Genomic DNA, 72,089 nt, shown 5'->3' with positions numbered 1-72,089 from the left:
GTCATCAAAGGACCTTGTTCCTTTTGGTGAGGAATATGTGATCCCAAGCGGATCTAATGAAGAACCTCAATTTGCTGCTTCGTGAGAGTAGGTTGATGAAGAAATTGAAGTGGATGCGATCCCTTCAACAACTGTTGCTTCCTTGCCCATGCCTCAGTTCACTGCTGAAGAGGCTGGCGTTGAAGAAATTGAAGATGAAGACGTGGACATTGGCTGCACAAGCTAGTGATGAATGATGACTTTTGGGAAAGTCAGCACCCCAATACTCCACTCTTCACCCCACTTCAACAAATAACTCAGTCCCCTGCACCAACTGTTTAAATGGGCTCTGAAGAAACTCATCCCACCTCGTCTATGCATGAAGACATTCCAACCGCTAGTGCTGAAGAAGCTGCTATCGTTGAACCCTTGAACACGCAGCCTGCTACTAAAGAGGAACCAGAAATTGTTCAGCCTGAAAAACCTGAGATTGTGATTCCAGAGGTTGTGATGCAACTCACTGACACTCCCATGCCCAAGCCAACGGATCCATTCTCTAAGAAGCAAAAGTTCAAGGCTGAAGATTTCTTCAGCGAGCGTGTGTTCTTCACTGACTATAACCCTTATGACTCTGCACACATAATGAAGAGGCGTTTCTGGACTGCTAGTCAAGCAAATTTCTATTCCTCAGTGTTGTTCAACAAAGACAAAGTCTTCGATCATAAACACATTCCTCACGTAGACATGGAGTCTCTGCCGTGCTTCGAGCCAGTCCTCAGTGTCCTTCACGATGTTGGATTGTTAAATTTCTGCACTGACATTTGTGACTGGAATGAAGAACTCATTCTTCAATTCTATGCAACGCTGCACATCACAGGAAACTCTGAAGATGTGAATTCATGGGTGTTGGACTGGATGTCTGAAATACTCACTACAAGGCACCAGCAACTGAATTGCTTCGTGCCCTCCCACTCAGTCCTCCCCTTGACGGTGCTCGTTGTGTCTACAGTGAACCTAGACTTTCAAAACATTTCATGCAAGTGCTGATGAAGCCTTTGAAGCCAGGGCAGGCTCCTCGAACCAAATTCCTCGTCAAGGAATTACTATATGTGCCCCGGACTGTCTATCGCATTCTGTCGAAGACAATGAGTCCTATCAAAGGCCACGACTCAAATGATGAAGAGGTCGTTGGCATCATGAAGAACATGCTTTTCAATATCATTCATGGCGTTCCCGTCAACTTCCATGATTTCTTCATGAGGACTCTGGCGAATATTGCTATGTCACCATTTGAGCTGAAGCCTTATGCACCATGGATTATGAGATTCATCAGGACAAGGGCTTCACTAAACTACAAAGCTGACACTTTGAACCATGGCAGCTACTTGCCTCCGATTGAAGTCCTCAAACGGACATATTCCTCAGCTGATGACAAAGGCAAGGCAACTGCTATGATGGATGAAGGCATTCGTCCATTGGATGGTCAATTTCGCAAGGCTGCATCCTACTCCACCAATGATGACTCTGCCACACATGACTCTGCCGCCAAGCAAAATCCTCAAGCCACAGCTCCCAGGGTGATGACTGATCGTGAGTTACTCCTCAGTCTTCATCAGAAGGTTAATCGCAATCATAAATGGGTTAAGCGTCAGTTTGGTTCAGTTCTTTACAACATGACCTGAACACACAATGCCGTGAAGAAAAACCAATACTACCTCCATGAAACCTTCAACCGTACCTGGGCTGTTCTATCTCATGTCTACAGCGCTGCAGATCTGAAGAATATGGGTCTCAAGGAAGAATTTGACTGGTCTGCACCTCCACCGAAGAAATTCAAGAAGGTCAAAGTTCCTTCCTTGGTGGCCAGCTCCTATTCTTCATCACGCGAGACTGATGAAAATGAAGACTTGGACGACACTGCGGCAGGCCCTACTACAACAACCGACCCCAACAACACTGGCGCTCCTCCATCAACTTGATATTCTTCAGGGGCATTAGTCCTCAGTTTCGAACCTTTTGGTCATTCGGTGACAAAGGGGGAGAAATTTGAGTTAGTCTTCAAGCGGGTCTATTATATGGGCGTTTTTTTGTTAAGTTACAACTCTCGTTCTTCTGAAACTTTATTGGATCGAGTTGTAATCTTAAACCCGATGGTGCCCTAATACTTTTGATGCACTGTGCTTTGATACTCTCGATATGTTATTATGCATGCTTGTTCCTCATTAATGTTACTGCACGCATGCTGAATTTCATCAGGAACCATATTTCATCATGCATTTCAAATTCTTCATATCATATGTCAAATGCGTGTATGAATTACAAGATATAGGGGGAGATCTCCATGATTCAACTCTTCAAGTGTGCATTGCTTCAAAAGCAAATTCCTCACTATGCACATCTTCAGGGGGAGTTCTTCTATATCTTGCAATCAAATTCCTCAATATCAGTACTTACACTTCATATGTTTATCCCCGTTGAAAACTTAACCTATATTGTCATCAATCACCAAAAAGGGGGAGATTGTAAGTGCATCTAGTGCCCCTTAGTGATTTTGGTGTATTGAAGACTTATAGGTTAAGGGACTAATGCGTTTGTGAGTGTACACAGGTCTATAAGTCTATGAGGAGTTTGATATTTACAGGGAAAGTCGACCCCTAAAAATGAATATCTTCGACTGAAGATTTTGGTATTTCTGAAGACTTTCATGAAGACTTTGAAAGTGAAGAAATTGGTGTTACCGTGAAGACTTGATATTCATGCGAGGAATATGAAGCTTGAAGACTTTCGTTTTCATAGTTTTGTTTTTCTCTTTCTTGAGTCATAGGAAACACCGTACTGTTAAAGGGGGTCGAGGAAATACTAAGGAAAAATTTCCAAGTGATGCTCAACTCAAAATCCTACACCTACCAAACCCTTCGAGTGAAGCCTTTGGAAATCTCATACAGTTCAGTCATTTCTTCAGTGACAGAGACGAAGTTCTTCTGGTCACTGAGGAATTTGTTCTGACTGAGGAGTTAGGAATTCGCCAGTGCGGATTGCCTACACAGTGAGGATCATGATAGCCCTAAGGAATTTGAGAGTCAAATTTCCGACCGTTGCTGTGCTGCGCGCCAGCTGTCCCAAAATATCTTATCCACCTAACGGTCATATCAGACAAGGGCATTTATGTCTTACCATGTCGGGCTGCTCCCTAGGCTATAAATAGCCACCCCCTACAACCACTAGTTGGTTGGCTGCTCCGAGAGAAACTGACACTTGTCATTTGAGAGCAACCCATCCTCCGAGGACTTTGAGCGAAAATCATCAAGTGAGGAAAAACCCCAAACCCAAACACCTACAAACCCCAAAGTGATTGAGCATCACTGAAGAGATTGATCCTGCGTGGATCTGACGCTTGTTACCTTTGAAGACTGTGCTTCTTTCAGACGGTTAGGCGTCATGGTCTAGAGCATCCAAGAGGAATTGTGGATCGCCAAGTGACCGAGTCTGTGAAGGTTTGGAAGTCGCCTGAAGACTTACCACGAGTGATTGGACGAGATCTGTGTGATCTTAGTTCAAGGAGAATACGGTGAGGACTTGGTGTCCTGAGCTGCGTGCTCAGCGATTGGGTGTCCGGGACTACGTGTCCTCGAGTTTAAATACTCAGCCGCTCCAACCAGACGTACAACTGAGACATCAGTTGGAACTGGTCTAACAAATGATTGTCTTCACCAACCTTACTGGTTCTATTTCCTCAACTCTTTCATTTCCTCATTACTGTGTTGAGTGATTGTTCATATCTGTGTTTGAAGACTTTGACTGAAGACTTTCTCAATTTCCTCAGTTCAATTTCTTCAGTCTGTTTGTCTTCATCTTGTGTTATCCTGTGTTTATGCTTCCTGTACTCTGTACTTGTCTTCATTTCATCATGATGACTAAGTCTGTATCCTGTTATGCTTATTTCTGAGTATTTATTCTGCTGCTAGTAGTTCTTTGCTAAGGAATTTCCTCATCGGCAAATTCCTCAGTGAAGAATTCATAAAAATCGCCTATTCACCCCCCTCTAGTCGATATAACGCACTTTCACCACCTCAGGAATCGCAATCTCGGGATCCACAAGCTGAGGAATTTTAGGCTCTTCTTCAGTTGCAGCTTGGGTCATCAATTCTTCATTGACATTTTCATCGGCACTAGTGGCTGGAATCTCTTCATGGACAGATGGGGTTGCATGAGGTTCTTTAGATCCCATTTGTACTTCAGTAGCAACAGGGGACTGAGGAATTTGTTGAAGTGGAGTGAACAATGGAGAGTTGGGGTGCTGACTTTCCCAAAAGTCATCATTCAGCACGGGAGTGGTACAACCAATGTCCACTTCGTCATCTGCCATTTCTTCAACGCCGGCCTCTTCAGCAGTAAACTGAGGCATAGGCACGGAGACAACAGGTGTTGAAGGGATTGCATCCACTTCAATTTCTTCATCCAACTGCTCTCACGAAGTAGTAGAAGGAATTTCTTTATCTGATTCACTTGGAATCACATAATCTTTATCAAAAGGAACAAGGTCCTTTGATGGCATGACAAGACAGGAATGACATCAATTGGGTTGTCAAATGAGCTTGTCAAAGGCTTCATCTTCTTCGGAGCTGAAGAATCTGATGAAGTTGATGCCTTCCTTTTCTTCACTGTTACACGCTCTGCAACCTTGGTCTTCTTCACATCTGATGCAGATGGAAGGATTGGAGTTGGCATTAGCATTGGTGCAGGAGGAGCAGAGGAATTTGGTTCATTTTCTTCAGGCACAACTGATGCAGTTGCCCTGACTTCTTCATTTTCTCCACGTGCAACACTAGTGGATGCCCTGGCAATTTCTTCAGCGGCTGGAATGCAGTCATCAGCCCTAGTACTTTCATTTTCTTCAGCAGCCTGTTGTCATCAGCGGTGCTGGCATGTTCTTCAGTAGGTTGGACAGATGCTTCAGCCGAAGTGACTTCAATGCGCACAGGAGCAGGAGCACTTGAAGTGAATGTCTTCATCAGCTTGATGAACCAGACCTTGGCACCCTTCCAGTCAGCCTTGTAGGCTTCAAATTCTTCGCTGAGCTTCTTGATTTCAGCTTGCAGCGCAATAAGCTGCTCAGGCGAAACATTGAGGATGTTGTCCTTTAGGTAGCACTGCTTCTTGTACTGTGCTTTCTTCAATGACCTTGCTTGGTCATACTTCCATTTTTCTTCTTCAATGAAGGCAGTGAAGACATGACTTTGACCAGGAGTGAGGTTCATCTCCGGCAAAGGTGTGTTCGGGTCCTTGTGCCATAGATCAATGAATCTATGATCAACTTCGGATCCAGTAACATTGGCACATTGCTGCCTTTGGCTCTAGCGGCCTTGACCTGCCTGTCTCTGATGATTTTGGCAAGTTCTTCATCATCTGCCTCATCATCATCAGATGGCACTTGAAAAGCGACCTGCTTCTTGTGAGGACTTGGTCGAGGGCCTCGTCCAGTAGTGGCCTTTTTCTTCAGTAGAGAGGGGCCAGTTAAGGAATTTGGTGCAGCTGAGGAACTTGTAGACACTCCTGACGCAATTGAGATGCATGTAATCCTTTGGCATGTGGCGAGATGCACAGGTGCAGAGGATTTAGTTGGAGCAGCTGAGGACTTTGTCGGAGGAACTGAAGACTTTGAAGGAGGAGGAGCAGTTTGAGGAGTTGGCCGTGAGGGCTTTGAAGAATCTGGCCGTGAGGGCATAGCTGAGGAACTTGGCTTGTGAGCAGGCTTCTTAGCCATGGCCTTCTTCGGCTTGCTTGCAGAGGCCTCAACAGCTGTAGCAGCAGCAGCAGAGTCTTCATTGAATTTCCTCACTGCTTCTTTTGCCTGTTTGGCCAGTTTAGCCTGGCGCTTTGCCCATTCATCAGGATAATCCTCACCGCGCTTGAGGCTGGTGGGATCTGCCAATTGTCCAGGTGCCAACGGAGGTCTTGGCCATGGAGGGTTGAGAACGAATTTCTTCATATACTTGGGAGTAACATATCTGTACTCCCTCCATTCCCGTGCCCATCTCCTCTCTATCCTTTGTATGCGCACCTTGCGCTGATTTTTGTCCTCTTTGCCAAATTTGGCCTCATCAGGAGTCTAATAATCCTTATATACTTCATCAGGGATCTCAAAAGCAGTATTGACCTCAGGCCTCTTTCCACCCTTCTATGGCTTCTTACCATCACCACTTTCTTCAGCTGAGGAATGTGAACAATGGAATTTTCTGAAGATGTATGCAACTTTTCTTCGAGGAATGCTGAAAATGAGTTAAGTTGATGAGAACCTAGTGATTCAGTAGCAGACATGAGTACCTGTGAACATAGTATAGTTGCGAGGAATTTGGAGAGATCATATGCGTTCTCAGAAGGTTTTTCAAAAAGAACAAGTTTGAGGAATTTGACCAGATGAGTCTTGAAGAATTTCACTAAGCGTGCTTTGTCTTAGGTTCCAGAGTTGTATAGATCGAAGATCCACACAATTGAGGAATCTTGAAGAAAAAATTATTGCTTAGAGAAACGAATCAAGAGCATATGACATGTGAGGTGTTCAGTGTGCGAAGATTTGAAGAATAAACACCTTTGAGGATTTTTAAGAAAACATTTGAATCAAAGAGGGCAGTAAAAGTAACTTTTAATTACCCTTGATGAAGAACACGATGAACTGGGAAGTGTAGACGTGAAGTTCGTCAGTTTAGATCTTCCACGCCCTAACTCGACAGAGGAAGACAGCTACGGCGGCGATGGAGTGAAGAAATCCGCAGCCGGCACGAGTACGAGGGCGACGAGGTCAAGGCAGTGAAGCTCTTCCTCACCGGCGACGATGAAGTAGTGACGGCGCTAGGGTTTGAGAAGCTCGAGCGGGAGTGAGAATGAGCGGAGTAAAAACGAAGTGAGGAAGGGGAGGGGGTATTTATAGTCGAAGTGAAAAACTATACGCCCAAGGAAATCGGACGAACGTGCCGCTGACACTTCTCATTCGCTTGACATGTGTCACCCACATACTAAAAGGTGGCGATCGTGTGAGATCGTGGGTGAATAGAAAAGTATTATCGTGGGGTGCGGAACTATTTGAGCGGCAAAGCCGAAAATTTAGATAAGATAAGTTAAAAGTTCCGTTCGCAAATTATTCAGTTGACAAGGACACAGTGAAGATTTTGAACGAGTTTCAAATAGAACGCACATGAAGAATTTGTGAAAAGATTGGGTTGAGTTTAGCATAGAGGGGGAAGGGTCCGGTCACATTCACTTAGCAAAAAAAATCAACTTGAAGAATTAGCAATAGGTGAATGCTGTAGAGGACATAAACTCATATATATATAATCAAATGAAGAACAACGACAGAAAGAGTGAAGACAATGCAAGGTTGAAGAATTTGAAAAACTGAGGAATTTCAAAAACTGAGGAAAAACTTAGATTGAAGATTTTCAACTTTTGGTGGTGGCGTATCCCACAGTATAAGAAAGCTGATTTCAGACACCGCGTACAATTATCGTAGGGCTCTGAGAATCAATTTCTTTGTTAATTTCTTCACACTTAGAGGGTTAGTCTTCATTGATTGAAGAAAAACGTTACTTTGTGTGTTGCGCATCTAAGTCATCAATTTTGCATAACTGTTAGGATGAGTGTCCTTTTCAAAGAACATTCGAAGATTCTAGGATATTTAGCTCACACAGCAACTTGCTAAATCTCTTCTCATCCAAGGGCTTAGTGAAGATATCGGCTAGCTGTTCTTAAGTCTGTACATGCTTAATAGAGATGTTGCCCTTCCACACATGATCACGAAGAAAATGATGACGAGTTTGGATGTGCTTTGTCTTCGAGTGCTGAACTGGGTTGTGAGCAATCTTGATTGCACTCTCATTGTCACAGTAGAGAGGCACATTATTCATGTTGACGCCATAGTCCTTGAGAGTTTGCTTCATCCATAGCAATTGAGCACAGCAAGAACCAGCAGCAATGTACTCAGCTTTAGCTGTAGATAGTGATACGCAGTTCTATCTCTTCGAGGACCAACAGACCAAAGATCGTCCGAGGAAATGGCATGTGCCAGATGTTGACTTGCGGTCCACACGATCACCAGCATAGTCAGAGTCTGAATATCCAATGAGATCAAAAGTTGAGCCCTTGGGGTACCATAATCCAAGTGTTGGTGTGTGAGCTAGATATCGAAGAATATGCTTCACAGCCTTATGGTGTGATTCCTTCGGTGTAGCTTGAAATCTGGCACACATGCAAACACTAAGCATAATATCTGGCCTAGATGCACATAGGTACAATAAGAGCCAATCATGGAACGGTATACCTTTTGATCGAAGTCTTTACCATTTTCATCAGTGCATAGATGGCCACTTGTGGGCATAGGAACTTTGACCCCTTTGCAATTTTGCATGCCAAATTTCCTCAATACATCTTTGAGGTATTTCTCCTGAGATATGAATATGCCATTGCGCTGTTGACGAATTTGAAGACCTGAAAAGAATTTCAATTCTCCCATCATAGCCATTTGATATTCTTCACTCATCATATAGGCAAATTCATCACTGTAACATTGGTCAGTACAGCCAAAGATAATATCATCAACATATATTTGGCACACAAACAATTCACCATCATAAGATTTAGTAAAAATAGTTGGGTCGAGTGAACCGGGTTTGAAGCCTTTCTTCATGAGGAATTCCTTCAAAGTATCATACCACGCCCGAGGGGCCTGCTTGAGGCCATACAAGGCCTTATTGAGTGTGAAGACTTTGTCAGGATGTTTTGGATCTTCAAAACCTAGGGGTTGAGCAACATATACTTCTTCCTCAAGCTTACCATTGAGGAATGCACTTTTCACATCCATTTGATATAAAGTGATACCATGATGGTTAGCATAAGCAAGTAATATGCGAATAGCCTCAAGTCTAGCAACAGGTGCAAAAGTTTCATCAAAATCAATTCCTTCAACCTGTGTGTAGCCTTGAGCTAGAAGCCATGCCTTATTCCTCACTACAAGGCCATTTCCATCTTGCTTGTTGCGGTAGATCCACTTTGTGGCAATGATATTGTGCTTGCGAGGATCTGGATGTTTGACCAGTTCCCAGATGTTGTTGAGCTCGAACTGATGTAATTCTTCTTGCATAGCTTGAATCCACTCAGGCTCCAAAAATGCATCATCTACCTTAGTGGGCTCTGTGATAGAGACAAAAGCAAAGTTCCCACAAAAGTTAGACAAATGTGAGGCTTTTGAGCGTGTGAGAGGACCTGGTGCTTCAATGTCATTGATGATTCTCTCAATTTGCACTTTGTTTGCAACACGGGGATGAGCGGGTTGTCGTCGAGAAATTTGATCCGCATTTTCTTCAGGACCATTTTCCCCGGCACCATTTTCTTCAGGTGCACTAGCTCGACGTTCTTCACGTTCTGGAATGAATTCATCAGCAGATTCATCAGTAGGAATGACATCCTCAGTAGCCTTGAACCTGATAGATTCCTCAGGTGTTGGTTCATCTATCACAGAAGGTAGGTGCTCTCTTTGCGAGCCATTAGTTTCATCGAACCGCACATCTACAGTTTCAACAACTTTGTGAAGAACGTTGTTGAAGACTCTGTAGGTGTGCGAGTCCTTTCTGTAACCAAGCATAAAACCCTCATGTGCTTTCAGTGCAAATTTAGAATTGTGATGAGGATCTCTAATCCAACATTTAGCACCGAAGACTTTGAAATAACTCACATTGGGCTTTTTGTCAGTGAGGAGTTCATAAGTAGTCTTCTTGAAGAATTTGTGAAGATATACTCTGTTGATGATGTGGCACATAGTATCAATTGCCTCAATCCGAAAGCAACGAGGCGTCTTGTATTCATCAAGCATAGTGCGAGCCATCTCAACAAAGAGTTTTGTTCTTGCGCTCCACGACACCATTCTGCTGAGGACTATAAGGAGTAGATAACTCATGAGTAATACCAAGTTCATTAAGATAGTCATCAAGACCAGAATTCTTGAACTCGGTCCCATTGTCACTTCTGATGTGCTTGATCTTCACACCAAAGTTGGTTGAAGCCCTCGAGGAAAATCGTTTGAAGACTTCCTACACCTCATGTTTGTAAGTGACAATGTGCACCCATGTTTAATGAGAATAATCATCAACAATAACAAAACCATATAGAGACACATCATTTGTAACTACAGAATAATGATTAGGACCAAAGATATCCATGTGAAGCAATTCAAATGGTCGAGTGGTAGTCATGAGAGTCTTTGCTGGATGTTTGGCCTTGGTCATCTTTCCAGCTTCACAGGCTTCGCACAAATGATCCTTGAGGAATTTGACATTCTCAATGCCAATAACATGCTTCTTCTTCGCAAGCGTGTGCAGATTCCTCATGCCAGCATGACCAAGTCATCGATGCCATAGCCAGCCTTCTGAAGCTTTTGCAAGTAGGCATACGACCGGTTGTAGTCCTGTAGAGAAATCAACAATGTACAAGTCTCCTCTCCTAAAGCCTTCAAAGACTTTGGAATTGTCAGCTTCCATGATCACAACACAAAGATATTTGCCAAAGACAACAACCATATTGAGATCACAAAGCATCGAGACAGACATGAGGTTGTATCCTAAGGACTCGACAAGCATGACTTTGTCCATGTGTCGATCCTTTGAGATCGCAACCTTACCTAGACCCAATACCTGACTTTTGCCTTTGTCAGCGAAGATGATATGCTTCAGATGCGATGGTGATAAGGGAGCATCCATCAATAGATTCTTGTCACCAGTCATGTGATTCGTACATCCACTATCGAGGACCCACTCATTGGCTTTGGGTTGATCATCCTGCAGATGAATTAGTGCAACTTACGAACTCATATACTTCATCAGTGAAGAATATGGCATCACTATCATCAGATCAATTTCATCAAGCAATAGAACAAGTGAAATAGTATGAGGACGTGAGAAATGAGAGTTCATTTCTTCATGATTAGCCTGCGTCCTTTCAGGCAACTTTCAGGTCTCCAGCAAATTCTTCAGACGTTTTAAGCACATCTGGAGACCTGACCCTACATAAGAGATTAGTTCTTTTTCTTCACCACCCACATCTGAAGGGGTGGCAAAGAATTCATCACTATGCGAGCTCCATATGAGAAAGGTGGCATAGAAGCTAGTCCACTTCGTTTCACATAAGAGGAGTTAGGATAAGCATGTGAATAAGCAGAGAAATTTTTTGAGGACTTCTGAACATAATGGTTAGAAGAATAATGCTCATATTCATAGCCCTTAGCTCTTCCCTGCGAAACAGAGGGGTTGGCACGATGATGATCATATGAGGACTTTGATCCTTTTGAGGAATTTGATCCACGTGAGGAATTTGGTCCGTATAAGGACTTGGATCCATATGAAGAATTCAGTTCATATGAAGAATTTGATCTGGAGTTCCTATTCTTCACAGGTGGTGTCATGAGGACATTCACCTGAAGACTTTCAAGGCACCTTTTGGGAACCCAGATTTTCTTCATAGGGGAATCGTTCCTACACTTAGTGCCCAAATATCTAGCAAATACTTCACCATTCTGATTTTTGAACAGTTTACAGTTGGAGTCAAATGACTCATCAGAAGCATGAGGAGATTCACATGTAAAGCCAGATAAATTGGATGGATCAACTCGAGGTCCCTTTGCAGCAACCCATGAGGTTTTGGGGTACTGCTCAGGTTTCCAATATGTTCCATCAGCATTGAGTTTCCTCTCAAAGGCAATACCCTCTTTCCTAGGGTTCCTGTTGAGGACCTGCTTTTTAAGCACGTCAAAAAGAGTCTGATGCCCTTTGAGGCTTTTGTACATGCCTGTCATGTAAAATTCCTTCAACCCTGCATCGTCAGTGATACTAGCAATGTTCTCAGATGAGGAATTAGTGATAGCAGAGATAGATGAAGAATTTGTAGCATTAGAAGCATTTGAACATTCAGGTGAAGAATTAGCAGTTTCACGTTCAATGCACTTCAAACATGGAGGAACAAATTCTTCCTGAGTAGCACTGATTTATAGAGCAAGTAATGAATCGCGCTCCTTCTGAAGATCTTCATAACTCACTCTTAGCTTCTCAAGATCTTGCTTTCTTTGAAGAAATTCATAAGAAAGCTTCTCGTGATCAGATAAGAGAGTGTTATGATGACCTTGAAGGTTTTCAAACCGAGACTGAAGTCTCTGAAGATTCTCAGTCAAGGTTTTAGTGCGATCCATTTCTTCACCCAACATATCATCACTTTTGTCTAGCATATTTTGAACCTTCTCAAAAGCCTTTTGTTGTTTCACAACAATCTTAGCAAGTTTAGAGTAGTTGGGCTTGAGGTTTTCATCAGATTCATCCTCACTAGACTCAGAGGAGGGGTAGTTAGTTACCTTGGCACCCTTTTCCATGAAGCAATAGGTGGGAGTGTAGTCATCATTGTCTTCATCAGCCTTGTTGGTGATACCATTTTCGTCAGAGTTGAAGATAGACTTGCTGACGAATGCAGTAGCGAGAGCTAGGCTTGCCACACCAGACTCGGACTCCTCAGATGCCTCTTCTTCATCATGTTCCTCAAATTCAGCCTTAGAGTCCATTTCCTTGCCAATGAATGCTCGAGCCTTCTTGGAGCTGCTCTTCTTGTGAGATGAAGATTTTGAGGATTTTGATGATGAAGACTTTAAAGATTTCTTCTTTTTCTTCGCATCATCAGAACTGTAATCCTTGTACTTCTTCTTCTTTGATTCCTTATCCCACTGAGGACAATCTTGAATGTAGTGACCAGGTTTCTTGCATTTGTGGCATAGCCTCTTCTTGTAGTCACTGGATGAGTAATCATTACTCCTTGAGGATTTTCCAAAGCGACCGCGTCTTGAACATTTCTGAAATTTCTTCACGAGCAGTGCTAGTTCTTGGCTCAGTTCATCAGGATCACCAAGGCTGCTACCAGAGTCTTCATCTTCAGACTCAGAGACTGCCTTGGCCTTTAGAGCACGTGATCTGCCATAGCTCGAACCATAGAGATCTCTCTTCTCGGCAAGCTGGAACTCATGAGTGTTTAGTCTCTCAAGGATATCAGCGGAATCAAGTGACTTGTAATCAGCACGCTCTTGAATCATCAGTGCCAGAGTATGAAATGAAGAATCAAGCGATCTCAGCAATTTCTTCACCACCTCATGGTCGGTGATGCCAGTGGCACCAAGTGCTTGAACCTCATTTGAGATGTCAGTGAGGCGATCGAAGGTTTCTTGAAAATTTTCATTGTCGAGTCTTTTGAAGCGGTTGAAGAGATTGCGAAGAACGTCAACACGAGAGTCACGCTGAGTTGAGACTCCTTCATTTACTTTGGACAGTCTATCCCAGATAAGCTTAGAAGTTTCCAAAGCACTCACTCTTCCATACTGACCTTTGCTCAGATGGACACATATGATATTCTTCGCTTGAGAATCGAGTTGCTTGAATCTCTTCACATCAGTAGCGTTCAGAGAAGGTGTGACTGAGGGAACACCATTTTCCAAAACGTACTAGAGAACGTTATCAATTGCCTCAAGATGCATTTGCATCTTATTCTTCTAGTAGGGGTAGTCCGTTCCATCATACCTGCGGTCGACATAACTAAAACTCCAGGCGGTTAAACCAAAATCACACAGAACAAGGGAGTATCTTGCTCTAATACCAATTTAAAGTGTGTTATATCGACTAGAGGGGGGTGAATAGGCGTTTTTCATGAATTCTTCACTGAGGAATTTGCTGGTGAGGAAATTCCTTAGCGAAGAACTACTTGCAGCGGCATAAGTACTCAAAAGAAAACATAACAGAACACAAGCATAGTCATCATGATGAAATGAAGACAAGCACAGAGTACAGAAAGCGTAAACACAGGATGAGGACAAACAGACTGAAGAAATTGAACTAAGGAAATTGAAAAAGTCTTCAGTCAGAGTCCTCGAATAGATATGAACAAGACCACAACACAGTAATGAGGAAATGAAAGGGTTTAGAAAATAGAACCAGTAAGCTTGATGAAGACAATGATTGGTAGATAAAGGCATATCATTGGGATCAATAGAAGCACTCTTAGTAGCAAACAATCTCATAAGCTCATCCATCTTTCCACTCAAAACATTAATTTCTTCTATAGCATGCACTTTTTTACTAGTAGATCGTTCGGTGTGCCATTGAGAATAATTAGCCATAATATTATCAAGAAGTTTTGTAGCATCTCCTAAAGTGATTTCCATAAACGTGCCTCCGGCGGCCGAATCTAAAAGATTTCTAGAAGCAAGGTTCAAACTGACATAAAAATTTTGTATGATCATCCATAAATTCAAACCATGAGTAGGGCAATTGTGAATCATCAATTTCATTCTTTCCCAAGATTGGGCAACATGCTCATGATCAAGTTGTTTAAAATTCATAATATCGTTCCTAAGCGAGATGATCTTAGCGGGAGGGAAATACTTAGAGATAAAAGCATCTTTGCACTTGTTCCAAGAATCAATACTATTTTTAGGCAAAGACGAAAACCAAACTTTAGCACGATCTCTAAGTGAAAATAGAAATAACTTCAATTTAACAATATCATTATCCGTATCTTTTTTCTTTTGCATCTCACACAAATCAACAAAGTTGTTTAGATGGGTAGCGGCATCTTCACTAGGAAGGCCGGAAAATTGATCTTTCATAACAAGATTCAGCAAAGCAGCTTTGATTTCACAAGACTCAACATCATTAAGAGGAGCAATCGGAGTACTAAGGAAATCATTATTATTGGTATTGGAGAAATCACACAATTTGGTATTATTTTGCGCCATGGCAACAAGTAATCCAACACACAAGCAAACAGAAAAAGGCAAGCGAAAAAGAGAGAGATTGGGAAAGAGAGGGCGAATAAAACGGCAAGGGTGAAGTGGGGGAGAGGAAAACGAGAGGCAAATGGCAAATAATGTAAATGCGAGGGAGATGAGTTTGTGATGGGTACTTGGTATGTCTTGACTTGAGCGAAGACCTCCCCGGCAACGGTGCCAGAAATCCTTCTTGCTACATCTTGAGCTTGCGTTGGTATTCCTTGAAGAGGAAAGGGTGATGCAGCACAGTAGCGTAAGTATTTCCCTCAGTTTTTGAGAACCAAGGTATCAATCCAGTAGGAGGCTCCTCACAAGTCCAACGAACCTACACAAACAAACAAAGAACTCGCAACCAACGCGATAAAGGGGTTGGCAATCCCTTCACGGCCACTTGCAAAAGTGAGATCTGATAGAGATAGTATGATAAGATAAATATATTTTTGGTATTTTATAATATAGATGCAAAAAGTAAAGATGCAAATAAAAGTAGATTGAAAGCTTATATAATAAAAGATAGACCCGGGGGCCATAGGTTTCACTAGAGGCTTCTCTCAAGATAGCATAAGTATTACGGTGGGTGAACAAATTACTATCGAGCAATTGATAGAAAAGCAAATAATTATGAGATTATCTAGGCATGATCATGTATATAGGCATCACGTCCGTGACAAGTAGACTGACTCCTGCCTGCATCTACTACTATTACTCCACACATCGACCGCTATCCAGCATGCATCTAGAGTATTAAGTTCATAAGAACAGAGTAACGCATTAAGAAAGATGACATGATGTAGAGGGATAAACTCAAGCAATATGATATAAACCCCCATCTTTTTATCCTCGATGGCAACAATACAATACGTGCCTTGCAACCCTTTCAGTCACTGGGTAAGGACACCGCAAGATTGAACCCAAAGCTAAGCACTTCTCCCATGGCAAGAAAGATCAATCTAGTAGGCCAAACCAAACCGATAATTCGAAGAGACTTGCAAAGATAACTCAATTATACATAAAAGAATTCAGAGAAGATTCAGATATTTCTCATAGATAAACTTGATCATAAACCCACAATTCATTGGATCTCGACAAACACACCGCAAAAAGAGTTTACATCGAATAGATCTCCACAAGAGAGGGGGAGAACATTGTATTGAGATCCAAAAAGAGAGAAGAAGCCATCTAGCTAATAACTATGGACCCGGAGGTCTGTGGTAAACTACTCACAACTCATCGGAAGGGCTATGGTGTTGATGTAGAAGCCCTCCATGGTGGATTCCCCCTCCGGCAGAACGACGACGACGGCTCCAAGATGGGATCTCGCGGATACAGAAGGTTACGATGGCGGAAATATTTCTTCGGTGGCTCCCTGGATGTTTTCGGGGTACGTAGGCTTATATAGGAAGAAGAAGTACGTCGGTGGCCGCTCGAGGGGCCTAGGAGACAGGGGCGCGCCCAGGAGGGGTGGGCGCGCCCTCCTATCTCCTGGCCGCCTTGATTGCTTCTTGACTTGCACTCCAAGTCCTCCGGATCACGTTCGTTCCAAAAATCACACTCCCGAAGGTTTCATTCCGTTTGGACTCCGTTTGATATTCCTTTTCTTCGAAATACTGAAATAGGCAAAAAAATAGCAATACAGGTTGGGCCTCCGGTTAGTAGGTTAGTCCAAAAAATGATATAAATGTGTAAAATAAAGCCCATAAACATCAAAAACATGTAATATAATAGCATGGAACAATCAAAAATTATAGATACGTTGGAGATGTTCAAGCATCCCCAAGCTTAATTCCTGCTCGTCCTCGAGTAGGTAAATGATAAAAACAGAATTTTTGATGTGGAATGCTACCTACCATAATTCTCAATGTAATTTTCTTTATTGTGGCATGAATGTTCAGATCCAAATGATTCAAGATAAAAGCTTATAAAACATAAAAATAATAATACTTTGAAGCATACTAACAAATAATCATGTCCTATCAAAATAGCATAGCCAAAGAAAGCTTATCCCTACAAAATCATATAGTTAGGCCATGCTTCATTTTCATTACACAAAATACTCCCATCATGTACAACCCTGATGACGAGGCGAGCAATTGGTTCATACTTTTTAACGCGCTTCAGCTTTTTTCAACTCTTACGTAATACATGAGCACAAGCCATGGACATAGCACTATGGTGGTATATGGTGATGGTTGTAAGGACAAAAGGGAGAAGATAGTCTCACATCAACTAGGCATATCAACGGGCTATGTAGATGCCCATTAATAGATATCAATGTGAGTGAGTAGGGATTGCCATGCAACGGATGCACTAGAGCTATAAATGTATGAAAGCTCAACAAAAGAAACTAAGTGGGTGTGCTTCCAACTTGCTTGCTCACGAAGACCTAGGGCATTTTGAGGAAGCCCATCATTGGAATATACAAGCCAAGTTCTATAATGAAAAATTCCCACTATTATATGAAAGTGACAACATAGGAGACTCTCTATCATGAAGATCATGGTGCTATTTTGAAGCACAAGTGTGGAAAAGAGATAGTAGAAATTGTCCCTTCTCTCATTTTATTTTTTCTTTTTCTTCTTTTTTTCTTTTCTTTTTTTCTTTTCTTTTTTTCTTTTCTTTTTTCTCTTTTTGGTGGGCTTCTTTGGCCTCTTTTATTTTTATAAAGTCTGAAATCTCATCCCGACTTGTGGGGGAATCATAGTCTTCATCATCCTTTCCTGTCTGGGACAATGCTCTAATTATGAAGATCATCACACTTTTATTGATTTACAACTCAAGAATTACAACTCAAAGCTAGAACAAGATATGACTCTATATGAATGCCTCCGGCGGTGTACCGGGATATGCAATGAATCAAGAGCGACATGTATGAAAATTATGAAGGTGGCTTTGCCACAAATACGATGTCAACTACATGATCATGCAAAGAGCAATATGACAATGATGGAGCGTGTCATAATAAACCGAACGGTGGAAAGTTGCATGGCAATATATCTCAGAATGGCTATGGAAATGCCATAATAGGTAGGTATGGTGGCTGTTTTGAGGAAGGTAAATAATGGGTGCATGCTACCAGCGAAAGTTGCGCGGTATAATAGAGGCTAGCAAAGTGGAAGGATGAGTGTGCGTATATCCATGGACTCACATTAGTCATAAAGAACTCATATACTTATTGCAAAAGTCTACTTAGCCCTCGAAGCAAAGTACTACTACGCATGCCCCTAGAGGGATAGATTGGTAGGAAAAGACCATCGCTCGTCCCCGACTGCCACTCATAAGGAAGACAATCAAAAGAGCACCTCATGCAACAAATTTGTCACACAACTTTTACCATACGTGCATGCTACGGGACTTGCCAACTTCAACACAAGTATTTCTCAATTTCATAATTATCCACTAGCATGACTCTAACATTACTACCTTTATATCTCAAAACAATTATCAAGCATCAAATTGATCCTAGTGTTTAATGCACTTTCTATGATAGTTTTTATTATACCCAACTTGGATGCTCATCATTCTAGGACCAAATTCATAACCATAGCAAATACCATGCTGTTCTAAGAGACTCTCAAAATAATATAAGTGAAGCATGAGAGACTAGCAATTTCTTCAAAATTAATCCACCGCCGTGCTCTAAAAGATATAAGTGAAGCACTAGAGCAAAAACTATCTAGCTCAAAAGATATAAGTGAAGCACATAGCATATTCTAATAAATTCTAATCAAGTGGGCTTCTCCCAAAAGGTGTGTACAGCAAGGATGATTTTGGTAAACTAAAAATCAAAGACTAATATAATACACGACGCTCCAAGCAAAACACATATCATGTGGCGAATAAAAATATAGCTCCAAGTAAAGTTACCAATGAACGAAGACGAAAGAGGGGATGCCTTCCCGGGGCATCCCCAAGCTTAGGCTTTTGGCTATTCTTGAATATCTTGGGGTGCCTTGGGCATCCCAAGCTTAGGCTTTTGCCACTCCTTATTCATAGTCCATCAAATCTTTACCCAAAACTTGAAAACTTCACAACACAAAACTCAACAGGAAATCTCATAAGCTCCGTTAGTGAAAGAAAACAAAACCACCACATAAGGTACTGTAATGAACTAATTCTTTATTTATATTGGTGTTAAACCTACTATATTCCAAGTTCTCTATGGTTCATACCACTTAATACTAGCCATAGATGCATCAAAATAAGCAAACAACACACGAAAAACAGAATCTGTCAAAAACAGAACAGTCTGTAGCAATCTGTATCTAACGCAAACTTATGGAACCTTAAAAATCCTACCAAAATAGGAAGTCCTAAACAATTTGTTTATTGAACATAAGCAAAAAGAATCAATGCAAAATCTCGTTTCTGTGATTTAATGATTTTTTTCTCGTGAGTGCAAAGTTTCTGTTTTTCAGCAGAATCAAATCAACTCATATCATAGGTTATCCTATAGGTTCTACTTGGCACAAACACTAATTAAAACAAGAAAACACATCTAAACAGAAAGTAGATGCAAAATTTATTACTAAACAGGAACAAAAACAAAAAACACAAAGAAAATTGGGTTGCCTCCCAACTAGCGCTATCATTTAACGCCCCTAGCTAGGCATAAAAGCAAGGATAGATCTAAGTAGTGCCATCTTTGGCACTTGATTCATAGGTAGCTCGCATGATAGATTCACAAGGTAATTTGACTCTATTTCTTGGAAAGTGCTCCATGCCTTTCTTTAATGGAAATTAGAATCTAATATTCCCTTCCTTCATATCAATAATCGCACCAATCGTTCTAAGGAAAGGTCTACCAAGAATAATAGGGCAAGAAAGATTGCAATCTATATCAAGAATGATAAAATCTACGGGCACCAAATTTCTATTTGCGACAATGAGAACATCATTGATCCTTCCCATTGGCTTTTTAATGGTGGAATCCGCAAGGTGCAAATTTAAAGAGCAATCATCAAGATCATGGAAACCTAGAATATCACATAAAGTTTTCGGAATCGTGGAAACACTAGCACCCAAATCACACAAAGCAAAACACTCATAATCTTTAATTTTAATCTTTATAGTAGGTTCCCACTCATCATTAAGTTTTCTAGGTATAGAAACTTCCAAATTAAGTTTTTCATCAAAAGATTGCATCAAGGCATCAACAATATGTTTGGTAAAGCTTTATTTTGACTATAAGCATGAGGAGAATTCACAACGAATTGCAACAAGGAAATACAACTTCCTAAAGAACAATTATCATAATCAAATTCCTTGAAATCCGAGATAGTGGGTTCAATACTATTTAAAGTTTTGACCTCTCCAATTGCACTTTTACCAAATTTAGCATCAAGATCTTAAAGCTCCAAATTATCGAAACGCTTTTTAACAAAAGTTGATTCACTTCCAGTCCCATTATCATCAAGATTAATATTTCAAAACAAGGATATAATAGGGGATGCATCAATAACCTTAAGATGTTCATCATTATTTTCATGGAAACTAGAAGAACACGCTTTAACAAAGTAATCTTTCTTAGCACGCAATCTAGCGGTTCTTTCTTTGCACTCGTCAATGGAACTTCTCATAGCTTTGAGAGACTCATTGATATCATGCTTAGGAGGAGTAGATCTAAGTTTCAAAGAATCAACATTGAGCGAAAGTCTATCAACGTTCCTAGCCAAATCTTTGAGCAATTTTTCTTCAAGCAAGGCACTAAAATTCTTTTGAGAGATCATAAATTCTTTTACACTATTTTCAAAATCAGAGGGCATCTTATTAAAATTACCATCAGAATTATTGTAGGAATTTCCATAATTATTAGAGGAATTGCTAGGGAACGGTCTAGGATTAAAGTTTCCTCTATAAGCATTGTTTCCAAAATTATTCCTACCAACAAAGTTTACATCCATAGATTCATTATTATTCTCAATCAAGGTAGATAAAGGCATATCATTGGGATCAATAGAAGCACTCTTAGTAGCAAACAATCTCATAAGCTCATCCATCTTTCCAGTCAAAACATTAATTTCTTCTATAGCATGCACTTTTTTACTAGTAGATCGTTCGGTGTGCCATTGAGAATAATTAGCCATAATATTATCAAGAAGTTTTGTAGCATCTCCTAAAGTGATTTCCATAAACGTGCCTCCGGCGGCCGAATCTAAAAGATTTCTAGAAGCAAAGTTCAATCCGACATAAAAATTTTGTATGATCATCCATAAATTCAAACCATGAGTAGGGCAATTGCGAATCATCAATTTCATTCTTTCCCAAGATTGGGCAACATGCTCATGATCAAGTTGTTTAAAATTCATAATATCGTTCCTAAGCGAGATGATCTTAGCGGGAGGAAAATACTTAGAGATAAAAGCATCTTTGCACTTGTTCCAAGAATCAATACTATTTTTAGGCAAAGACGAAAACCAAACTTTAGCACGATCTCTAAGTGAAAACGGAAATAACTTCAATTTAACAATATCATTATCCGTATCTTTTTCTTTTGCATCTCACACAAATCAACAAAGTTGTTTAGATGGGTAGCGGCATCTTCACTAGGAAGGCCGGAGAATTGATCTTTCATAACAAGATTCAGCAAAGCAGCATTGATTTCACAAGACTCAACATCATTAAGAGGAGCAATCGGAGTACTAAGGAAATCATTATTATTGGTATTGGAGAAATCACACAATTTGGTATTATCTTGCGCCATGGCAACAAGTAATCCAACACACAAGCAAACAGAAAAAGGCAAGCGAAAGAGAGAGAGAGATTGGGAAAGAGAGGGCGAATAAAACGGCAAGGGTGAAGTGGGGGAGAGGAAAACGAGAGGCAAATGGCAAATAATGTAAATGCGAGGGAGATGAGTTTGTGATGGGTACTTGGTATGTCTTGACTTGAGCGACGACCTCTCCGGCAACGGCGCCAGAAATCCTTCTTGCTACGTCTTGAGCTTGCGTTGGTTTTCCTTGAAGAGGAAAGGGTGATGCAGCACAGTAGCGTAAGTATTTCCCTCAGTTTTTGAGAACCAAGGTATCAATCCAGTAGGAGGCTCCTCACAAGTCCCACGAACCTACACAAACAAACAAAGAACTCGCAACCAACGCGATAAAGGGGTTGTCAATCCCTTCACGGCCACTTGCGAAAGTGAGATCTGATAGAGATAATATGATAAGATAAATATATTTTTGGTATTTTATAATATAGATGCAAAAAGTAAAGATGCAAATAAAAGTAGATTGAAAGCTTATATGATAAAGATAGACCCGGGGGCCATAGGTTTCACTAGAGGCTTCTCTCAAGATAGCATAAGTATTACGGTGGGTGAACAAATTACTGTCGAGCAATTGATAGAAAAGCGAATAATTATGAGATTATCTAGGCATGATCATGTATATAGGCATCACGTCCGTGACAAGTAGACCGACTCCTGCCTGCATCTACTACTATTACTCCACACATCGACCGCTATCCAGCATGCATCTAGAGTATTAAGTTCATAAGAACAGAGTAACGCATTAAGAAAGATGACATGATGTAGAGGGATAAACTCAAGCAATATGATATAAACCCCATCTTTTTATCCTCGATGGCAACAATACAATACGTGCCTTGCAACCCTTTCTGTCACTGGGTAAGGACACCGCAAGATTGAACCCAAAGCTAAGCACTTCTCCCATGGCAAGAAAGATCAATCTAGTAGGCCAAACCAAACCGATAATTCGAAGAGACTTGCAAAGATAACTCAATCATACAAAAAAGAATTCAGAGAAGATTCAGATATTTCTCATAGATAAACTTGATCATAGACCCACAATTTATCGGATCTCGACAAACACACCGCAAAAAGAGTTTACATCGAATAGATCTCCACAAGAGAGGGGGAGAACATTGTATTGAGATCCAAAAAGAGAGAAGAAGCCATCTAGCTAATAACTATGGACCCGAAGGTCTGTGGTAAACTACTCACAACTCATCGGAGGGGCAATGGTGTTGATGTAGAAGCCCTCCGTGTTGGATTCCCCCTCCGGCAGAACGCCAACGAGGGCTCCAAGATGGGATCTCGCGGAACAGAAGGTTACGGCGGCGGAAATATTTCTTCGGTGGCTCCCTGGATGTTTTCGGGGTACGTAGGCTTATATAGGAAGAAGAAGTACGTCGGTGGCCGCTCGAGGGGCCCAGGAGACAGGGGCGCGCCCAGGAGGGTGGGCGCGCCCTCCTATCTCCTGGCCGCCTCGATTGCTTCTTGACTTGCACTCCAAGTCCTCCGGATCACGTTCGTTCCAAAAATCACGCTCCCGAAGGTTTCATTCCGTTTGGACTCCGTTTGATATTCCTTTTCTTCGAAATACTGAAATAGGCAAAAAAACAGCAATACGGGTTGGGCCTCCGGTTAGTAGGTTAGTCCAAAAATGATATAAATGTGTAAAATAAAGCCCATAAACATCCAAAACAGGTAATATAATAGCATGGAACAATCAAAAATTATAGATACGTTGGAGACGTATCAAGCATCCCCAAGCTTAATTCCTGCTCGTCCTCGAGTAGGTAAATGATAAAAACAGAATTTTTGATGTGGAATGCTACCTAGCATAATTCTCAATGTAATTTTCTTTATTGTGGCATGAATGTTCAGATCCAAATGATTCAAGATAAAAGCTTATAAAACATAAAAATAAGAATACTTTGAAGCATACTAACAAATAATCATGTCCTATCAAAATAGCATAGCCAAAGAAAGCTTATCCCTACAAAATCATATAGTTAGGCCATGCTTCATTTTCATTACACAAAATACTCCCATCATGTACAACCCCGATGACGAGCCGAGCAATTGGTTCATACTTTTTAACGCGCTTCAGCTTTTTTCAACTCTTACGTAATACATGAGCACAAGCCATGGACATAGCACTATGGTGGTATATGGTGATGGTTGTAAGGACAAAAGGGAGAAGATAGTCTCACATCAACTAGGCGTATCAACGGGCTATGTAGATGCCCATTAATAGATATCAATGTGAGTGAGTAGGGATTGCCATGCAACGGATGCACTAGAGCTATAAATGTATGAAAGCTCAACAAAAGAAACTAAGTGGGTGCATCCAACTTGCTTGCTCACGAAGACCTAGGGCATTTTGAGGAAGCCCATCATTGGAATATACAAGCCAAGTTCTATAATGAAAAATTCCCACTAGTATATGAAAGTGACAACATAGGAGACTCTCTATCATGAAGATCATGGTGCTATTTTGAAGCACAAGTGTGGAAAAGAGATAGTAGCAATTGTCCCTTCTCTCATTTTATTTTTTCTTTTTCTTCTTTTTTTCTTTTCTTTTTTTATTTTCTTTTTTCTCTTTTTGGTGGGCTTCTTTGGCCTCTTTTATTTTTATAAAGTCTGAAATCTCATCCCGACTTGTGGGGGAATCATAGTCTTCATCATCCTTTCCTGACTGGGACAATGCTCTAATTATGAAGATCATCACACTTTTATTGATTTACAACTCAAGAATTACAACTCAAAAGCTAGAACAAGGTATGAATCTATATGAATGCCTCCGGCGGTGTACCGGGATATGCAATGAATCAAGAGCGACATGTATGAAAATTATGAAGGTGGCTTTGCCACAAATACGATGTCAACTACATGATCATGCAAAGAGCAATATGACAATGATGGAGCGTGTCATAATAAACGGAACGGTGGAAAGTTGCATGGCAATATATCTCGGAATGGCTATGGAAATGCCATAATAGGTAGGTATGGTGGTTGTTTTGAGGAAGGTAAATAATGGGTGCATGCTACCAGCGAAAGTTGCGCGGTATAGTAGAGGCTAGCAAAGTGGAAGGATGAGTGTGCGTATATCCATGGACTCACATTAGTCATAAAGAACTCATATACTTATTGCAAAAGTCTACTTAGCCCTCGAAGCAAAGTACTACTACGCATGCCCCTAGAGGGATAGATTGGTAGGAAAAGATCATCGCTCGTCCCCGACTGCCACTCATAAGGAAGACAATCAAAAGAGCACCTCATGCAACAAATTTGTCACACAACTTTTACCATACGTGCATGCTATGGTACTTGCCAACCTCAACACAAGTATTTCTCAATTTCATAATTATCCACTAGCATGACTCTAACATTACTACCTTTATATCTCAAAACAATTATCAAGCATCAAATTGATCCTAGTGTTTAATGCACTTTCTATGATAGTTTTTATTATACCCAACTTGGATGCTCATCATTCTAGGACCAAATTCATAACCATAGCAAATACCATGCTGTTTTAAGAGACTCTCAAAATAATATAAGTGAAGCATGAGATACTAGCAATTTCTTCAAAATTAATCCACCGCCGTGCTCTAAAAGATATAAGTGAAGTACTAGAGCAAAAACTATCTAGCTCAAAAGATATAAGTGAAGCACATAGCATATTCTAATAAATTCTAATCAAGTAGGCTTCTCCCAAAAGGTGTGTACAGCAAGGATGATTGTGGTAAACTAAAAATCAAAGACTAATATAATACACGACGCTCCAAGCAAAACACATATCATGTGGCGAATAAAAATATAGCTCCAAGTAAAGTTACCAATGAACGAAGACGAAAGAGGGGATGCCTTCCCGGGGCATCCCCAAGCTTAGGCTTTTGGCTATTCTTGAATATCTTGGGGTGCCTTGGGCATCCCCAAGCTTAGGCTTTTGCCACTCCTTATTCCATAGTCCATCAAAGCTTTACCCAAAACTTGAAAGCTTCACAACACAAAACTCAACAGGAAATCTCATAAGCTCCGTTAGTGAAAGAAAACAAAACCACCACATAAGGTACTGTAATGAAATAATTCTTTATTTATATTGGTGTTAAACCTACTATATTCCAAGTTCTCTATGGTTCATACCACTTAATACTAGCCATAGATGCATCAAAATAAGCAAACAACACACGAAAAACAGAAACTGTCAAAAACAGAACAGTCTGTAGCAATCTGTAGCTAACGCAAACTTATGGAACCTTAAAAATCCTACCAAAATAGGAGGTCCTAAAAAATTTGTTTATTGAACAGAAGCAAAAATAATCAATGCAAAATCTCGTTTCTGTGATTTATTGAATGTTTTCTCGTGAGTGCAAAGTTTCTGTTTTTCAGCAGAATCAAATCAACTCATATCATAGGTTATCCTATAGGTTCTACTTGGCACAAACACTAATTAAAACAAGAAAACACATCTAAACAGAAATTAGATGCAAAATTTATTACTAAACAGGAACAAAAACAAAAAACACAAAGAAAATTGGGTTGCCTCCCAACTAGCGCTATCGTTTAACGCCCCTAGCTAGGCATAAAAGCAAGGATAGATCTAAGTAGTGCCATCTTTGGCACTTGATTCATAGGTAGCTCGCATGATAGATTCACAAGGTAATTTGACTCTATTTCTTGGAAAGTGCTCCATGCCTTTCTTTAATGGAAATTGGAATCTAATATTCCCTTCCTTCATATCAATAATCGCACCAATCGTTCTAAGGAAAGGTCTACCAAGAATAATAGGGCAAGAAATATTGCAATCTATATCAAGAATGATAAAATCTACGGGCACCAAATTTCTATTTGCGACAATGAGAACATCAATGATCCTTCCTATTGGATTTTTAATGGTGGAATCCGCAAGGTGCAAATTTAAAGAGCAATCATCGAGATCATGGAAACCTAGAATATCGCATAAACTTTTCGGAATCGTGGAAACACTAGCACCTAAATCACACAAAGCAAAACACTCATAATCTTTAATTTTAATCTTTATAGTAGGTTCCCACTCATCATTAAGTTTTTTAGGTATAGAAACTTCCAAATTAAGTTTTTCATCAAAAGATTGTATCAAGGCATCAACAATATGTTTGGTAAAGGCTTTATTTTGACTATAAGCATGAGGAGAATTCACAACGAATTGTAACAAGGAAATACAACTTTCTAAAAGACAATTATCATAATCAAATTCCTTGAAATCCGAGATAGTGGGTTCAATACTATTTAAAGTTTTGACCTCTCCAATTGCACTTTTACCAAATTTAGCATCAAGATCTAAAAGCTCCAAATTATCAGAACGCTTTTTAACAAAAGTTGATTCACTTCCAATCCCATTATCATCAAGATTCATATTTCAAAACAAGGATATAATAGGGGATGCATCAATAACCTTAAGATCTTCATCATTATTTTCATGGAAACTAGAAGAACACGCTTTAACAAAGTAATCTTTCTTAGCACGCAATCTAGCGGTTCTTTCTTTGCACTCGTCAATGGAACTTCTCATAGCTTTGAGAGACTCATTGATATCATGCTTAGGAGGAGTAGATCTAAGTTTCAAAGAATCAACATTGAGCGAAAGTCTATCAACGTTCCTAGCCAAATCATCAACTTTGAGCAATTTTTCTTCAAGCAAGGCACAAAAATTCTTTTGAGAGATCATAAATTCTTTTAGACTATTTTCAAAATCAGAGGGCATCTTATTAAAATTACCATCAGAATTATTGTAGGAATTTCCATAATTATTAGAGGAATTGCTAGGGAACGATCTAGAATTAAAGTTTCCTCTATAAGCAATGTTATCAAAATTATTCCTACCAACAAAGTTTACATCCATAGATTCATTATTATTCTCAATCAAGGTAGATAAATGCATATCATTGGGATCAATAGAAGCACTCTTAGTAGCAAACAATCTCATAAGCTCATCCATCTTTCCAGTCAAAACATTAATTTCTTCTATAGCATGCACTTTTTTACTAGTAGATCGTTCGGTGTGCCATTGAGAATAATTAGCCATAATATTATCAAGAAGTTTTGTAGCATCTCCTAAAGTGATTTCCATAAATGTGCCTCCGGCGGCCGAATCTAAAAGATTTCTAGAAGCAAAGTTCAAACCGGCATAAATTTTTGTATGATCATCCATAAATTCAAACCATGAGTAGAGCAATTGTGAATCATCAATTTCATTCTTTCCCAAGATTGGGCAACATGCTCATGATCAAGTTGGTTAAAATTCATAATATCGTTCCTAAGCGAGATGATCTTAGCGGGAGGGAAATACTTAGAGATAAAAGCATCTTTGCACTTGTTCCAAGAATCAATACTATTTTTAGGCAAAGACCAAAACCAAACTTTAGCACGATCTCTAAGTGAAAACAGAAATAACTTCAATTTAACAATATCATTATCCGTATCTTTTTTCTTTTGCATCTCACACAAATCAACAAAGTTGTTTAGATGGGTAGCGGCATCTTCACTAGCAAGGCCGGAAAATTGATCTTTCATAACAAGATTCAGCAAAGCAGCATTGATTTCACAAGACTCAACATCATTAAGAGGAGCAATCGGAGTACTAAGGAAATCATTATTATTGGTATTGGATAAATCACACAATTTGGTATTATTTTGCGCCATGGCAACAAGTAATCCAACACATAAGCAAACAGAAAAAGGCAAGCGAAAAAGAGAGAGATTGGGAAAGAGAGGGCGAATAAAACGGCAAGGGTGAAGTGGGGGGGAGGAAAACGAGAGGCAAATGGCAAATAATGTAAATGCGAGGGAGATGAGTTTGTGATGGGTACTTGGTATGTCTTGACTTGAGCGAAGACCTCCCCGGCAATGGCGCCAGAAATCCTTCTTGCTACGTCTTGAGCTTGCGTTGGTTTTCTTTGAAGAGGAAAGGGTGATGCAGCACAGTAGCGTAAGTATTTCCCTCAGTTTTTGAGAACCAAGGTATCAATCCAGCAGGAGGCTCCTCACAAGTCCCACGAACCTACACAAACAAACAAAGAACTCGCAACCAATGCGATAAAGGGGTTGTCAATCCCTTCACGGCCACTTGCGAAAGTGAGATCCGTTAGAGATAGTATGATAAGATAAATATATTTTTGGTATTTTATAATATAGATGCAAAAAGTAAAGACGCAAATATAAGTAGATTGAAAGCTTATATGATAAAAGATAGACCCGGGGGCCATAGGTTTCACTAGAGGCTTCTCTCAAGATAACATAAGTATTACGGTGGGTGAACAAATTACTGTCGAGCAATTGATAGAAAAGCGAATAATTATGAGATTATCTAGGCATGATCATGTATATAGGCATCACGTCTGTGACAATTAGACCGACTCCTGCCTGCATCTACTACTATTACTCCACACATCAACCGCTATCCATCATGCATCTAGAGTATGAAGTTCATAAGAACAGAGTAACACATTTAGAAAGATGATATGATGTAGAGGGATAAACTCAAGCAATATGATATAAACCCCATCTTTTTATCCTCGATAGCAACAATACAATACGTGCCTTGCAACCCTTTCAGTCACTGGGTAAGGACACCGCAAGATTGAACCCAAAGCTAAGCACTTCTCCCATGGCAAGAAAGATCAATCTAGTAGGCCAAACCAAACCGATAATTCGAAGAGACTTGCAAAGATAACTCAATCATACATAAAAGAATTCAGAGAAGATTCAGATATTTCTCATAGATAAACTTGATCATAAACCCACAATTCACCGGATCTCGACAAACACACTGCAAAAAGAGTTTACATTGAATAGATCTCCAAAAGAGAGGGGGAGAACACTGTATTGAGATCCAAAAAGAGAGAAGAAGTCATCTAGCTAATAACTATGGACCCGGAGGTCTATGGTAAACTACTCACAACTCATTGGAAGGGCTATGGTGTTGATGTAGAAGCCCTCCATGGTGGATTCCTCCTCCGGCAGAACGTCGGCGAAGGCTCCAAGATGGGATCTCGCAGATACAGAAGGTTACAGTGGCGGAAATATTTCTTCGGTGGCTCCTTGGATGTTTTTGGGGTACGTAGGCTTATATAGGAAGAAGAAGTACGTCGGTGGCCGCTCGAGGGGCCCAGGAGACAGGGGGCACGCCCAGGAGGGGTGGGCGCACCCTCCTATCTCTTGGCCGCCTCGATTGCTTCTTGACTTGCACTCCAAGTCCTCTGGATCACGTTCGTTCCAAAAATCACGCTCCCGAAGGTTTCATTCCGTTTGGACTTCGTTTGATATTCCTTTTCTTCGAAATACTGAAATAGGCAAAAAAACAATAATACGGGCTGGGCCTCCGGTTAGTAGGCTAGTCCCAAAAATGATATAAATGTGTAAAATAAAGCCCATAAACATCCAAAACAGGTAATATGATAGCATAGAACAATCAAAAATTATAGATACGTTGGAGACGTATCAAGCCCCCTCGTCTGAATACTGCTCCGCCTCAACATGTACCGACGCCACCGGCTCACTATTCTAATCCATTGGAGAACATGATTGTTGCGGCAGCATGATTGGCGGCTCTCCAAGTTGATGGCGACTCTCCAACGGCGATTGAAACACGGAGGGTCAGAGAACTTCTTCAGACGGCCTTGGCGTAGCAGGAGGCATATTCTTACAGTCGAGACAAGATTCACTCAACCCCTCGTCCAAGCCGGTGCTAGAGTTATAGCGGGCACATGGACTCACCAGACGTTTCAAGCAATGTCGAGCGTCGTGACTAGCCGCGCGGGCATGACCTGGCACGTGATGGAGCTCTTCAACAAGACGGGCAGGCGGTTCAGCAGGCGGCTCACCAGCCTTTTCCGGTTTATCCTACGACTTCGATTGAGGCAAGCGTGACCTCTCGGTCTACAGGTATACCCTGTTTGGTGCCGGCTCTACGTAATGAGCGTTTGCCCAAGGATTTCAAAGGACCTCGAAAGGTGCCTAATTACACAGCTGACTTACCCCCCGAGGCGTGGATTGAAAGTTATGAGATGGCCATGGAGCTATTGGAGGTCAGTGACGCTGCGTGTGCCAAATACTTCACCATGATGCTGGATGGAACGGCTCATACTTGGTTAAAGGGACTGCCTGCCAATTCCATCGGGTCATGGGAAGAGTTGAAGGCCTGGTTCATTCAGAACTTTAAAGAGACATGCAAGCAACCCATGTTGATTGTAGACTTGACTAACTGCAAGCAAGAGGAGGGTGAATCCATGACCCATTGGGTGCGCCAGGTCAAATCTATCATACATTCATCCGATAAGATGGACGCCGGCTCTGCGGTCTTAATGTTGGAGAAAATTTGTCGTTTCCTGCCCCTTAAACAGAAGCTAGGGCGGCTCAAGCGCGATTGTAATGACATGGGCCAGCTGATGGCGGCTCTGGTCAAGTATGCCGACTCTGATAGTACCAAGGACCCCGAGTCTGACGATGAGAAGACAGGGAAGGGAAAGAAGAACGGCAACGCTAAGGGTCCGCAGCATAACCCGGTGAATCAGGGGGGCAATGGTAAATGCAAGGCTGATGGTAACTCAGAGTTTGTGGCTAACACCAATGCGCAGGGCAACAATCAACGTCGTAAGGGGAGGCCACCTCCTTGGAACGACGGGTCAGGTCCTACTCTTGAGCAATTGCTTAATGAGCCCTGTCCAAGGCATGGCTCGCAAGGGAAGCCAGCCACTCACCTTTGGAAAGATTGTATGATTATGAAGGCTTTCAAAAATTCCAACACATTTGACAGCAATCAAGGGACGCGTGGCGGCTCAGGTGGCGGCGGTTTTCATGGCCCGGGTTATGGAGGTGGTAGTTCTAAATCTGGCATCCAGGGCCACCAAAATAATCAGGGTGGATATAATCAAAGTAGCTAGAGTGGTTACAATCAACAAGCTGACCAGGGGGTCAGCAGCAGCAGCAATCCGGATATCAAAGTCATCCAAAGCAGTTGAATAGTGGGTAGTATCACGTTTTCACCACAAGTTTGTGCAAACGGGACCATAAGCTTCACAAGAGGGTTGTGAACGCCGTTGAACCGGCAGTTCCCCAATACTTGTGATGGTCTGAGCAACCCATTATGTGGAGCCGGGAAGATCACCCACCCTGGTTGATAATCTGGGTCACTTGGCTTTGGTGGTGGCGCCTCAAGTTGGTGGATATAAGTTTACTAAGGTACTCATGGATGGAGGTAGCAACATTAATATCCTTTATTATGAGACTTTCCGTCGTATGGGGTTAACTGACAAGCATCTTAAGACATCCAATATTGTCTTCCATGGAGTGGTGCCCGATAAGTCGGCATACCCAATTGGCAAGATTGAACTGGAAGTAGCCTTTGGAGATGAGTATGATTCAATGACTGAGAAATTAACTTTTGAAGTAGTCAAGATCAGAAGCCCGTATCACGCTCTGTTTGGACGGATGGCTTATGCCAAGTTCATGGCGCGGCCGTGTTATGCTTATCTGCAGCTCAAGATGCCGGGTTACAAGGGGACCATCATAGTGCATGGCATTCGAAAGGTAGCCTTGGAGTGTGAAGAAGGTGACGGGCTTATGCTGAGTCGGCCTGTGCAGCGGAAGAGTTGAAATTTTACAAGGATAATGTTGATTCAGTTGATATGACGTCTTTGAAAAAGCCAACTACGGAGCATGACTCGGTAATGAAGTTTAAATTGGCCGATGACACCAAGCTTGTTGATTTCGTTCCTGGCAAATCATCCAAGTAGTTCAGTATCAACGCTAATCTCGATCCCAAATAGGAAAGCATGCTCATCGAGTTCATACGTGAGAACCGGGACATCTTTGCATGGAAACCTTCTGACATGCCGGGTGTATCGAGGGAACTCGCTGAGCACACTCTCAATATTGATCCGAAATTTAAGCCGGTCAAGCAATTCCTTCGTCGCTTCAATGAGGAGAGGCGTAAGGCCATTGGTGAGGAGGTGTCCCGGCTCTTGGCAGCTGGGTTCATTATTGAAGTGTTTCATCCTGAGTAGTTGGCTAACCCGGTGCTAGTGCTCAAGAAGAATGGCACTTGGCGTATGTGTGTGGATTACACGGACTTAAACAAGGCTTGTCCGGCTAATCCCTTTGCTCTCCCCTGTATAGATCAAATCATTGATGCTACGACAGGATGTGAGCGTTTGAGTTTTTTGGATGCTTACTCTGGTTATCATCAGATCAAGATGGCAGTTAAGGACCAGGAGAACACATCTTTTATTACTCCCTTTGGAGCCTTCTGCTATGTATCTATGCCTTTTCGGCTCAAGAGTGCCCATGCGACTTATCAGCGTTGTGTGCAGAATTGTCTTCACACTCAGATGGGGCGTAACATTCATGCTTATGTAGATGACATTGTGGTAAAGTCCAGAGAGAAGGAAACCTTGATAGATGATTTGAAGGAGACCTTTGATAATCTCCGGGTCTACAATATGATGCTTAACCCGGCCCAGTGTATCTTTGGTGTGCCGGCAGGCAAGCTTTTGGGATTTCTGGTTTCAAATAGAGGCATTGAGGCTAACTCGGAGAAGATCAAGGCCATTACCTCTTTGGCAAAACTGAAGTGTATCAATGATGTTCAACATCTGGCGGGTCGTATTGCAGCTTTAAGCCGGTTCATAAGCCGGTTAGGTGAGAAGGCCATACCGCTGTATCAGATGATGAAGAAGACCGATGACTTCGTCTGGAGTGATGCTGGAAATGACGCATTTGAAGACTTGAAGAGGCAGCTTGCTGAACCGCCAGTCCTTGTTGCTCCCATTGACAAGGAGCCGTTGCTGCTCTATGTGGCTGCTAATGCTCGGGCTATCAGTGTGGCTGTTGTGGTGGAACAGAAGGAGGCAGACAAGGAATATCCAGTTCAACGGCCGATTTATTATATCAGTGAGGTGCTCATTAAGTCCAAGCAGAGGTATCCACATTGGCAGAAGCTTGTTTATGGGGTGTTCATGGCCAGCCGGAAGCTTAAGCAATATTTTCTGGGTCATCCCATCACTCTGGTCAGTTCTGCTCCTTTGGGGGAAATCATTCAAAACAGAGAAGCTACAGGGCGGGTAGCCAAGTGGGCTATCGAGCTTGGTCCTCATGGTTTAAAGTATATGCCTCGCACTGCCATCAAGTCTCAAGCACTGGTAGATTTCATCAATGATTGGATAGAGCTGCAAATGCCTGAAGAGAAGCCAGATAACACATATTGGATGATTCACTTTGATGGATCTAGGCAATTGGAAGGCTCGGGGGCTGGAGTCGTCTTAGCTTCCCCTCGACGTGACAAGTTTTGTTATGTTCTAAGGTTGATGTTCCCCTGTACTAACAATGCAGCTGAGTATGAAGCCTTGCTTCATGGTCTTCAGATGGCTAAGGATATGAACTTAAGGGTTATCAGGTGGAACACATTGATTGCAGGAAGAATGAGGTAGTTGATGCTTTGAGCCATTTGAGATCTCAGTGTAAGCCGGTGCCACCTAACACTTTCTTGGATGTTCTGCATAACCCCTCCGTTAAATTGCCTACAGAGGAAGATTTGGCTATTCCTGACCCAGAGGCATAGTTGGTGGCAGCTCTTCATGCTATTCCAGATTGGACGCTACCATATTTGGCTTACATGACCCGGGGTGAGTTACCTGTGGATGAAACTTTGGCCAGGCAGATAACCCGGCGGTCTAAGTCAATGATGATTGCCAATGGTGAGTTGCACCATCGCAGTGTCACTGGGGCGTTTCAGCGTTGTGTTTCTCCTGAGGAAGGTCGTGAGATTCTTTGTGAGATTCATGAAGGAGATTGTGGTCACCATGCCGGTTCAAAGTCCCTTGTGGCCAAAGCTTTTCGTCATGGGTTTTATTGGCTGACGGCTCACACTGATGTAGAGGATCTGGTCATGAGATGTGATGGTTGTCAGAAATTCTCACGTCGATCTCATGTGTCGGCTCAAGAATTGAGGATGATTCTAATTACTTGGCCGTTTGCAGTCTGGGGGCTTGATATGGTTGGGCATTTCAAAAGGTCCAAAGATAAAAAGACCCACCTTTTGGTGGCGGTTGATAAATTCACAAAGTGGGTTGAGGCAGAGCTAGTTAGCAAGTGTGATGCAGCCACGGTGGTTCAATTCCTGAAAAAGGTGATTTTTTGCTTTGGTTTTCCACACAGCATTATAACTAACAATGGCACTAATCTGTCCAAGGGTGCCATGGAGGAGTTTTGTCAGCGTTGACTTGATGTTTCATAAGTAGCTCACCCCAATCCAATGGTCAAGCTGAAAGAGCCAATCAAGCAATTTTGCAAGGCATCAAGCCCCGGCTTATGGTTGCCTTACAACGGACGCCAGGTTGTTGGGTGGAGGAGTTATCTTCAGTTCCATGGAGTATCAATACTACCCCCAACAGATCCACGGGTTACACACCTTTCTTAATGGTTTATGGAGCAGAGGCGGTTCTTCCTAGTGACATCCTCATGACTCGCCCCGCGTGGCGGCTTATGTTGAAGCGGATAATGAACAAGCGCGTCAGGATGCACTTGACCTGTTAGATGAGGAGCGTGACCTGGCGGCGGCCCGCTCGGCGATTTACCAACAGGACATGTGCCGTTATCATAGCCGTCGGGTTAAGTCCAGAACCTTTCAAGAAGGTGATTTGGTGCTCTGGCTCATCCAGGATCAAACTGACGCACACAAGTTATCCCCACCTTGGGAAGGGCCCTTTGTGGTCAGCAAGAACTTGAACAACGGGTCATACTATCTTATCGATGTTCGAGAGCACAAAGACTCACGTAAGTCGGAGGAAGAGACCCGCTGGCCATGGAATATTGCTCATCTTCGGCCTTACTACACATGAGCCGCCAGTTCTTATGATGTACATATTTTCACCATGTATATATTATGATGATTATAAATCAGGCAGGGTCTCTGTCGTTTCATCTTCAAATGATCATGTGTCTTTGTCATCATAAATGACCATTGGGGGCTGATCATATTCGAATCTAGCTCAACCCCTTCGGCATAGCTTCCTGGTCGTATTCGAATCATAGCTGTTCAAACAACTTGATCATCTGGGGCCTGGATCGTATTCGAATCATAGCTTAACCCCTTTTGGTCCGACTCTGATCGTATTCGAATCAGAGTCGTTAAAAAATGTCTCAAGGTCACTTGGGGGCTTCCTGTTCAAACATAGGTGTCATTCACCAAAGAGAACATAGCTGTCGGTACCCACTTGATCGGCGCCCAAAAACCACTTGGGGGCTTCCTGTTCAAACATAGGTGGCATTCACCAAAGAGAACATAGTCGTTAACCCTTTTGGTCCGGCTTCCTGTTCAAGCATAGGTGTCATTCACCAAAAAGAACATAGCCAAAAAACCACTTAGGGGGCTTCTTGTTCAAACATAGGTGTTATTCACCAAAGAGAACATAGCCGTTAACCCTTTTGGTTCGGCTTCCTGTTCAAACATAGGTGTCATTCACCAAAGAGAACATAGCCTCGTGTTTTATCTCTCTTGTTGATTTAAGTCTTTTGAAATGATTTTTCGGGTTTCTTTTGATACTTTTTGCTTACATCAGAGGCATATATGCGGTTTCAGTTAACCCGGTTTGACTTTGATGATAAGTCGCCAGCATATGAGAATCATAAAACGTTTGGAAGTTTTGGCTTCTAAAGATTGGGTTATCTCCCTTACTGCACATGCCACATAAACCGCCAGTACAATGCAATATTAGAGGTATGATATTGTTATGTTTCATATTCTGATTCATACCTGCCCTAACCATGGTTTCTGTTTATACATCAATGGTTATATGTGAGATATTGTGACCCGCCCTGCGGTAAACCGCCAAGGGTTCTTGTCATCTATTTCTATGTGCAAGATAATTCAAGGATTTTCTTACACATAAGTCAAACAAATGATAAGTGTAAAGGCGATAAATTATCAAAGGGCGGTTTAACAGTGTTGAGCACCAAAACGTGCACGATGGCAGGACAGAACAAAGTCATTACTATCCTATTACATGACTCCCCGAGTCTAAATTATCAATTGCTTTTTAACAAGTCACAGATATCAACCGTCCAATGAATCAATTTTCTTGCTGGCCTGATGCTTCTGGTTCAACCCTCTCCGCTTCTTTGTCCTGCTCTACGTCCTGGAATGTTGATGACGACCAGTCAATGCCATTCAAAGCTTGAAACTCAGCTTCATCATCAATTAGCTAGGACGATCAACTTCAGGGGCAAAGGTGTGCTTACAGATTGGGGGGATCAGGCCTGTCACTTTATAAGATGGTGTTGGCATCCTCTGATTTCCGGCGTCATAAGCCGAATGGTACTTGGTGAGGTCTGTTTCATTGGCAATCAAGCTGGCCAGAGGACGTATCTCCTTCACGCAAGCAGCAAACTCCTTCTATTCAAGTGGAGTGCTATCCTCCTTGAGTCTTGGATAACCGATAGAGATGTCGGTCGGGTCTAATTCCGGTAGCCATGCTTTGGCCCGGCTCAAGGCAGTCACATCTCCGGCTCTTGCAAATGATCGTTTTATTTCATTAAAACGCTGGGGCAGTACATACAGTTTTCTTAACACGTCAACCAAGAGTGTGTGGGCTTCATTGGACAGAGCAACTGCGGCCAATGCACGCTGAGCACCAGTGTAAAGATGTTCTACCAATGTGTAAACTACTTTTAGCTTTACAAGCATGTCCTGGTTGAGATTGCTGCTCCTAGGGCCTGCATAATATTCACAGAGGAGTTAAGAGAAGGTAATGTCATCAAGGAGGATATTCAAAATTTGACAGTCATCAGGCAACTTACCAAAAAAGCAGATACCATCTGAGACACCTGGCGTTTTAAGCTGGTAAGTTCCGTGGTGGCCTCTTTGAGAGCCGCCTTTGCTTTTTCTGCCCGTTGGGTCAGTACAATTTTTTCTTCAGTCCAAGCGCTCTTTTCAACTTCAAAGCCGGTTCTCAGCTTTTCTGCTTCACCCACGCTAAATTCGAACTTTGAGTTCGCCTTTTGGGTTTCAGTCTCTTGCATCTCCAGACGGGTCTTCACGTCAGACAGCTCTGATTGAAGCTCAGCAGTGGTGGCCTGTTCATAAACCGGATCAAAATCATAGATCAATATCAGATCATAATATTAAGTCCCAAGCCTTTTTGCAAGCAATAACACTTGGCACTTGGGGGCTAATGCCTACTGAAAGTTTTATCCTAGTGGCGGCTTAAGTGAATAAGTCCCAAGCACTTTGCGAGCAAGAGTACTTGGCACTTGGGGGCTAATGCATATTGCTTGTCTAGTGGAAATTTTATGACGACACCTTGGTATTACAACCGGTCATAGCCAGTTCAGGAGAGCTACACACTTTTAAGCCCGATGTTGAAAAGATTCATAGTGATCAAATTTACAGCATATTTAGAATAAGCGGTAAACTTGGGGGCTGGCAGGATATGCATAATCTAGGAGTTGAAGAGATCATACCTCAAATTTAAGATGCATCTGCTTCACCATGTCCACCTCAAGATCACGGCTATTGTGTACTTGGCTGAGAAAGCCAGAGTATAGTTCACCAATGCCCAGTTGAGCATAGTTGGCAATATCAAATCGTACCTTGCATGGCTCAACATGTTCTTCCTTAGCAGAATGCTTGGCTAGCACACTAGGTCTCCCCGGCTCAGTAAAGTCGGTCTTGGTGATCTCTACTTCATCATCTTGTGTGTTGGCTGTCTTGACAGGGCTTGAGGTTTCACGAGTTAAAAAATCATCTTTGGCTTGATCAACATGCAGATCAACAGTCATGGTTGGAATGTCATGAACCGGATCAGAAGGCTCAGGAATGGAGGCCTCAGGTGATGTGGTTTGGGGCCTCGGTTCATGGACTTTTGGTCCTTCGACCAGCTTGTTCTTCTTTGTCCTTTTACTGGGCTTTGCTTTTCCACTGCATAAATCAAAAAAAGGTCAGTACACGTATAAAAGGATTGTAATGAATAAAGGATAAGTAAAATCATTACCCAGGAGCGGTTTTGAAAGCCGGCATGTTGGACTGGATTGAGTCGCCCGAAGAAGAATGTGAAGTTTCGTGATAATTTGAATCGGAAGAATTGAGCGGCAGACGAGTGAGACCCGCCAAAGGATAACAAGTGTTTAAATTGGGGGTGACCTCATTTCGGCACTTCCTCAGCGTGTTCGGTAAGCTGGAGGAGAGTTCCGCATCCTTGCTCGTCCGACTCTGCCGCCGGCTCTCGTGTTGCTGTTGCTTCAAAATAAAGTGAGGATCCATATGAGCTAAGGGGTGTGAAAATCTTACTTTCCGGGTTACTCTTCGGATTCTTTGTCTTGGCAAAGGCTCGAAGTCAGAGGAAATAATAGTTACCTCTTCTTCCACTCCCTGACTCGTTCCCGTGTCGTCCTAATGATAGTCAGTGTCAATAAGATGATTGAAAAAAAGAGCCAAGAGAATCAAGGGCTACCTCCGACTCAGAGGTGTCATCTCGTTGAAATAATTCAAAAGCACTGGGATTCTTTCCTATTTTCTTGGTGGCTTTCCTGGCGGCCTTCTTAGCCTTCCTGGCTCTCTTTGCAGCCATGATCATATTCTTTATTCCAAAAGTCATCATCAGCCTGTCAACATCGTCAAGGTTGAGCTAAAACAAAGTATTAAGGATAAAGGTAAAATAGCCGGATCACGACTTACTTTTGGTGTTGGATTAGACTTGCAGAAAGGGCTTAGGCCCACCTTGCTGCAATCAGCTAAGCTCTCATTCAGAAGAGATTTTATCATCTCATTGATAAGGACATCAAGGTAAATCATCGGGACTGTGGCAAAGAGGATCCTTTTTGTCACTGGTGTAAGTACACATCAAGGCGGAGCGGCGGCTCAGGGGGATAACCCGCCATGCTACCCAACACCGGACCAAATCAATGTCATTTAAGCCGTTACCCAACAGAGCCTTGACTTTGGCAATAGTAGGGGCGAGCTTCTGGCGTTCTGCAGTTGTTAACTTGTCAGGGAGAGGATGGTAAGATTCGAGACGCAGAGCGCGAATGCTGGGCAGAGGATTCTCATCAACCGGAGAAGTATCTTGACAGTAGAACCATGTCTGGTTCCAGTTTTTGGGATGACTTGGCGGCAGTGCATAAGGAAAAATGGCGTCTCTCCGCCGTTGGATTGAAACCCCGCCAAGTTCCAAACTAGGTCCATTGGAATATTCATTTTGGCGGTTCAAGTAAAAATATTCTCTGAAGAGTTCCAAGCTGGGCTCTTCTCCAAGATATATCTCACAGAACACTTGAAAGTTGCATATGTTAGACACAGAATTGGGTCCGGTGTCTTGAGGGTGAAGGTCGAAAAAGCTCAGAACGTCCCTGAAGAACTTGGAGCCGGGCGGTGAAAAGCCCTGGTTCATGTGATCAGTGAAGACAATAACTTCCCCTTCTTTTGGATGAGGTTTCTCTTCCGTCGGTTTAGGGGGGGCGGTAAGACATGACATCCTTTTTGGGCAGATAGCCGAGTTTCACAAAATCTTCAAGTGTGCTCTCCGTGACGATGGAGCGAACCCAATTAGAGGAAGTGGTTGTTTTGGGTGGCATTGTGAAGAAGGAAGCCTAAAAAAGAATAAATTTGCCGGTTCAAATTTAAGCCGGAGGGAAAGGTATTACAGCGCATATTCAGAGTGGCGGCTTAAAAAGGGGACTAATGGTATATGACTAATTATGGCAGGTTATCTAAGCCGCCATGAGCAGTTTGATGTTATCTATTGAGCATTGCAATTAAGGTCGGCGGGTACGAGCCGTCATGACTAGGTGGATCTATCCAGGTGCAGTTTTTTGCTAAGTGCGGCACAAACAGATTTCGCAGATTGTAAGTATTATTAGATCAGCGACAATTTAGAAAAAGGAAAAAATTTAGAACCTAAAAAACCAGTACAGGGGTTCATAAGCTCTGATGGGATCTCTTTCCAAAGAAAGGGGGTTCGCTGGTATTAAAGGAGAAGGCAAAACAGCTACGCATGAATTTTGTTCCGTTTTTTAGAATCAAAAGATGTTGCGGTGGAAGAACTTACGAAGAACACGACAAACAAGTTGAAACCCTAATGCAGATCTGGAGTACGGGTAAGCAAGTACTTACAGGCGCATATGAACTGCGGAGGAGAACAGTTTCTCAAATTGTTGGGGATATAACTATTAGGTATGACCCGCCCAGGAGGGGCCGGGTTATACCCATGGCGATTCATCATCATGAAGCCCATGAAGATATTTGAAGATGGCGATTTAGTTAAAGGGCCCAAGGCCCAAAGGCGGCTTAAGGCCCATAGAGATAAACCACCATATATGTATGACTTGAGTTATAAGGCAAGGCTAGATAGTTACCGAGCCGGACACTGTTTATGAGCCGGTCGGGACTCTGTAAGCCGCTGGGCGTCGACCTCTGTATATAAAGGGACGACCCGACGGCGGTTCAAGGCAAGAAACAACAGATCGAAAGCTAGGTCAAGCGGATTCGCTCCCTGGTAATCGAGACATAAGCAATTCCACCGAAACTGGATCGTAGGCTTTTACCTTCACCGCAAGGGGCGGAACCAGTATAAACTTTCGTGTCCTTTGTCCCGTTTAACCCCTTTAAGCTTCCTAGTTGCGATTGCTTCACGACTAAGTCATTTTGCTAGGACATCTGCCGGGACCTTTCCACGACACAAATTGTATTTTACCAATTGTGTTATTCACATATGTTAATGGAGTGTCTCAATGTTTAAAAAAACATATATACTGCTCACTTTCTACATCTACTATAAGTCATTTATTTACGACATACGGTTGTGCCTTATTTTTGGTAAATGATAAGATATTTTGCAAGCTATGCAAGAATTGCAAAAAATGTTATTGTACAGAAGGTTGTAATACAAGTCACACGGCTTATTTTGCAGAAAGAACTTTTGTAATTTCTGCACAAGTCGCAGATTGTAAGTACTAAAAGTAAAATGCAAGTTTCTACTAAATACCCTGTCTGTTCCAAATTATAAGACGTTCTAACTTTTTCCCGAATGGGATATATATAGACACCTTTTTTATGAGTTCGTTCACTCATTTCAATCCATATATAGTCCATATCAAAATATCCAAAACATCTTATAATTCAGAATGTAGGCAGTACATTCTTTGAACTGTATTGTAAGTTGTAACCATGTGACTTGAATTCCAGACTAAGCTGGGGAGACGACGTGAAAACCTATGGCTCCATTTTCAGCTCTGGTTAGCTCGAAAGATTGCTCATTGTTCTCTTTTGACGCGCAAATGCTGGTTTCAAGTGAGAAAATATTGGTCCCTGCCTCCCTGATGTACCCATTTCTCGTTTTGCTTTCGACGAAGAAATGCAAGTGGCGAGCCGTACTCAACATGTTACTCTCAACACACGAGCAAGAAATCCCCTCACCTGTTCCAAGCATTTGCATGAACTTCACCACTTTCAAATGATTCCGCAACTGAGCCAATGCCAGAAATTACAAGTTTCAGAACTCGTAACGCACATAGAAGCATTAAAGCAAACCGGCTGAGATGATTGCAATAGGGTTTCAGTAAGGCAAAACCAGAACAAACGTAACCCACAAATCATCATTGCCTGTCAAGATCTTGATAACCATATCAGTCAGTTTTACTGTGAGCTATAAAAACCTCTTCAAAAGGTTCAGAAAAGCAGAGGTGAATTCAATTGTAATACACATGCTCGTCAGAGCTGGTAACAGTATACACTTATGCTGTAGCCAGTAATAGCCGGGGACCCATCGCCGAGACTGTCAAACCAACATACGGCGAACCAAACAGGCATCACTGCTAACATCAAACACCATACTATTTTGGAGACAGGGGATGGATTTTGTTTTAACAAATTCACTAAAAAGAAAGCATCGGTTAGGATTTACAAAAGCTGGACGGGGTAACACCAAGACCAAAAGGCAACAGTTTTTTTTTTCCTCTCTTTTACTTTTCTGTGGTTTACTTTTTAAAACCTCCATATCCTATTTACGTCGAGGTTGGTATTGTTCTGGTGGGGCGCTTGAGTGAGAAGAAGGTTGTCCCTCCTTATGGGGCAACATATTTAAGAAACTGCCGTGCACAGGTTCATCTTCATCCATGCTCTCTGTTTCAATACGAACAAAGGTAAATGGATCGTGATCAAAATAAATGGTGAGGTGGGGAACCAAATGTAAAATACTGGCCAGTGCTAGTTACCAAACAATGTCTTGATGGTTGGCCGTTTTGATTTGGAGCTCTTTTTCTTCAGCTCGGCTGTTGCATAAAAGCACCATTCAATTCTAAAACTAACGAACTAAGAATACAAAATCCCTAGGCCAAAGGCAATAGTGCAGTCAAGAGAGACTAACCAATCCCGGCAACTTCATCGTCATTCACAATTTCAAAGTTCTTGTACGTGTACCCAACAAAATTTGCATCCTTGGATGGAAGCATCTGGAAGAAAAAAAATCTTCAGTGCCGGCATGAAGCTGAACATGAGTGAACTCAATATTCCCATGACATTATTATTATTAAGCTAAAAAAGCACACTGCAAACACATGCATGCTGCATTTCATGTTGAATTCAGGCATACCTTTCTCCATGGACCCGCCTTAGATGAACTCTGAACTTGTGCTCCAGTCTGCAAAAATATGTTGAAACAAAGGTAAATGGAAGCATGACACCTTGAGCTTTTGACACAGTTCTAATTCAAGTCTCAACAGCATTTATCATGGAGATCTAAGTAGTAGGTACATGGGGACAGGCCCGTCGACGAGGGGGAGCGAAGTGAGCGACCGCACAAGGCCTCCAAAATCGGGGGGGCCCCGTCGATAGAAAAAAACAGTAGATGAAAGATTGGTTCATTGCCTCGTGTCGCTGAAAGTTCGTAAAAACCAGTACAAGAAACGTACATGTCCATGCTACTCGATGGCTGGATGGAGCACGGAAGGCAAAATCCTTATAGGCCAAAAAGCTAATCAAGGCCCAATGCCCCAATCAGGCGCTGGAGGCTTAGAGCCAGGACAGAACTCACATCGGCGATTAGGGCAAGGTGCGATGCGAGGCCCTAGCAGTCGTGCTCGTGCCGGCGCCGTTGCCTCCGATGATCCAATCACATCCCATCGGCTGATCGTCTTGCTGCCATGAAAACGCAACAGCGGCAGACCGTGGTGCCGTTCCTTGCTTCGATCAGGATTCAGGAGGGCGCCCATGCCTGGACTACTGACTGTGTTTTAATCTCCGAGAGTAAGGTTCCCTTCTCAGTTTCCTTTTTTTGGGTTGTATTTGAAGATCTAGTCATCTCCTGATTGTTACCATATATGGAACTAATTTTATTCCGTTTGATCATTTATAATTTGTTAGGTTTACTTCCTAATCTTCAGCATGTCTACTAGAATTAGGAAGCATGATTCTGATGCTGCAAAGCGTAAGAAGAAACAAAGACAGGAAGTCTAGGTGCAGTTTCAAACGGGTGCCCTTGAGTACTGTGAGGGACACTCAACTTTATTCTGAAAATCAAACTGCAGATGTTAATGTTGATGATGGCCATGATGGTAATGCAGCAGAGGTTGAGGCCCGTGACGCATAAATTGATGATGAGAATTTTGTCGATGAAGTGGGTGCAGATAATTCTCAATGGATTGGCAACAATAGCACTTGAAAATGATATCTTGGTGAAGATTAAGTATGATGATAGGAAGATTTTATTTTCAAGAAATACGAGACGAATGCTCTTTTGGTAGAAGAGGTTAGTTTACTGCTCTGCTATCCTTTACTGATTTTTTAGCATAATAGTATTTGATATGTCTAAATATTGTACAAAATAAAACATATTTAAAATTAGATAATAAAGTGAGACTGTGCTTTAGGCATATTAATTCTTCTTCTATTACATGAATTGTTCAAAATTTCGGGCTATTTTTTGGTTTTCGCCCGGGGCCCCGAATTTCTGGAGACGGCCCTGCATGGGGAACATGGCCGTATTTTAAAAATTGTGCCGTCCCTGTGTCAAAACCTGCTTTGGGAATATTTAAGTGTATTTCAAAATTAAAAATGCAAGCCTCTAAAAATAAAAGGTGAAAACAGGTAAAACAGGTTATTAACAGCTTCCATGCCAACTGCAACTGTCAGTACATGCATATTTCACTGCTCGGAAATATAAATGCACAGCATTCTGGAATCTCTTAAGTTAGCCACTGCGTAACTGTGAGCCATGCTAACAGTCAATGCATGACAGATCACCGTCAGCACAAAAAAAAGTGGAAACATACTTCAAGCCACTTTGGTTATCGACTGTCATGCACTGCAGAAACCATCAAGTGTCTGGAGCAGGAAATACTATTAATGCATATTGTCTAGAAAGATATACAAAGTGGAACCACAGAATATTACCTCCTCAAATTTCTCAAAGTTCTGAGTATCCAACTCGCCATTAACTTCTGGTATGAAAGCAGCTTTCATCTGATACAACTTTTCCCATTGGACACCTCTAAACCATGTATGTGCCTGAAGTGGATGATATGGTGTTATCAGCTAAGCAGGTAACTGAGAGAAATGAGGGTGTACTGTGTAGAACCAAGGTAAGGGACACACTTTTATTTCATGGGCTCCTTTTGTTCCAAGTCTCTGCTCAACATTACAGAGAAGTTTGCTAATGAGATCCTTAGTTTCAGAAGAAAGCTTTGCCTCTTCAGGAAATTTCAGGTGACTTCTCCAGTTCACAATCTGGATGAACAAAAAAGAGTATCAAACAGATCAGATTGCATTTTCGTACAGTTATACGAGTATTTTGTGTGCCAATGAACAAGTTAGGTGAATTGTTGAATAAAAAATCCTACTACAGAACACTAAACAGGGTAAACCCAATATCATGCATGCGATGAATAATAGAGTCCATATAAGGTGTATAGTAGGGAACTAGAGATGAGCTGCAGTGACCAGCTGCAACTATCAGAATCTATCCACAGGGTAGTAAAATGACAGGCAATTCACACTACTATGGTGCATCTATGCATTTTGCCCTGTCCTATGTGTTATAGATTTGACTAAAGTCAGTCTCGTGCGAGTCTGGCAAGCGTTACATAGGCTGAAGATACCAAACCAAATAAACATCCACAGTGATTGATTCGTGAAGCCTGTGTGAGAGACATACCTTTCTGCAGGTTGACATTGGATCCTCCGAATAAAATGGGGGATAACCAACTAGCATTTCATACATGATAGCACCAAGGGACCACCTAATAAAGAAAGAAATGTGAAACCAAAAATCCATTAAATACATAAAGCATGTGCAATGGAAATTAAGAAGTTTAACGACTAAAGAAAATCATTACAAGATGAGAAACCTAACCAGTCACACTCCATTCCATATCCTTTCTTCAATAGAACCTCTGGAGCAATGTAATCAGGAGTACCAACTGTAGAATACGCCTGTATGACACAAGAATGACCAGCATATTAGCTATGCCAGTGGGGCATACTCGCTTGTTAACATAGCAAAACATAGACAACAGATATGAAAGGAAAAGCCAAGTCAAGATACAAATCCCACATAAGAAAAACCAATGATTATCAAGAAGTACCATAATACATCATTTACACAACCCACTAGAAGTTCAAGCTTAGAATATGAGGTATTTGATTTCCTTGCAATAGTTATCGCCCCACTGAAGGAAGGTAACTGGCTTTCTTGAGTTGAGCAAACATTATTTAAAACATCCTGCAATTGGATTTGACTAGGTTCAACACCATGAAGATTGGCATGTTACACCAAAACCATGCCTCCTTAGATCCGGACAGCTTATGTTTATGTTCATGTTTCTGTATTCTTCATTTCTCATAGTGCTTCCTTGAGAAAGATTCATGTTCAAAGTAACTCCGACACATTTTCAGCGAAACAATAGATAAAAACTTGAAATTTGATATGGTTTTTTGCAAGGTAGGAGGCCAAGAAAATGGATGCATAGGTAATACGAAGGCAGCATAAAGCCTCTGTCTGGTTTGATGCCCCAAGTTGACAAGCCAACATTTCAGCAATGTCAAAAGTTGCCACGTTTCGGTATGAAGGTTGGTTTGCTGCCAATTCTGTGCCAAATTTTGGCAATGTACGTTAGGATAGTGATTGATTTGCTATCAACATTAGAGACGAGATAATGCCTTGCCAAATTCCGTCAAATCTTGCCAACATTCATGGAGCCAGAAAATTGGGGACCACATTTCTACAAACTATTTTGGCAAGGCATGAAACCAAGCATATGCCTGTAGAAGTGTACTACAAACATTAATATATCAATTTATTAGACATGGCATCATAACATTGTTAATATTGTTTCCCAACCATCAATAAGTTGATTCCATCCTAGATGTGTTACTTACCAACATCCGACGGTTCTTTTGCCAATGTGACAGCTGCTCCTGCTGCGTACGCTTCGGTGCAGAAGAGTTAGTTAATCGACTGGTGTTATCGGGTAAAGGTTTAGCACCTTTTCCAGGTGTATAATCCGGTTCATTCAAATTTGGAAAATTACTGCTATCCAAAGGTTTGCACAATCCAAAGTCAGAAAGCTTCAAGTGACCACTGAGATCTAACAATAAATTATCTGGCTTGATATCCCTGACAGAACAAACACAAAAATACATCTTAGATTACCTAAGCGGCAGAATTATTAACAGAGCAAGAGAACCGTTATACACGATACCTGTGAATGTAATTGTGCTTGTGAATGGACTCTATTGCTAGTACAGTTTCTGCGATGTAAAATTTTGCTTCATCTTCTGTCAGAGTGTCCTTGCGCATGAGCAAAGTCATCATGTCACCACCAGGAAGGTACTCCATGATGAGATACAAGAACTCATCATCTTGAAAAGAATAGTAAAGCTTTACTATGTACGCACTATCGACTTCTGCAAGAAGGTTTCTTTCGGCTTTGACGTGTTCCACCTGAAATGTGTACAAACATGACACAGTGTCAGGACAGCATATAACCAGAAACGGAAAATACAAAAAAAAAATGGATAAACCGTACACAGTTACCTGGCCCCTACGAAGCATTTCAGATTTCTTAAGCTTTTTCATTGCATATACGCTTTTAGAGGTCTTCTCTCTACAAAGACGCACCTGCATAATCACAATTCAGAATGACATTAAACATGAGGCACATAGCGATGACCACAAAAGTACAAATAACTGGCGATGGTTACTTTATTACATATGGCCCAGTTCTTTTGGCCGCTTATGACGATGCCGCCCCCTCCCCAACTTTTTCTAGAAGCCACCCCCATATTGGTCGGAGCTTCTAAAGAAGCCCCCCACGGAGGCTTCTAAACTAAGCTAGGGAGGGGGCAGCTTATTATAGAAGTCGCTAAAAGAACTGGGCTGCAATCGGCTAACTGGGCATACATTTTTACAGTGCAGGAGAAAGAAGAACACAGCTGGAGAAGAATATGAAGGCATAGGAAATAACTGAAAGGAAATATATCAGAAGAACAGAACACACCACTAAATCAGGCCAGCATGTAAACGTTGCTTTATAAGTATACGGGTCAACTGCACTAAGCAAAAACATTATTCTCATGTGCTCTTGCTGAAAAGGACGAAAGGTGAAATCCTTGTATGAAGGGATTCTTTTTATCCTGATGTGATATATGAAGGGCGGACCTGGCGCAGTGGTAGAGTCTCCACTTGTGGCCTGGAGGTCCTGCGTTCGAACCAGCCTCCTCACAGAATTATTATGCAAGGGGTAAGGCTGTCCTAGAACCCAGACCCTACCTTGTGTGGGAGCTTTCAGCACTGGGTACACGCTTTTTTTACGTGACTATATATCTCTACTTCACTACCATCTTATAAATTGGAGTTGGTGGTAGCGGCGAGTCCCCCCCCCCCCCACACACACACACATAAAAAAACTCCACCTCAATTTCCCTCGTCTATCTAGGACCCACTAGACCCTCTCAGTTAAAAAAAAAACAGAAATAATGCAGTTGGGGAGCCTCGAACCTCACACTTGGCTCTACACCCTCAGTCAAACCAACAAGCTGCCACCTCATGCATGTTTCGAATGGGGAAGTCTTTTATAAGTATATACATGGCAGTACGGGGAAAAAAAACTACGACACAAACCAGCCAGTCAATCTGCCAACCAACTGTTTTCCCTGCTGCGGCTACTCCCCAATCCATGTCTTCCGGCCGGCCCTCCTTCCAATCTCAATCATCATCATCAACAACAACTACAACAACAAAGCCTTTAGTCCCAAACAAGTTGGGGTTGGCTAGAGTAGAAACTCAAAAGATCTCGCAACCAACTCATGGTTACAATCTCAATCATCCTAGCTTTCAAATTTCAAAATTCATATATGGCTCTGCCGCTTCAAATCTTGCACTGGTGCTCCCATGGCCGCTGCAGTTACACAAGGCCAGTGTTGCTGCTTGCTTGAGTTTTTCTTCGCCGTGTTGCAAGTGCGTTGGTTGTTCTGTACTCTTAATTCAATACAACTACAATCATATTGTGGTTCCGTAGCAACTTAGGACATTGTTTTTAAGGCGTCCCGCCTTGGACGCTTAGGTGGCAAGGCACCCTAGCAGCGCCTTCCAATTTTCCTGCGTTAGTCGCTTAGGCATCAGGGCAGTGGGTGCTCGCCTTAGGTCACCTTACTGCCTAAAGAACAATGACGCACGGGCATGCTTGTAGACAAAGAATACACAGGACGTTTCGTGTTGAGCGGCAAGTATAGAGGGAGCACAGAGCAGCACAATTTTGTGATTACATAAGAGATCATGTTTATGGGGAAAAGGTAGGATGAGCAATAGTGTCAAGCCCAATATTGGTCTTCTGAACCTACTATTGACAACCAGAATTAGAAGACCAAAACATATAAATAAACAACAGGGACCAAACTGAGGTACCTCTCCAAATGCACCTCTTCCAATAATTGTCAAAAGTTCAAAATCTTCAACCCCCATCTTGTGTCTTTGCAAACGCATATATTCAGTCTCCTTTTTCTCCAAATGTTTTAGAATGTTGTTCTGCTCTTCTGCAGGAACTTCAGCATCCTGTAATTTCCTCTCCAGCATCCAGCGCCTAAAAGTAGACAAAGATATCAGATCAGGATGATGACTAAATTGTAGCCAGTAAATTAGTCTCAAACAGAAGTGGCACATCAAAGCATGAAGCAGATTGAAATAAGTTACAATCGATGCAAAATATACATCTTAGGGAGTAACGTTGATACAAGTTTTAACTCAGAACGAAATAAACAATCAGACGCAGTTTATCACAATTGTGCATTCACAATGCAGAAATTAACAGTGATGGTGTCAACCAAAATCTCTGAAACGAACAGCTAGACGGCTTTCAAAATGGGTATATTAATCACCTTGAGCGAAGTGTTTTGTTATTAATATGTCAAACCTGAAAACCAATTACAAGTCATATCTGGTAGTGAATTAAATGTTTTACTAAGCCACTTGTGCAACTGGAGGACTCAACAAACCGTTCAAGCTATGTACCTAATTTGGAGCTAGAGCTTTAATCCATTGGAACTCCTATTTATGGCGGTGACAAGGTCCCGACAACTTGTGTGGCCCAAGGACTTCATCTTAACAACCTGAATCGGTGTTTACCATTCCAATACCAACATGGCATGTGATGTGTGTTATTAAGCATCATGCTCGGCAATAGCTACAAGGAGGGCGCTTGTCGTTTTCCTACTCCGCGGCATGGTAGGATTTATTGAACCAGATGGAGTCAGGTACCTAAATCCACAGCTAAAGCAGGGGAAAGCGCGCCAAACATTTAAGTTGCCAGCCTACCTCTCTTTCCTATCTTGCAAGGACTTCATCTGAGTCTTGTAGTGGTTCTCAATGTACTGTTTTGCCGCGGCGACCTTCTGCTTGGTCGCGCTAGAAGGCGCGTCGTCGACCGGGGGCTTCCCGGGATCCTTCCCATGGCTGGCAGGCACCGCCGGGCTCTTGGACTTGTCCCGCGGCTGGAACTTCTGGAACCAACTTCTCGCGGAATCCATCTTGTGCTCACAATGGCATCATCTCTAAGACTAGAGAGCCTATTATATTGACCAATCCAGCAGCCGCCCACAGGCCAGAGGAGCTCTAGCTCTGAAGCGGTCAATACCCTCCAAATGGATCAGATGTCCACACCGGCACCTCCTCCGTAGAACCCGATGCTGGGAATGATGCCTATCTGGAAAAATCATAGAAAATTACCATCAGTCAGAATCGCTCGCACAAGTTGCCATCCATCGCACGACTTACACGGGCTAGCGAGGGAACGGTCAATAGAATCCTTCCAAGTTTCTCATATTCTCGGACACGACACCTAAACCCAGTCAAAAATCCCGAAACTAAGCCACACTGGGCATGAATCCTCCGTCGACAGCAGCCGCTGACAAAGCCGGTTACGAACCAGTAAAAGGAACGTAAGATCCCAATTCCCCGCCGAAACCCCCACCCCCCACCAAAAAATAAATCCTCGAACAGCCGCATTCCGGCGATGAGTTTCGCGGAATTCGACACGGGAATCGCATTGCCGGCTCGCGCGCGCGCGAGGCCCCACGGAAATCGCGGACGAGGAGCGGCGCCAAAACCCCCCGTCAAACCACCGAAACACACGCCACCGCACTCCCAAGCCCGCGGCCGCGCGCGGCGTCGCGGAGCGCCGAATTCGCCGCCGGGAGCGCGCCAAAGCCCCCGCTCCCGACCGCAGCGACGGCTACTACTCAATCCAGGGTGAGAGAGAGAGAGGGGGGGGGAGGCGGGGATGGGAGAGCCATCCGGAACCGCCGGGTTAACCGGGCGGCGCGGATCGGCGGGCGGGGCGCTCACCTCGGCGCGGAGCGGCGGCGGGGGCGGGCGCGGGGCGGATCTCGGCGGCGACTGGAGCAAAAGTGGGAGGGAGGAGGGAGGGACTCACGCCTTTTTTTTCCTTCTCTCTTCTCTTCACCCCTGCCTGGCTGCGTCGCTCCGGGTTGGTTGTCCTTTTCGTGGGCAAAGGCAAAGCGTGTGAGGGGGAGGGCGGGAGGAGAGAGTAAAGGCCAGGCCCGCCGCGCCGATGGGGGAGGGAGGGAGGGAGGAAGAGCGCTGCCTGCGCTGTGCGTGCGTGCGTGTGAGCGAAGCGTGGCTTGGCTTTGACTCCCCGGAACGAAACTTCCGCGTGGCTTCTCTACCCTGTTTGAGTCTGCTCTCTATGGTTGTGCTGGTTGTACTGCTGCGGCGCCGGGGTCGGGGTCCCCCACCTGCCGCGCACAACGCGACTCGCCCGGCTCGCTCCCCGGCCTGCACCGTCGCCGTCGGTCGGCCCATCACCCCGCTCGTCCCGCCCCCGTTGATGAGTGCCTCCTTTTTTTTAATTTGTTCGATTTGCTTGTGCGGGTACGGCACGCGCCGCCTGCCGCCTTCGGGCGGCTCGGCGGGTTATCTCGTTGGCAAACAGTGTGTCCACGTTTTCTCTTCTTTATTTATTTGAGGGCGCTGCTACGCTTTCGCCGGCTGATTTTTTTAAAAGATCAGCCGAGTCGCGAGCTGTCAGACACGTTGTCATCAAGCAGCTATCAGCACCCTCGATCATTGCAACAAAGGTAATGTTGCAGAAACCTTTGGAATGTAGGTTTTGTTGCAGAAATATTTACAACAGAGATTATGTTGCCTTTTTTTTTGCATGTCTTCAGATTTTTCTTGCAACAAAGGTTATGTTTTTTTTTTGCAGCGGAGATCACATTGCAGAAATGTTTATAACTTTTTTGCAACAAAAGGCATGTTGCAGAAATGTCTTCAGACTTTTTTTGCAATAGAGGTTATGTTACTGTTCTTTTTTGCAATAGAGATCGTTGCAGAAATGTCTATATTTTTCTGCAACAAAAGGCATGTTGCAGAAACTTTTTGTAACAGAAATTACGGTGTAGGATATGTTCTTGCGTCTCAGCTCGAGAAGGCGGCAACCATGGACGCCGATGCTCCTCCCAAATGGGCGCGGCGTGGAACGACGAGCGACGGGAGGCTTCAACGATGGCGTGCCTAGCAGACGCAGGCGGTGCAGCCCGGCGGCCGTGCACGGCCGGCACACAACACCCGAGTGGCCGGCTTCCAACATCTACAAAATCAGCCGCTAGTGCATACTCGCAGGCCCCTATACTGGCCACCGGCCATGGGGTGCTACTCGTCATGAGCTTGGATTGAGAGATGCATATGAGCATGCATTGCAAGCTAGATGTAGACGAATGAGGATAAGAAGGGGATGAGCGGTGATGGCTTCACCTCACACGGGCCGCGTGGCGCGTGTTTAAGACGGCGAATGTTGTGATTGGAATCGGTCGGTTGATGGGAATCTTTTCCCTTTATTTAAGAGGTGCTTACTTATTTCTTAATCGACCGATCTACATAGTTATTTTTAGGTTGAATTTTATAGGTGGCCATTGACGATCTTCATCCTCTTTTTTTTCGAAATGACGAGCTTCATCCGTGCGTGCTTGCAAAAATAAAATGAGCATGACGGATGGTTTTTAGCACCGGCTTCAAATGTGGCAAACTCGCATCGTTTCAGCCGCGCGCTGCTAAGGGTGTCGGTCACCCTCCTTAGCCCGTGATTTTTCAAAGTGAAAAAAAAAAGCCTTGACCCGCACTTTTCTTGACACTAGCGTCGTTGCCACCTTACATGATGATGATATAATTTGTCGTTATATGATCATCATGCATTGTCCGTATGTACTCGTGAAGGGGCGGTGGTAGTAGACGACAACGGTTGGGACGTTGCCACCTTAATGGGTCGTTGATGTCTTCTCGATCGTCTAGGTCGGTAACAGTTGCCGACATCGTCCATTTGCCGTCATATGCCGTCCATGGTGGACAACGCCGAGATGATGACTCATTGCCTCGCACCATCCTGATAGGGCTCAACCAACAGCCCCCCTCTCATCTGCTCTTCCAGTGCATGGGTTGGCGATAAATTCCCTCAGATGGAGCCATAGCCTCCCTGGCATGGTTTAACTCCGCCTCATTGTTACATTGCCATGTCGTGTCGCTTTGCTCATCGTTGCATTGCCACTGGACTAAATATTGTGAGGGCATTGATTCTGATCCCGGTGATTGGAGGGTGTCGCGGGGACTCAGTCTTGCGTCAGATTCGTGAGGTGACAGTGGAGATTTTCAGGCAATGTGTTTGATTTGTCTCGGTGGTTGTGACTTTACAACACCATTTTATCATCAATATGATCCATGACAAACTGCATTTTTAATTTGTGTGGTATATAGCCGGTTCAAAGTTAGCCATGACTAGCCATTTCCAACACCAGGTCCACAGATCAAGGTCTCGCCGACCATGCCCCACAGCGATCGTCATATTTCCGACGAGTCCCATCCACGTTCACACATTTGTTGTTACATCTCGTGGGAAAACACCCACACACGCATTTACAAGTCGGCAACGCCCGAGTAGAGTACAGCAGCACGTAGCGTACGTAGTCGTATAATCGTATTAAAAGCCGCCGAATCGATAGTAGAGTAGTAGACTAGACACACGCACAATCCCACGTACGTACCGCTCCTAGAATTGATGCACCACCTACCCAGAGCCTGCCGCTTCGTACCTACGCGTTCGTTTTTTTCTCGAAACTGCTCTGCATACGATGAATTTCTTGTCCGACCAGTACGACCAGAGAGCAAAGCATCTCTAACTGCTATGACCCACAAACTGAATTATCTCTGATCGTATAGTGTTGGACATGCATTCTATCATACGTATAGCAAGATTCTTTTTTTTTGCCATACCGTGAGTGCCTTCGAGGGGTGTTTGACAAAAAACTACCACAATTGACGCCGTTGTCCCACAAAACTATCATTTTTAAAAAAGTGGCCCAAAACTACCAAAAAATTTAATTTTGTGACTCAAAACTACCACTTTCAGATAATAGACAATTTAAACGATTTAAACATGTTGACCGTTCAGTTGACCGTTATTACAGGTGGGACCCACACGTCATTCTTCTTCCTCCTCTCTCTATCTTTCTTTGGCATTTTCACAAACAACTTCTGTGCATGGAAGGGAAGGAGGTCAAACTCCGGTGATGCACCCGCCGGGAAGACACCCCTGCTGCACACCGTGGTGCTCGCACACTACGGCCGAGCCTCGTGGCGGGCGTGAGCCTCGACGTTCTGTACCAACGGATGGGAGGAGGGTGTTGCGGAGCTCCGACTCCCCGGCAGTCGTCGCCGGAGGCGAGAGGGAGGTCGGAGCCGTGGTGCTGCTGCTCTTTGCCGCTGACCACGAGCTCCAGCTCGAAGGGAGGCCTTCTTCCCGGGCACACGGGATGCCTCCTACGCGAACACGAGCCGGTGTGCGGGGCGTTCGGTCGTCCCTGTACGGCGGCACCCAGTCAGCGGCCGCATCCAGCTCCATGCTCGTCGCCGTCGCTGCCTCCACCATGGCTGCCAGCTCCTTGCCGCCCGGCGAGGCGTCCTCCGCGTCGTCGTCCTAGCTGCTGCCGAAGGCCAGGTCTCCCTCCCCCGAAATCAGGACCACCGTCGCGGCGAGCCCTTGCTGCCGGAAGCTAGTCGGTGGTGAGCCGGAGGCCGAGGACGACCTGGACGGCGGCGAGACGGGGGGACGGGTCCGGCGGCGAGACAGGGGACGGGTTCGGCGGCGTCGATCTGCAGCGCTGGTGGGGGTGGGAGGTGGGAGGCGACAGTTGCGGGTGGGCCAGTCTCCCATGGCATTGACTTTTCAGCCACATTAGCCCTGGCGTGTGGGCCAGTCTTGTCAGTTTTCTGTTTAAATTGTCTAAAACGATCATCAACTGAAACTGATAGTTTTTAGAGACAAATTAAGAAATTTTCGGTAGTTTCCAGTCAAAATTTTCAAAGTGGTAATTATGTGGGGCAAAAACCCTAAAATGGTAGTTTTTTGTCAAACACTCGCCTCCGAGCTATACCTAGCGTACTGCGTACGTATACGATAATACGATTGACGAATCCTCTCTTTTTTCACAAGCCCCGGTTTTCCTCCTGTCCCTGGCGGCTGGAAACCCTAGCCGCCGCCAGGAGACCCAATCTTTCAGCGCCGTCCTCCGGCGGCTCCCCTCCGCCGGCGACCTCGGTCGTCGGTGGTGAGGGGGGTCACCGGATCCACGCGTGTGGATCGTTTGTACTCCCTCGTAGTTTTAGATTTTTAGGCTGTTCATTGTTTTTGTTTCGACGACGACGATGACAACGCTGAATAAAGATTCTTCGAATCCTTCCTTGACAATGCCATTGGTCCTATGGTTGGGGATGGATTTGAAAACCAGTCTGTTCAAGCAAGGATGGCGTGGCGGCGGCGTCATCCTCGTGGTGGACCTGTGTCCTCGGGCTCCGCCGTTGCGACGGCGTTTGCTCCAGCGTCGGCGCGGAGCTTGGGAGGTAGTTCAGGAGCGGATGCAGATTGTGGTCTGCATCGATGACATCTGGAAGACGGAGCATGTGTTGGGTTCGTGGTTCGTGGATGACAGGTATGGTTTCCTTCCGCGACCTCTTAGTCGCGGTGGGGTGCTAGATCTGGAGTTCGATGGCGTGTCCGGGGTGTTGCCCCGGTCTGATTCGTTCAATGGTAAGGGCTTCACTTTTGGTGAGCCACCTTGGAGGTCCGCAAAGCTGCATATCAGTGATGGAGCCGCGTCGAGCTCGGGTGAGGAGGTGATCCATCATTCTTTTCTTCGGTGGCTGCTGTCATGGTGCCGGAGGCAGGTATGGGCGTTGGTGTCAAGCTCAGAGATGTTCTGCTATTTTTTCAGTTTTGTCATATCGGTCCTTACGTGACGTGTACTTTAATCTTTATGATATGAATGAAACACGTATTACCATGAAAAAAAAAAGATTAGCTGTCGTATCCTGAAGAGTTGGCGATTGTGTTGCCACCAGCCACGTACCGTTGAGCAAGCAAGCAAAAGAGAAAAAATCACGCGACGGCGTCACGCGTGTGCTCCGAGTCCCAACAACCTGCGGATGCGTGAGACGGAACGTACCAGCAAGGCAGCAGCAGGCAGCTGGGGTAGTTCCGACCCGGTCGATCGACGGCGACGGTGCGAACCCAACGCAAGCGAGGAGTCGCCGCCGGCCGGGCTGATGATTCCGGCCTACCCCGCCCCTACCATGTCCACCACGTAGTTGCCGCTTCCCATTGACGATGAGGTCGTCGTCGTGCGAGGTTCCTTTGGCTTCACCCCAGCGCCGGGGCAGGTGCACCCACTCACCTCGTCCTGCCGCACTCTCGCCGCGGATGATGCGGGCTTGACGGATTGTACTGTACGACGAGCTAAGCTAGGGACGGTTTCTTGCGGGGACGCACGGTGGAGTTGGAGAGGTTTGGCGGCTGATCCATCGCTTTCTTGGGGAGGACAACGGACAGGTCTGTGCCTGATCCACGACGAACAGGAACAGCCCTAAAGTCAGACCCAACCTGATCGCTGATGCGGACTTGATTATTAGTGTTATGGACCGAGGAGCAGGCATGGGTCGAGCCGTGGATCAGTCGAAGCCGATACAAGTTCACACTAATGATCCATGGGGGAGGACTGGTCATTTCTTCCTTTTCTCCGATCCTTCAAGTCCGAAGCACAACACGGGCTGTCAGATGTTTCTAATTGTCATTTTTATCTGATGAGTAGGGTTTTCTGTTAGCGAATCTGATGAGTGATCATAACGTAGGCCTTACCGGTGGTATCACGGTCACAATTACTTTGACGCGCGATCGAAAAGGAAACGCAGCTTTAGGGTGAAGATGGTCCGTACGCGGAGTTTCGGTCTGAAGCAGCTTTGATCAACCATGCTGTCGTGTAATTAATTAGACAGAGAGGGCTGATGGTCCATGCGCACTTAAGCTTATTATTATAGGCCGGCCAGACTGGTCATCTTGTCATCTTAATGTTAGCCGTGTGTAAGTTAATCACGTTGTTAAGCTTAGCCAAATACATGTGTGCGGTGGCTTTTTTAAGGTGAGGCGAACTCTTAAGAAAAAATCTTTTCGATGCAAACCAACATAGTTAATACTCCTTCCGTCCCCTAATATAAGAACGTTTTTGACACTACACTAGCGTTAAAAACGTTCTTATATTATGGGACGGAGGAAGTATATACCAACAGTGCGTAACATTATTTTCTTATGATCTTGACTAGTGATTCTTTGGCTTTTTTTTGAAATGTTCACGGGAGGGGGGTGTTCGCACACGAACACGTCGCCGTGTATCCTCGACGCCGGGGGTGATGCACCACAGCTCACGTTGAAGGAGACCCGCCAGAAGCGCGGTACGCAGGGTAATCCGGCGGGCGCTTTTGTATACCCGAAACCGCACACGCCCGGGAGGGACCGCATCAGGGTGTGCAACGGCTATGGGCTGCCCTAGGTCGACCTAATCACCCCTAGGGCCTCGAGGTTCGCCGCCCTGCAACAAGAAGAACAGACGAAGAACGAGGAAGAAGAAGAACTAGGGTTAAGGAGAAAAAATAAAAGATAAAAAGTGGTAGATGAATTGATCGATTGTGTGTTGTTCAATCGGCCGTCACCACTTAGATATATAAGAGGCGGCTGGACTTCCTGTGCAAGGAAAAGGCTTGGATTCACGTCCAAAACCCTAGTCAAATTCGGATTGGATTTGTCCCGAACTTTCAAAAACTGTTCGGTTTAAACTGGCTTCACCTTGCGGATCTTTTTTGTGGTGGTAAACGATCTTGGATGGAAACGAGCCCAAAAGCAATCTTGACCGTTTTGACGAGACGAACAACTTTCATGTTGAACGTTTTTTGATCAGAGGTCATATTGACGGTCAAATCGGTCGCGCAAAACAGGCTATTCCCTCGCGTTACCCACAGACATGTGTCTGGTGGGGCACGCCACATCTCGCCTCGTGACAGAGCTGCACTCCGATTGCTCTAACTTTTGCATATGAATTCAGATTTGGATAATTTTTATATCAAAATCCATCGTTTCGACGAGATGAAGACAATCCGTGTAGATCATTTTTCCATTTGAGGTCGTCTTGGGGGCTTAATCGTCCAAACTGTACTCTAAATATAAGATCTTAGTACTTTGAGCATAGTTTCGGCCTTCGAGATGAAATCGGATGGCAATGACCCAAACTTCAGAGATGTTCATATCAACAATAGGGAACTCTTTCATGTAGAACACTTCTCCATTTGAGGTCATCTTAAATAAGTTCTTGACTGTGCCAAAATCTGGTGTCAACACATGCCCCCCTGTTTTTCGGCAAAGCTTGTGTGCCGAAAAATAACTTCCACATAGCTTGCTCTAAGGACGATGTCAACACTCCATCGACCATTTTGCATATTCTTAGAACGATAAGTTTAGATCGTCCATTGCTTGTGTGAATATTTTGATGCAAGTTTGGGTGAAACTTTCTCAACTTCATTAATCCGACTATAAAGTTCCATTGGTATGCATGTCAAAACCATCCATCAACCATATTGTTCACCCTTATGCTAGGATCTTGCAGCAACAATGAACTTTCTTGAATCCTTACTTTGCCTGCATAAAAGTTTCATTAGTGGCCGAGGTGGTGACCTCCAATTCGGCCTTACCTATGTTGGCAAGAATAGGCATCGGCTATTGATAGACGTGCAATGCACCATGACCAACATGGTAGCCGTATGTTTGCTATGCCAACCCCTCCAATTTTCATGCCTAGACAATTTTAAAGCAACCCAAGGTAAATTTTGCATCTAGACATTCCTCAAGATAAACTATAAGTGATTCGTCAAAACATTGATAACCCTTGGATATTTGTCGCACTACTTACAACGAATCACCAAAAGCCTCAATATGTTTAGCACATATGGCAAAAGTTCCAAACCGAATAACATTGCATATTCGGCTTTAATTATTGTGCAATAAATATTTTAAGAGGCATGAGGCTTCACAGAACATCACTATATGGAGATATATAAACAACACCAACATTGTGGCCATTGTTATGAATTCAACTATCAAAACATGATCTCCATAGTACTTGTCTCGCTCTCCAATCAAACTAAGGACGATGTTAGAATACTACACCAGCCAAGCATTGACATACTCTTAGGACGATGGGTAAATATCGGCCATTACCATGTAAACTTCGTTCAAAGCACATATAGCCGAAATAAACAAACGAAATGTCAAATCAAGTATTTCGGCCCTTTGGATCAGCAACAAACTTGTAGCTAACCAAATGTATAGTGACTTGGTAATACCCTTTCATGATGTAAGAAATTATATTGCATCCATGGATTAAAATAAGCCCATTGAGGGTTACCAATCATACCTGATGATGAATTCCATGGCATAAGCGTTAATGGCATAGTTGAAGAATATGGATAATGTGTAGACCGAAGATGCTGAAACCTTTGGCTTGGTCCTTCATAGTTTTCACTCTTTTCATTCTTCACCTTTGCCGCACTTCTTGTAATGGAAGCTTGCACATAATTCTTATTTTGAGCACTTCCTTTGGAAACCCATGCCATGTTCCTATCTTCAAGTTCTTGTGCACTAAGTTTTTGTAATTTCTTCTTTTGCCAATATGATAAGCCGAGTATGCACCCCGACTGCGATTTTGTTTGAAGCAATGACAATTCTTGTTTTACCTTGTGCACTTTCAACTTCTTTTCTTCAGATTTGGCACTTTGATTCTCGACAATTGATTGCTTCATCTCATTGCCTTTAGTAGCCAATGTTAACACTTTAATTGGTTCTTATCCTTTAAGATCAAATCTGAATTAGCACTCTTGCAACCATCTTTTTTAACTCTATATACTTGTTTGATCACCTCTTTCTTCTTTTTTGAGCTCCGGACCAATTCTTTCTTATTGAAACGGTCTTGAACATATGACTGCTTACTGAACCTTGATCTTCTTGGAGCTGCATAATAATGGTGAGATGGTCTAGAATATGATGGAGAATGTGCCATTGTACCATACCTGTCCCATGATGAATATCGATCTACATGAGCATAGGGAGGCATCCACGACATTGACATTGGCGTTCCAAAATAAGGATATGAATACGTTGCATTAAAATTGTCTTCTTGCCAATACCGGTCCTTGGATTTGCGCCTAGGGGGTGATCTTGATGCTTTTGCATTACTCGACCGATAAGCACAATTCTCTTCACTTTTATTTTGATATTTATCTAATAACTGTGCAAAAGTGACATTGGATTTCTTGTGCTTGTGCTTATTGTGGCCTTTATCTCCTTTGGTTTTGCTTACATCGATCTTTGGATTGCTTTGTTGCCCCCCCAGTCCTTGGCGTCTTCATTGTATCTTCGATAGAACTCATGCCTTCAAGAATATTTTCGTTGTGCTCTTGAACAACTTCTTTACTTGAAAACTTGATCCCATCACCTGCAGTTTTTACCTTCTCATCTTTAAAGGAATCGTCTTGAAGCAGCCGATTCAAAAACTTTTTTCCATTAGGACAAATCAGAATAGATTGCTCATCCCTTGGTGTTTCAACAAATTTTAATCGTCCTTTATCAATGGCCGATTTAACTATTTGACGAAACATGTTGCAATCCTCAAAATTATGCTTGGACGAATCATGCAACTTGCAATAAATTCGTCCTTGGGTTGATGGCTTCACATGGTGATCGAGAACACTAATGTAATTATTTTTCAGCAACAAATCAAATATTTGATCACACATACTTGAATTGAAGGTAAACTTTTTATTCTCTAGCCGATCTTGCCGTGAGAACGGCTTTGGAGTTAAGCTAACGAATAGTTCAAATTTTGCATTACCCCATTGAAAGATCGTGGATGTCGCCTAGAGAGGGGGGGGTGAATAGGCGTTTTTAAAATAATTACGGTTTAGGCTTGAACAAATGCGGAATAAACCTAACGGTTAATTTGTCAAGCACAAAACCTACAACAACTAGGCTCACCTATGTGCACCAACAACTTATGCTAAGCAAGATAATCAACTATGTGATAGCAAGATATATGACAAGAACAATATGGCTATCACAAAGTAAAGTGCATAAGTAAAGGGCTCGGGTAAGAGATAGCCGAGGCACGCGGAGACGACAATGTATCCCGAAGTTCACACCCTTGCGGATGCTAATCTCCGTTTGGAGCAGTGTGGAGGCACAATGCTCCCCAAGAAGCCACTAGGGCCACCGTAATCAACTCACGCCCTAGCACAATGTAAGATGCCGTGATTCCACTAAGGGACCCTTGAGGGAGGTCACCGAACCCGTACAAATGGCAACCCTTGGGGGCGGTCACCGAACCCATACACTTTGGCAACCCTTGGGGGCGGTCACCGGAACCTGTCAAATTGCTCGGGGCGATCTCCACAACGTAATTGGAGACCCCGACGCTTACCCGGAGCTTTACACCACAATGATTGAGCTCCGAACACCACCAACCGTCTAGGGCGCCCAAACACCCAAGATGAATAAGCTCAAGGGCACCAAACACCCAAGAGTAATAAGCTTCTCAACTTGTAACTTCCATGTATCACGTGGAGAACTCAAACCGATGCACCAAATGCAATGGCAAGGGCACACGGAGTGCCCAAGTCCTTCTCTCCCAAATCCCACCAAAGCAACTAATGCTAGGGAGGAAAATGAGAGGAAGAACGAAAGAAGATCATGAGGAACTCCAAGATCTAGATCCAAGGGGTTCCCCTCACTTAGGGGATAAAGTGATTGGTGGAAACGTGGATTTAGATCTCCTCTCTCTTTTCCCTCAAGAACTAGCAAGAATCATTGGAGGCATTGAGAGTTAGCAAGCTCGAAGAAGGTCAACAATGGGGGAAGAACACGAGCTCAAAGGATAAGGTTGAATGGGGAAGAAGACCCCCTTTTATAGGAGCTCCGAATCCAACCGTTATGCTCACAGCCCGCACAGAGCGGTACTACCGCTCCAAGGAGCGGTACTACCGCTAGGGCGGTAGTACCCCTTCGAAACACAACAGCGAGGAGGCAAAAGGCCAGAAGAACCGTCGGAGCGGTAGTACCGCTCGTCCTCACGGTACTACCGCTCGACCTCACGGTACTACCGCAAATGGTAGCGGTACTACTGCTTGCGAGCGGTACTAAAAAAATACTTCTGTGCCTACTTCCGCTGAGCAAAACACGAGATTTTGGTCCGGAGCGGTACTACCGCTTAGGAGCCGCGGTAGTACTGCTCTGGAGCGGTACTACCGCTCAGGAGCCGCGGTAGTACCGCTCTGGAGCGGTAGTAAAAAATTACATCCGCTCTAGTCGCGGTAGTACCGCTGCAGCCTTTACCAAAACAGCCACAACTTTTGCAAACGGACTCCGAATTCAACGAAACCAAGTTTGTTGGAAAGCTAACGACATGGGCTAACACAATCTTGATAGAAATATCAAGAATAAGCAAATGAGAAAAGTCCCATAAGAAAATGGTGAGAACCCTTCATCGGATAAGACCGGTAAAACCTCCAACACCGAAAACATCATAGAAGACGCATGCGAACTCCGTTTTCGATGAACTCAAGCTTGTCATCAAGATGACCATAAGCTCTAAGACTCACAAAGATAACCAAACAAGAACCAAGAAACATGATGCAAGGATGCAATGGTTTGAGCTCTCTACTAACGATACGATCAAGCTACCAACTTGAGAGCCCCCCTTGATAGTACGGCAAACGATCCTATAACTCGGTCTCCCAACTACCACCACGAGACCGGTAAAATAGAAAACCTATCAAGGGCAAACCTTTGCCTTGCACATGGTCCACTTGAGCTAGATGAAGACGATCTTGACTCCCTCAAGTTGGACCACCTTTCTTGATTGCGTTGGCTCGATGAAGACTAGATGATTGCTCCCCCATAGTCCACTATGGGTGAGCCACTCTTAGGCACATCTTCACAAGTCCATTGACACCACAATGGATGGCAAGATTCAAGCACTTGATCTCTTCGTGATGCTCCACTTGAACTTGCACACGGCAATCTTGATGACGATCACCACTTGATGTCATCCTTTCCATGGGTTGTATGATATCTGCCTCTTGATGCAAGCCCATGGACACGTACCTAACCCCACATAGAACTCTCACATAGACCATGGGTTAGTACACAAAGTGCAATGGACAATGCTTACCATACCATGGGATCACTTGATCCCTCTCGGTACATCTTCTACGCTTTGTGAGTTGATCAACTTGATTCACTCTTGACTTAGTCTTGATCAACCTTGAATCTTTCCAACTCTCTTCATTTGGATGATGTCTTGAAGGTAAACATGAATGATCACACAATCTTCTTCTTCAAGACATGCTTGCAATAAGCTCAACACTCACATGACCAATCTTTGGATAATTCCTTAATAGCACCTTGGTCAACTCATAAACTCCTTGAAACCAACACATGGACTTCAAGAAAAGCCTATGGACAAATCCTTCAAATATAACTCAAGACAACCATTAGTCCATAGAGATTGTCATCAATTACCAAAACCAAACATGGGGGCACCGCATGTTCTTTCAATCTCCCCCATTTTGGTAATTGATGACAATCACTTTCAAGAGAGTTTATATAAGGAATTATGCTTCACTATGCAATGCAACAACCAATAGTGCATGCATATGAGATGCAAATGCTAAGGAACAAAACCAAAGCAAGAAGAGATAACTCTCTAAACTTCTCCACAAAACTCTCTGAAACTTCTCCCCCATTGGCATCGATTGCCAAAATGGGCGAAATAGAAGGCATATAAATTGTGGTCCTCCATAAATTGTGTATTTCTTCACAAGAAAGTGGAATGCAATACACATATCCAACGGTAAATACTTTGAGGAACACAAACTATATTGAGGCACAAAGATTGCTAAAGAAAGATATGCCACAAGGACATAACAAAGAGAGACACAAGCAATCAAGAAATCAAAAGATACCAATTGAAGCAAGCAATCAAAGGATATCAATTGAAACAACTAGACCAATGATCCTACGAGCCACATGAATAAAGGATATTATGATATGGGCAAAGGAGTGTTCTAAAGAAACTAGAGAAGCTCCCCGTGATTTGTGCACACATAAGAATATTTGTATTTGGATACAAAGTGCACAAAATAGGATCATAGCTCCCCCAAAATTAATAGAAACTTACAACAAGTGCAAGTGAGCATATAGGAAACAAAGCCTAGTACTTGCAACAAACACATGGTTGAGCAACAAGTAAAAGAGGCAACTTAAGAATGGGCTCAACCAAAATGATGTGTGTGAGTCAAGGCAATGCACTTGAGAAGACTAATGTACGGATGAGCATTAAGCATCAATAAAGTCTTGAAAGAAAGAGGCACACGGTGCAAGGCCTATCATTCCCACGCACAACTAGCAAATGGGTTCACAAGCTTACTAATAAGCATATAAAGAACATATGCTTGTGACAACCCGGGGTGAAGATAGAAGATGAAAGCCTCATCAAGACGAGGGATACCAATTAAGATGGCAAAAGCCTCGTAAAGATAAGCATGAGGAAAATAATCTTCACCACACAAGAGTGCATCAAGATGCAACGATAAAAGACGCGCACTCAAGGCAAAAGCTTTCACGGAGCCACCAAATAAAAAAAACAAAAAAAGACAAGGTGGACGTGAAAGAAAGGATATCATCTAGAGATGTAATTTCTCTCAAGTGTATAAGGGTCTAGGTAGACGAAATCATGACGATATATATCTACAAAGAAGGATGTACACCCGAAATAGTTACAACACGAAGGAACAAGATATCCAAAAGGAAGTCATACATATACCAATAAGATATTTACTTGGAAGCATAGCACATGGCTAGATATGGTCTTATTGGATATAGATGAATTCCTACCACACAACTATCAAAGACATCACAACTAGCAACATGAGATCATCGTTGAGATGCTTTGAGAAAGGAAGCAAGAATCACAAGATATAAAATGAATATCATGCCAAGATGCAACCTACACAAGGTTGAATGCAAGAGAGGAAAGCATGAATAGATACTTGTTACCGAGACATCATTGGAAGGATGTAGTAGATACTAATTGAAGGTAGATAGTAGTTCATTGATCACCCTAGCTTGACTCCAATGAACACATGGTGACGACACCTTCCTTGTGAGTGAGCCGAGCATCCAATGCATCTCCAAATGTTCCTAGAAGAACAACACAAACTAAACGGTACCCAAACTCATCGGGACCAAATAGTTAGAAACACCAATACATAGGACAAACTCCACATAAATATGTGCATATAGATATGAAAATGAATATCATGCACATCTCATCCAAATTGAGACTAGGTGGAGTTTCCCCTATATATTGAGTTAAAGAAAGAAAGCAAGCCAAATAAAATACATGAAGTAAACATGCATGCTCAATACTTTCAAAACCCGAAACCAAAAGACAAAGAAATGCCAAGTGAAAAGGATACCAAATGGAGAAATCATCACTTGGAAGATATCATTAAAGATACATCAAGGAATGAGATATCCATTGATACACACTAAACTAAAGATGTCAAACTCCCAAAGAGAGGATGGTTCCAAACAAACCAAGCTCTCAACAAAGTTTCATGATGGCACAAAGTACCAAAAAGAAATGGCTTGCCTTCCACCAAAACACACTTGATAAGGATCACAAGAAGAGTGTTCTAAAGAAAATAGGATAGCTCCCCACGAGTTGTGCATTATATAGGATTTGCATTTGAATACAAAATGCACAAGGTGGGATCACCACTTTCACTATATCTAAAAACACTAGACAAGAACAAGAAATAAACAAGATCCACAAGTGGTAGGGAAGACAACGGGAGTTGACACAAACCTTGGCAAGAGAAAAGGCAAATAAAGACAAACCAAAGTAAAGATGATCAACAAATTCTACCACACATAAGTGACTACCAATTGTCAAAGACAAGAAGTATTTGAAAATAAATCCCGGTGGTAGATAACAAGGACATCCAACATCATCTTCACAACAAACACAAGCAAATTGCCACTTGTAGAGCTAACATGTCACCTAGGAACAATATAATTTACAATATCAATTCTAGGAGACACTATCTCAAATGTACACATTTTCTAGGCTTGTAATATGCACATAGCATATTACTCCCCCATAATGTGATACCAATAAGAACTTAACAAGAGGCAATAAGAGGATCCAACACGAGATAATCAATGGAATTTTTAGAATTTGAATTTCTCATGAGAGATATACCACCTAGCGACTAGATAATCTTGTAATATCAATACTAGATGGTATTCCTCATGTACACACATTTATAGGATTGTGAGGTGCACAAAGCACATCACTCCCCCAAAATGGGATGTTCCATTAATCTCTCACACGAGCCAACTAGGATACACACAAGAAGCAAAAAGGCTCAACGCACGACACCCACGTACATGATGTGCAAACCAACACACACATACTTGATTGCTCAAGATAAGCAAGTTGGAAGCACAACATATACAAACACATGCAAGGAACAAAACCAACACATGCATGGGGGAAAGTAACTTCCAATGTAAACAATTTAAGTACAAGTTACCGCAAGGAGGCACATTGGATATAAGATAGAAACTTGATAATCCAATTGACTTGGCTTGAGACAATAAGAATGATGAAGTCTCCTTAATTCTTCATAATGTAGCCAAGTCTCCAATGCCCTCCAACAATAACTATTAATCAAGTTTGAGCTTGTTGGTCCCCAACCAAGTTGGGTCCTAAGAGGTTAGTCACAATAGGCTCGGCAACCCAAATGGTTCTTTTCTTGACACCACTTTGAGTACCAACAAACTTGGCAAACACATTTCCAACCTTATCCTTCCCAAGAGAATAGATATCATCAATAATAATTGGGTTGGATAAGTTACCACTAGTGCATGAAGAAGCGAGGTGACCTTTCTCACGACATAAGTAGCAACGTCTACTCTTCATTTTCTTCTCACTTGATTTCTCAACAAGAGAGGCATTAACTTGAGTCTTCTTGGGAAGTGGCCTTGAGCATGAGATTGAACTTGTGGCCTCTTCCCTTGTTGCTTGTTACCAATGGCATTCTTCTTCAATGGGTAATATCTAACATGATGCCCTTCAATTTTGCACTTGAAGCAAATAATCTTGGCCGAATTCTTGACTTGTTTTTGGCCCTTCTTCTTCTTATTGGAGTTGAATCCAAGTACACCTTTGTCATTGGGGGATTTTTTGCACACTCAAGATATTGTTGAGTGTGGATTTCCCTTCATGACTCTTTTCCAAGTCTTTCTTCAAAGAAGTGACTTGGGCCTTGAGCTCTTTGATTTCCTCTACATGGTTAGTCTCAACACAAGTATTAGAGGAAGTATAAGCTTCATCGTTAGAGCAACAAGGCAAGGAAAGCAATTCATCACAAGATGTACCAACATTGTGAGTAGATGAATTACAAGGACTAGCACATGGCAATATAGTATTTTGACTAGAAGTGGTGCTAGTATCAACATGAGGCTCACTAGATGTTACCTTAGCAATCATGGCCTCATGAGCTATCTTTAGCACATTATGGGATACTAGAAGATCGTCATGAGAGCTTGAGAGCTTTTCATGGCTTTCTTCCCATAATTGCTAGATAGAAACTCAAGTTGAGCCCGTAGCTCAACATTCTCCTTCAAAATGGATGCTTCACAAGTAATAGAGTTAGTAGCACAAGCATCATCATTAACAACAATAGGAGGGGCAACTTGGCAAGCTCTTTTAAATAAGAAGCTTCAAGTTGAGCATGAGACTCGGTGAGTTTGATGAGCTCACCCTTGATGACCCTTGAGCCATTTTCGAGGTGCTCAAAGTCCTCAAGGAGTCTAGCATGAGCAACTTCAAGCTTAGCATTTTTAGTTTTGAAATCATTGGCCACCTCAAGAGTTCTATCATGAGATTCCCTCACTCTAGATAATTCTAGAGCAAAAGTCTCCTCAAGAGATTCGGAGGTGGTTTGTTCATGTTCAAGAGCTTGAGATAGCTCCGCGATCTCATTTGCGTAATCACGCCCATGAGCTTCCATTTTCTCAATGGTGACCTCATGCTCCTCTAGATGAGATTCCAACTCCTCAATGTATTTCTTGCCATCAATGGCAATGGACATTATTTCCATGAAGTTGGAACGAGCAATTTTATTTTTATGAAGAGCTTTAAAAATCATTTCCCCCTTAGTTTTTAAGGAGGCAACATTATCATTCTCTTCATCATTATCCTCATCATCATTAGCATCAACATCATCATCAAGAGACATATTGGGGTACAAAGTAGGAGATACCTTTGACGCCTTAGCCATAAGGCAAAAAGCAATAGATGATGGTGTAGGATCCCTTGAGGCACCATTAAACACCACATCTTGTTCCATGGAGTGTTGGGTTTCCTCTACATTGTTAGCACAACAATTCGAGGAAATAGATGCATTTTTATCATGGCAACAAGACATAGCAAGCATATCATCATGAGATTTAGTCAAGCAATTTCTACATGATATGCAAGGACTATCAACACAAGCATGTGAAACATTTGGAGTGCTCGAAGTGTTAAATCCCAAAGAAGGAGCATTGCAATAATATAGTGATGAAGGATCATCCACAATAAGCATACTATCATCATTGCAATGACCAACACTACTCACCATATCATTATCTTGTGGCAAACCACATGTAGGTGAAGTAGAAGAAGTTGAGAAGACTATACGACCGGAGGTGGAGGGAGAACAATCATCCCCACAAATCTTGGACACACCATATTTATCTTGAAGCTTCGTCCACAACTCATGAGCATCTCGGAACGACATGAGTTGAGATATAACTACATTGCTCAAAGCATCAAAAAGCACATTAGAAGCTTGAGAATTGAGATAAGAGTTTTTCTCATCCTCTAAAGATAATCTTTGAGGATCCTTTGGAGGAGAAAAACCCATATCTACAATTCGCTCTAAATTTGGGTCCATGACCCTAAAGAGATTAAGCATGCGAATTACCCAAACATCAAAATTTGTGCCATCGAAACTAAGAGTGTCAGAGAATCCTAATCCCCTAGTCGACATCTTTACTCTCTAGGCGGTTAAGCCTAACAAAGAGAGATGAGGCTCTGATACCAATTGAAAGATCATGGATGTCGCCTAGAGGGGGGGGGGGTGAATAGGCGTTTTTAAATAATTACGGTTTAGGCTTGAACAAATGCGGAATAAAACTAACGGTTAATTTGTCAAGCAAAAAACCTACAACAACTAGGCTCACCTATGTGCACCAACAACTTATGCTAAGCAAGATAATCAACTATGTGATAGCAAGATATATGATAAGAACAATATGGCTATCAAAAAGTAAAGTGCATAAGTAAAGGGCTCGGGTAAGAGATAGCCGAGGCACGCGGATACGACAATGTATCCCGAAGTTCACACCCTTGCGGATGCTAATCTCCGTTTGGAGCAGTGTGGAGGCACAATGCTCCCCAAGAAGCCACTAGGGCCACCGTAATCTCCTCACGCCCTCGCACAATGCAAGATGCCGTGATTACACTAAGGGACCCTTGAGGGCGGTGACCGAACCCGTACAATGGCAACCCTTGGGGGTGGTCACTGAACCCGTACACTTTGGCAACCCTTGGGGGCGGTCACCGGAACCCGTCAAATTGCTCGGGGCAATCTCCACAACCTAATTGGAGACCCCGACGCTTGCTCGGAGCTTTACACCACAATGATTGAGCTCCGAACACCACCAACCGTCTAGGGTGCCCAAGCACCCAAGAGGAACAAGCTCAAGGGCACCAAGCACCCAAGAGCAATAAGCTTCTCAACTTGTAACTTCCACGTATCACGTGGAGAACTCAAACCGATGCACCAAATGCAATGGCAAGGGCACACGGAGTGCCCAAGTCCTTCTCTCCCAAATCCCACCAAAGCAACTAATGCTAGGGAGGAAAATGAGAGGAAGAACGAAAGAAGATCACGAAGAACTCCAAGATCTAGATCCAAAGGGTTCCCCTCACTTAGAGGAGAAAATGATTGGTGGAAACGTGGATCTAGATCTCCTCTCTCTTTTCCCTCAAGAACTAGCAAGAATCATTGGAGGGATTGAGAGTTAGCAAGCTCGATGAAGGTCAACAATGGGGGAAGAACACGAGCTCAAAGGATAAGGTTGAATGGGGAAGAAGACCCCCTTTTATAGGAGCTCCCGAATCCAACCGCTATGCTCACAGCCCGCACAGAGCGGTACTACCACTCCACGGAGCGGTACTACCGGGCGGTAGTACCCCTTCGAAACACAACAGCGAGGAGGCAAAAAGGCCAGAAGAACCGTCGGAGCGGTAGTACCGCTCGTCCTCACGGTACTACCGCTCGACCTCACGGTACTACCGTAAATGGTAGCGGTACTACTGCTTGCGAGTGGTACTAAAAAAACACTTCTGTGCCTACTTTCGCTGAGCAAAACACGAGATTTTGGTCCGGAGCGGTACTACCGCTTAGGAGCCGCGGTAGTACTGCTCTGGAGCGGTACTACCGCTCAGGAGCCGTGGTAGTACCGCTCTGGAGCGGTAGTAAAAAATTACATCCGCTCTAGTCACGGTAGTACCGCTGCAGCCTTTACCAAAACAGTCACAACTTTTGCAAACGGACTCCGAATTCAACGAAACCAAGTTTGTTGGAAAGCTAACGACATGGGCTAACACAATCTTGATAGAAATGTCAAGAATAATCAAATGAGAAAAGTCGCAAAAGAAAACGGTGAGAACCCTTCATTGGATAAGACCGGTAAAACCTCCAACACCGAAAACATCATAGAAGACACATGCGAACTCCGTTTTTGATGAACTCAAGCTTCTCATCAAGATGACCATAAGCTCTAAGACTCACAAAGATAACCCAACAAGAACCAAGAAACATGATGCAAGGATGCAATGGTTTGAGCTCTCTACTAACGATACGATCAAGTTACCAACTTGAGAGCCCCCCTTGATAGTACGGCAAACGATCCTATAACTCGGTCTCCCAACTACCACCACGAGACCGGTAAAATAGAAAACATATCAAGGGAAAACCTTTTCCTTGCACATGGTCCACTTGAGCTAGATGAAGACGATCTTGACTCCCTTAAGTTGGACCACCTTTCTTGATTCCGTTGGCTCGATGAAGACTAGATGATTGCTCCCCCATAGTCCACTATGGGTGAGCCACTCTTAGGCACATCTTCACAAGTCCATTGACACCACAATGGATGGCAAGATTTAAGCACTTGATCTCTTCGTGATGCTCCACTTGAACTTGCACACGGCAATCTTGATGATGATCACCACTTGACGTCATCCTTTCCATGGGTTGTATGATATCTGCCTCTTGATGCAAGCCCATGGACACGTACCTAACCCCACATAGAACTCTCACATAGACTATGTGTTAGTACACAAAGTGCAATGGACAATGCTTACCATACCATGGGATCACTTGATCCCTCTCGTTACATCTTCTACGCTTTGTGAGTTGATCAACTTGATTCACTCTTGACTTAGTCTTG

The 72,089-nt window shown here is 43.1% G+C and overlaps 1 protein-coding gene across 2 annotated transcripts; it reads right to left on the bottom strand.

The window, feature by feature from the left end:
* Positions 1-42,167: 42,167 nt before the first annotated feature.
* Positions 42,168-51,666, bottom strand: LOC542813 (serine/threonine-protein kinase tricornered). Of its 2 annotated transcripts, none has more exons than XM_044559417.1 (14): positions 51,425-51,666; positions 50,396-50,783; positions 49,490-49,664; positions 47,621-47,704; positions 47,286-47,527; positions 46,963-47,200; positions 45,938-46,017; positions 45,740-45,824; positions 45,181-45,312; positions 44,980-45,093; positions 43,181-43,228; positions 42,956-43,040; positions 42,804-42,860; positions 42,168-42,711 (listed from the first exon to the last, which is right to left on the bottom strand). In XM_044559417.1, exons 2-14 carry the CDS (start codon positions 50,605-50,607, stop codon positions 42,590-42,592), a joined length of 1,674 nt encoding a protein of 557 aa, XP_044415352.1. In that variant the 5' UTR covers positions 50,608-50,783; positions 51,425-51,666; the 3' UTR covers positions 42,168-42,589. The 2 variants fall into 2 exon arrangements, with proteins under 2 accessions (XP_044415352.1, XP_044415357.1); XM_044559422.1 differs by having other exon boundaries at positions 51,513-51,659.
* Positions 51,667-72,089: the final 20,423 nt, after the last annotated feature.

Source organism: Triticum aestivum, chromosome 1B (assembly GCF_018294505.1).
Source record: "Triticum aestivum cultivar Chinese Spring chromosome 1B, IWGSC CS RefSeq v2.1, whole genome shotgun sequence".
Classification (NCBI taxonomy): Eukaryota; Viridiplantae; Streptophyta; class Magnoliopsida; order Poales; family Poaceae; genus Triticum; species Triticum aestivum.
Note: the sequence above shows the minus strand (reverse complement) of the source record. Positions and strands in the feature narration are given on the sequence as shown.

Coding starts and splice junctions, on each gene's coding strand:
- LOC542813 (XM_044559417.1), bottom strand. CDS start 50,607: ATGGATTCCGCGAGAAGTTGGTTCCAGAAGTTCCAGCCGCGGGACAAG. Junction 49,665..50,395: donor TTGCAAGATAGGAAAGAGAG/GTAGGCTGGCAA, acceptor GTCTACTTTTAG/GCGCTGGATGCTGGAGAGGA. Junction 45,825..45,937: donor TATGGAATGGAGTGTGACTG/GTTAGGTTTCTC, acceptor TTTCTTTATTAG/GTGGTCCCTTGGTGCTATCA.